The following is a 72,089-nucleotide window of genomic DNA, read 5'->3' as shown; positions in this document are numbered from 1 at the left end:
TTAAGTAAATCAGAAAAATAAAGCAATGTGCTTTAACATCTCTCAGTTGCTGAGACATTTCTCAACAATTGCACACCAAATTATACTGCAGTACCGTTATTTTTTAAAATATCTCTTTTCTAAGACTTAATACCAAGATTATAGTATTAGGTAGCATAATTAAAAATATTTATTTATAATCATTGCCAAAACCACAACAAAAAACCCACAAGGAAAGGATTTTAATACATCACAGAAGTGAAAGATTCAATACTGAAAACAACCCCTGATTAAGACAATTGTAGAAGGAATGATTTGCAGTTTCACACAGCCAAGTCTTGTAGCTGCTATATCATTGGAAGGAGGGCATCATTTAACTCACAAATAATCAAATTATTAGTATGTAGGAAAGTAATTGGTAGGACTAAGAATGGAACAATGTGGATGCCCACATAGTCACCAGTCTGAAAAGAGAGTTATTGTGCCAACCCTTTGCTAATTCCTTAAACTTTTACAAGTAGCATTTTCATTGATGATTTGTAAATTTTCAAACAAAGAAATTTTGTCTCCATCAGACAATGGTGAAAGACTGAATATGATTCTTTGAACAGTCATCCTAGAGCTCCACCTAGTGAAGATATAAACACACCATTATGAGCCCTCATTCGTTAGAATGGAGTGAAGCCTGTCAATAATAAGCTTTCCTTTTTCTTCTGAGAGATCGTCCACAGAATGTCCCATTATGTTATGTATTGATTATAAAACTTAATCCAGGTCAGAGTAATTAACTCTAATAATGAGTTAATAATGCTCTTATTGTATAAGAATTTGGTATTTTTATGTTGGGATATAATTAGAGATGGGCCAAACCAGGTTTCTCAAAACTTTGACATTTGCATTTTGAATCTGAATCCCCGGATCTAAGCCCTCCCTATGTAGTGTCAGGATCCTTAACCAGAAGGGGACTATTTCCAGTTCTGGTTTGGTTTAAACTGAAGTCTCAGAATAGTAATTGACCTGATGAGACTTCCTCAGTTTGGGGCAAAAATCCCATACGAACAACTTGTGAGATTTCAGCATCATGAAATCTGAACCAGAACCGTAGCCCTATTCTGGACTCAGGACCTTGTCTAAATCCAATTTGGATCTTGATATGAATGCATTCTTAGGCCCCTGTTTTAAATTATAAATGTATTATGTCCAAAGGTGATAGACACAAAACCTTTAACAGACATCTTGACTCTTACAAGACTGCAGGATGGATGTGTGTGTTCAATTAAGAGTAATGATAGTAATTGTCAAGTAAAAAACGAATTACAGAGCTATAGAGACAAATTAGAGAGAGAGTCCAGAAACATTAAATTTGGACACCGATTTGGGTCCATTTTGGACACTCCCAAGGCTCAGTGGCATATGAAGAAAGGGCCCCAGCTCAGCTTATCGAAATAGGTTCTAATCACAATATTTGAATGGGGACTCAGATTTCAAACCTACCGTTTGAAAGTTTGGTGGTGGTCAGATTTAGGCTGCAGGTTTAGACTTATCTTTCTATAAATGCCATAGATATACAGGCAGACATACCCACAGTACTATTTGTCTGTGGTTTTGTGTCCTACATTTTACAGGAGCCTGAACACAGAGTTAGCAGATTCACGCCTCCCCTATTACCTTTAGTATTAAATTGCCTTCAGAACCAAAAGTGTATGTTTGACTGACTGCACACTGAATATAAATATAGGACCAGACATGCTGGGCACTAGTTTGAGTAACTCTTAAAAAAAAACCTATCATATACAATCTTTTCTTGCATTCCCATATTTACTATACGTTCTTAAGAAATATGCTCCATTGATGGATTAACCCACTCTTGTTGCCATAGTCTGAGACTAAATTGCTGACTCCTGTTTAAGTGCAGGGAGTATTGGTGGGGAGCAGGTGCTCCCTGGCTCCTCCCCTCCCTGTCTGTGGCTTTGCCATGCACCTGAAGAACAGAGTCCCTATAATGCAGGTAGGATTTCATGGACTCCCTACAATGCAGAGTCTGAGGGCCAAGGAGAATTTGTATGGCTAAAATCCTTGCTGACGAACAGCTGCTCTTACCCCAATGTGGGTTTGGGATTTTTCTGGTGAATTTGGTACCTTCCGCACTACATAGCAGAGCGTAACATATCACTCAGGGAAGCACTGGATTGATACGAACAACTGTCATGAATAAGGCTCTGCTTAACTTGCGATATTGTAGAAATTGCGGATTCCGAAATATTAGGCTTCCACCGCAATTTTGACAATGGGAGCCCTGCCACGTGCAGGGTTGACAGTGGGAGCCCAAGCACTGAGAACAGGAGCCCCCGCTGTCAGCCCCAGGTGGCTACTGTCAGCTCCGAGCAGCCACTTTCAGCCTGGGTGGCCGACAGCAGGAGCCACCACTCTCAGCCCCGGGCGGCTGACAGCACAAAATCGTGGAAAAGTAATAATGGACTTTATTATCGCAAACAATAAGGTACATTATTACTTTTCTGAAATTTTCCATGGCTTGTCCGCAACTCGGATGCAATTTTTTTTACAGTCATCCTGCAATTCAAGTAGGGCCTTAGTCATGACTCTAAAGAATCATTATGGCCCATTCCTCCCGAACCCCACTATAACGACTAGACCTGAGACATTATAATCTGCTGGAGATCATTTTCAAAATCAGTTAGCATACCTAACTATGTAGTAAGAACACTAGATCACAATCAGAGTTCGTGTGATCTGTTGAATAAATATTAAGCCTTAAACGACCAAGCATACATATTTAGCTCATGTTAAAATATGATAGACCAGAACTGATCCTTTGGAAACATCGTAGTGTATATACTGTTGAGATTCCCACATTTTCATGGCACATTTTGTTTCTTTTTGAAAGCAGTTGTAGAAACTGAAAGCAAGGTAATTCCCAGGCCAAAACTGTGTTTAGATAACATTAAGGGGTACGTCGCTTCCAAAGCATTTGCGTGGGTTTTAACCGCATCTCCCACTGACTTTAATGGGATTTGCATGGCTAAAATCCTGTGCAGTGCTTTGAAAATGTACCCCTAAGGGTCTGACATGAATTCATAAAAGCCTAGAATTTCTTAGTTAAAACCAAACTACAGTATTGGCTGGTTTTAGAGGCTTGTTAGCACTCTTCTAATTAAAATAGAGCTTATTGGATATTAGATCTTTTTTGGTTTGTATGTATGTGTGTAATTTAAATGGCTGAGTTATTTACATTGGAAAAGGAGCTGCAGTGTGTGCACTAGCTAATTTTCATAACACTTTTATTACATTCTGTGTATTAAATGCAAGACAATGAATATAATTGCTACAGTTCTTCCAGAGAGATCGTAAATGTCTCTGCAGAAACTGGCATGATGTTAAGGGTGAGTTTTGTGTGCACTCTTACTATTTATTGACACAATTTGATCCAATATATTATTAGTACATTTTTTCTTTTAAAATGTTTTATACACTATTGTCATGAAAAGATCAAGAAGAATGACACAAATCAGTACCTTGAAAAATGCACAAAATTAAGACAAGTCAGTCTGAGGGATCTTCTCTTTGATTAACTCACCCTATAGTAAGGGTTCAGGTCAGTGCTACTGTTACATTAAGATTATTAGATCAGTGCACGACTGGTAGATATTACCATAGCATAGGCTAATTTTCAACTGGTCTCCATTAATATGTCCACAGAATCTTCAGGTATTTTTATTTGAATGTATAAAACCCCACATTTGGTGATGCACATTGAGTAATTGTTCACCTGTCTATCTGATATAGAGATGGATACATTAAAATGCTCACATACTACATCAGACCCATATACGTTTAGCGCAGGGGTCATATCTTTCTATCTGTACTGCTTTTACATGTGTTAAAAATACCATGCATTATAATGGAACATGCACACTCCCAGAGATTAACTAGTATCTCTTCTATCTAGAAGTGATGAGCCCATGGCCCAGGCAGGACAACATGCAGGGCTACAGGAAATAAGGGATAACATCCAAAACTCAACAGAGAAAAAAACGTGATAAGATTGTTGTTTCCATTTAGTTTCAATTTTACTCAGTCTTGTGTTTCATTATAGCCCACTTTAGATGGATCTCTGAACACGTTGATGCTGATATGAGGTTCAAGTTACTGCAGTGTCCTATCCCCTACTTACAGCTGGGAGGTGTCGGTGAAAGAGACACTCATGTGGGGGCAGGGGGGACCTGTGTCTCTGTGCGAGAGAAAAGGGAATGTACTGTGCAACCTGTCACAGGTACAAGCCCTTTGTGTCTCTCCAGCTATTGTACCTTCTTCAGACAAAAAGCAACTGGAAGCCCCCACAGAAGATGCTCCTGTGCATTATCCTAATGCATCCAATGGTTGAGGGGCTAAAATATGGTCCTGACTCCTTTTTCTTTCCTCAAAACAGCAATAATAATCACCCTTTCTGAGTTATCCACATTTCTAAAAATATCATAAACCAACCAACCCATGACTAGTGATTTTTTTAAAGTTACATAACTTTAAAATGGAGGAACTATATTTTTTAATCCATTAAAATTGCTTTTAAAAATGTCTTGGGACTGAAACCTAGTTTTTCAAGTAACCGTTCACAGATGAAAACACTGATAGACATATTCAGATATAGCAGTTTGTACATACTTTGTTGTTAAGAATGTTATTAACTTCTGGGTTTGTATTTAATGTTTTAGTAAAAGATGTATTATTAAAACATTTATTTCTGATGGTTGGTCCCCAGTAAAAACTCTGTTTCTGCACATACTCAAAGTTTTGGGAGTGGTAAAAAACTGAGCCCTGACTTTGCAATTTGGTCCCATCTCGCAATTCGAGTTCACAAAGATCTCTCTGTGTGGCTTTACCTCATATCATGAACCAAGGCTAGTCTTAAAATGATTTGAAAAATCAAACAGTAAAGAATAGATGCTCCAGTTTCCACATTACACAATAGTAAATATGAACTACAAATATTCTATATTGACATCCTCAGCTGAATTAGATGAAGAATCAACAAAAAATCCCCTCCACCAGAGGCAGATTAAGGTTTCATGGGGCCCTGGGCCAGAGCAAGTGGGGGGCCACCTTCCACCTGTGGTCCCACCCCCATTCCACCCCTTCCGCCTGTGGTCCTGCTCACAGCCCCACACTGTTCTGCCCCTTCTCCCCACAGCCCCACCTCATTCCACCCATGGTCCCGCCCCATTGCTTCCCCTCACTGTGGCCCCAACCTTTGCTCCTTTCTGCCCTCCCCCCCACTGCAGCCCCAAGACCGGAGAAGCTCTGTCCCCCCCAGCCAGAGTCCTGGGGCTGCAGGGGCAAATGAGAGGTCCTCCAGTCCCGGGGCCGCAGCTGGGGTCAGGGCACTGGGGCTTCCCCCGCCCCGCCTGCCCGGCGCTTCTGCCGGGGAGCGAGGTTGGGGTGCTGGGGATACTCCCACCCCACTCACCCGGCACTTCTGGCAGGGCTCTGGGCTTCCGCTGCCCCACAGTGATGTCAGTTGGGGGTGGGGTGCCCATGTTTCCAGGGGGCCCCAACTTGCCCTCCACATAATCTTGTCCTTTTAAAATTCTTCCTGTTATATAGGAATTCTTCTCCCCACCCCACAGGAATGTTATTAAATAGAAATCACTCTGAAAGGGAAGAAAATCCCCTGGAAGTGGTATTTTAGAAGGCTCAGATCCTTAGCTGGTGCAAATCAATAAAGCTCGGTTGAAGTCAGTGGCCTTAAAATTCTAATTACGGTACCATCACCATCCTATTTAAGGACTTTAATAATTAAAAATAGTACTAAGTGTGCCCTAAATAATATTTCTCAGCCTCCCTTTTCCTACATGCATATAGGCTCCCCCTCCCCCTTACTTCTTCCTCCTCTCTAATATTCCCCATTGTTGGTTGGTCTTTGATGAACAATAACAGACAAGATACAAGACTCACGTAGACAATCGAACACACAACAGTAAAACTTTACAAGAGACAGTGTCTCTACACTGCAGTGAATTGCCCTCTTCTTTGTTTTATTCTTATTTTGGATCCTTGTGGAATGTTTCTGTTTTACCAGAGACAGGTTAGACCTTTCTGATTGAACAGGTTTTTCTTCTTCCAGAGAAAAGGACCTCTTATCTTTGAAAGATCATTGTAATCCATATTGTCATCCCCAATTCAGCCTATGCCAGAAAAGCTGGAAGATTTATATATGCTCTGATCAAATATTTGGGTGTCTGGCTTCTCACTGTGGAGCTGGGGACCTGGGTTATATGACACATCTTGGATTGTGGCCAGGTTTGGATCCCTAATAATTTAAAACAATAACCATCTGCTTTTAAAAGAAAAAAAAAACAAGCAACAACATTCATTAGTTTAGGATCAGCAGAATCTTCCTGCTGCATCAGATTGAAATGTAATAGCTATAAGGTTGAGAACTGAAATCTTGCACTAAGCACTTCATTGCTGCCAGTTTGTAATTTTTCCCCCTGTTAAAAATATACCTACACAATGCAGTTTTAGATGTTAGTTGGATATTTTGCCTCATAAGACCTGTTTGCTTGAGAATAAGATGTAATATCTAACAATCAGTTTTCTGATGATGTACAAGCAGATTATATATACACATTATGGGATATCAAATATAAAAACCAAAAATGTGTATTTTGGTGGTTTTGACATCGGCACCTCTGTGAAGGCATGACATTCCCAGTGAAGGATCATCTCAAATCAAACTAGTTTTAAATTTGTTGTGTATCCACTGCAGCATCAAGCAGACTTTGAAGTAGTTAGCATCCCTTTCCTAGCCATTCATTTCTTGGGACAAGTACAAAAAAAAGGAGCAACCCTCAGTTCATTAGATAGAAGAAAAATGCCAATGCAGAGCATGCCAGCTAATGGAACCTTGGGGAGCACATGCTCTTGCAGAATCTTTACTATGTTTTAAAAAGGAACATCACACACCAGCCACTGATGACAGCATACATCTGGAAAGAGAAGGGGGCTAACCACACAGACTAATACATCCCACCACATTAGGGCACCAACAGGCACATTCCTGGCACCGGCTGCCTACAGCTCAGGAAAGGGTGTGCCTTTGTACCCCAGCCTTCCCACTGTATCTACATGGCACAGGAGAGGATTTGGCAATTACATGCACAGTATATGTGCATATTCTCCCCAGCATTAGGTCTATTTTACAAAGAAAACACTGTTTAAAATATGGGTGGGGGGAGTGGTTTCTAAAAATGAAAATATTGTATTCAGTAAGTAAAACACTTCACAAATGTATCACTCATCAGTTTTATTTCATGCAACCTATTTTAATAAACTTAAAACTCTGCATGAGAGGATTTCCACTGCCTTAACCTAAACTGCATTAATTATTGCTATCAGCAACAAAAAACATAAACCTTTCTACTACACTTGTGAAATTTTCCTGGCATTTCTTAATTCAGTTTAGTCTCACTTCCAAAGCCAAACCAAAATAATTTTGTTTAGGGATAGACCAGCATTCCAGGCAATGTGCTCGGATTCTCTGTATATTCCCCCATCCCTGAACTAGGGTGACTAGAGAGCAAGTGTGAAAAATTGAGACAGGGGAAGTGGGGTAATAGGTGCCTATATAAGACAAAGCCCTGAACATTGGGACTATAAAATCAGGACATCTGGTCACCCTATCCTGAACACCACCTCTGAGTCCAAAAGCCTTGATTTGTCTTTCTAAAATTGTGACCACCCCTTAACCCTCTCCACACACACACACTGTTTTATTTGCAATTCCAAGTCTCCTTAGGCAAAGTAATGGATTCTGGGAAGGAAACAGAAAGAATAGCAAAATGATGCTCAAGGCAAACTGGATCTGTTTATTAACATGCCCAAAGTCATTTTGTGGCCAAGGAGAGAAAATTCACAATTCTAGGCTTATTACTCTTAATAATAATTATAATTAAAAGATACTAAAAATATGAGTGTTTAGACCCCTTGATTATATTGGCTACTAAGTGTTAACTGGCAACAAGAATAGCTAGAGCATATGCACTATTATGTTAAAATGTAATTAACTAGAAACTAATTAACCCAGAAGCATTGGAAAATAAATTCTCTCCTACTGTAAATATGTTCAGGAGTAATATCATACATACACCCTATGTACACAGAGATGGTTATCTCACAACAGCTGTGAATTGAGTCAACAAGGCAACTTCTTTGCTCCATCAATGTTTCAGATGGATATACAAAAAATCTGAGCAAAAGTAAAATGTTAAGTTTTTCTTTATATTTGCCATTCTGTGTCTAGCTGAGGGGGAGGAGGAAGTGTAAAAAGCATCATGAGATAAGGAATTTGTGTTACAGCGGTAGCACATTACAGGCTTCACTTGTAATTGAAAAGGCAGAATCCAGAAAAAACGCATCAGAGTTGGCCAAAACAGAACTGTAATGGACGAGGGGGATGTTGTGTCTTCCTGTCTTTTACCCATTCTTAAGAAGTCAGAATGATTGACTGTTCTTAGGGATAGATTTATATAAAGTCTCTTTCCCTCAGCTGCTTCTTGCACAGCATAGTCCATATCGATAAGTGAGAGACATTAGAGAAGAACTTCACTCATATAAAAATGGCATTTAAAAATGTTATTCCTAAACTTCAAAGCAGATAAAAGGATTCAGGAAAGTTTGATCTTTATTTTGTAAGTACATACAAGAGATGGAGAGAAAGGAAGCAACAGTCAAAGAATAGTCTAGTTTATTTCTTTTAGGGGTGTACATAATGAAAAATGGAACCCTACAATTCACTGCTGTTCACAGCACAAGCATTTATTGCCATATTATTTCTTGCTTCTTCAAAAATATCTTCACCTCTCTACTGTTGTTTGAGTTGTGGCTTAATATTACACACACACACTTAGTTTTAGGGTTACCCTCACTATTTTTTTTTTTTAAGGCATTGAGTTGAGGAGTGTAAAATATTCCTAGTGCAAAATGCAATGAAATGCAAAACGTCGTTTGCAGTGTTGTTGTCTTTCTCATATCCTGTGACCAATATGGCTACAAGGTAGGTGAGGTACTATCTTTAATTTGACCAGCTTTTTTTGATGGAAGAGACACGCTTCAGGTCTGTCAGCCCTGAAGACAAGCTCTGTGAAGTTTGAAAGCTTGTCTCTTCCACCCACAGAAGTTAGTCCAATTAAAGGTTTCAGAGTAGCAGCCGTGTTAGTCTGTATCCGCAAAAAGAACAGGAGTACTTGTGGCATCTTAGAGATTAACAAATTTATTAGAGCATAAGCTTTCGTGGGCTACAACCCACTTCTTCGGATGCATAATTAATTAATTGCATCCCTGAAGCTCTCTATCCACAGAACACAGTCGGTGGAAGTACAAGCTTTTCCACCAAAGTGCCCAGTTCTAGAGGGACCATATCAAAAGGTGATTCATTCCCTGCAACACATTTGTGGGAGTTGCAGGTTTAAGAACTGTGGAAGCTGTTTGGGGCTACTACACCTTTAGGATCTGGAACATCCTGGGCTGACCAATCTAAAAAAGACTTGTCTGCCTGCCTGCCAGCAGTTGTGGCCCCTGCGCAAGGATGACACACAAATTCATGAAGCTTTCCATATTTATAAAAAATAAAAATAAAAAAAAAAGGCAGCTGTGGCTGGTGCTGGGCAGGAGACTGACGCTGAGACTGAAGTGATGCTGGATGTAGCTTTTCAACCTGAGACCTTTCTCACTGGGCTAATTTGCTTAATTTTTGTTGATACTTCCTTGTTATTATTCTGATCCAATTAAAGTCACTGAAGTTCATTATGAAGGCATATTTGATTTACAATAATTTTCAGAGACATAACATTCAATTCTTGGCCTCTCTACTGAGACTGACATCAGTGGTGCCAAAATTGCCAGTTTTGTTTGTTTGTCGTTTGACACGGACATCTGTTCTCTAGGAACTAGACTAAGTCTACCAGACTCATTGTATGTATGTCACTGTGCTTTCAAAAAAAATCACAACAAAATAATCAATACTATTCTTGAATCATTAACAAAGAAAATGAAGCAACTAAATTACCATCCAGCATCACAAAGTGAAATGGAAAATGTTTAAGAGGGTTAAAACTGGTTATAACTGATTAATTTTGCTGATTGAGGGCTGGTGCTACAAGTACTTGATTGATTTTGCTCACGTGAATAATCCCAACAAAGTCACCCAGGCACTTAAGTGTTTGCAGCACTGAGGTCTAGTTTTGTTAGCTGATGACATTTCAGCTGAATAATTTTGTTGGCTATAGTCCTTATCAAGCTGCCATATATAAATCATATTATTATGTTTTTAAAAGTTATTGAATTTCTTAAGGTCAATTTTCTTACTGAAAGACCAACCAAAAAGATGAATAAGGTCCATATTAAGACTCTATGCTCAGTTGTGTTTGTAGCATATTATGAACTCCTGTGTCTGATGTGGCTGGTTATGCAGCTATTTTGCTGATAGATATTACTCATCTAACTTGCATGAATAACCTACTCTTTTATTAGGCATATTGGAAGTGAGTGTTTTCCATTGTGATGATTTTTTCAAGCATGATGAAGGGTCCCATCCACCCTAATCAACTTTGCATAGCCATAGCTGAACTTCCAATGTTGTGTCTCATCAGTGCAAGTGTCAGTCACTGGCCAATGCATTGCCCACAGCCCTCTGTCCTCATTTCTTCATGGCGGGATGCATGTTGTTCTTTCAGGACAATTTCTTTTCGCCTGCTTTCCCAGCTTGCCTGGCCGTGACAGTTCTGCCCTGGTTATGGCATTCACCATATGGCTAAGCTTGGCTCCACCCTATCTTTTAATAATTCCATCTCACTGACCATCCATGTTGCATTACTTTCACTGAGGGCATTTTAGAATCCAGAACCAAACTATTGATTCTGACTAGTTTATCCATGTTGAATCTGAAAATATTAGCATCCATTTTCACTCACTGATAGCCCTTGATGTGACCTTGGTGTGCTATGTCTCATTTCATATATTTTTTGTAAGGTGAACGAATACAGTGCTGAGATCGCTAGAGCTATTAAAGTGATGGCTTTAATTAAGATAAACAAATTTTGAAGTGCCTCCTAAGTAACATATCATGTAGTCCATCCATGTCTGTCCGTCTGTCCATCCATCCCTCCCTCCCTCCCTCTCCCCACCTCCCCTCACGCGCACACAGAAAAAACTATTGACAGTGTTGGGAGATGGAAAGGTGTAGTGAAGGAAATAAGACTATATCCAGAACAGGCTACAAGTATCCTACTGTTCTGAGAGATCAGTTTGGATTCCTATTTCAAATTAAAAACTAGACTGGGCAAAATATTTGTAAGACAGTTTTTTTCATAAAAAGCGGGTGTCGTTTTTGAATTTGTGAACCAGGAAACAAATTGTAGAAAATTCTAAGTTGTTCAACAAATTCTTGCACAATTTTTTATGGTCATGATGGCAGCAAAAATTGTCTCTCAAATGTTTGCATTATTTTTTTAAATGTTGCACCAACCTGGTTAAATATGATCAGTAACACAAGTTACATGGTATGGACACTGGTTCCCTGAGTGTCTGAGCTTACTTCACATGGCCAGGAAGGTTAGAAGCTATTTTGACTCATTTTCTCAGAAGAACCGGCTGCGATCTTAATTTGCCCTCCTTGTGCATATGCAGCATGACACAGTTTTTAATTACCTGATCACCTGCCATTTTCCCCCACAGGACCCTGGTCCAATTTGACACACCTAGAACCTATTTTTTCAAGTCTCTCAAAATATATTCAAAGCAAAGCTCCGACTGCAGCTGTGAGTGCTCAGCACATTTTAAGATCTACAACTCTATACTTTCTCCTTCATACTGCTGGGGTACCGGTGTGGGGGTATTCAGAGCACAAGACACAGCTTCCCTGCTCTCAGTTCAGGGTGCTGATGCACAGCAGGCTTTAGCAGCCAGAAGGAGCAATTACAGGCAAAGTCCTGCTTTAAACACTGCAGATCTGGGCTGGACCATGATCAGTGCAACTCAATGATTGGAGATTACAGTGGTTAGTTTCATAACAAGTTCTACTGAAGATGTGCAAAAGGTGATTTTTCAGAGATGTACAACTGCGAAATCTGTGTGGATTTTCACAGTGGCTGTAAAAAGACTGGCCCCAAGGCAGAGCCGGCACTAGGCATAAGCAGACTAAGCAATTGCTTAGGGTCCCCCTCCCCAGCAGCTCAAGGGGGCCCCCTGTTTGGTTTTTTATTATTAGTTTTCATAAGAACTTGCCTGTTTTAGTATTGTGTGGAGAGTGCACCAAAAATATTCCTGCTTAGGGCCCCCAATGGACTAGCACTACCACTGCCCCAGGGCAATCTCCCTGCCAAATTTCAACTCCCTGGTCCAAAGTATGAAGGTGCTGACTGTCCCAATAAAACCGTTAAGAGTTTTTAAACACTGGTGGCAAAATATTTTATTTATCACTAACCATATTCCAGGGAATCACTGAGCCATTTTTGTGAAACAATAAACAAACATTCAGACTGACAAACGGATATTTTCCATGAAAATATCAGCCTAAAAACTTAAGTTGAAGCAACTGAAAACAAGGTAATATAAGGGAAAGCATTAGACACCTTTCAGTAGAGGTGTTACAGATAGATGAACATATAATACAGCCAGAACTATAGAGAGACAAGGTGGGTGAGGTAATATCTTATTGGGTCAACTTCTGTTGGAGAGAGAGACAAGCTTTCGAGCTACACAGAGCTCTTCCTCAGAACTATATGTAATGAGAGATCACTCCACATTATGCAATACAATTATATGCATTTGTCTTATTAAGTGCATAAGAATGTCAGTTATCTGGCACTATTTGATTGCATGTGTTGCTGTTCTGGTTTACTGCATAAGGCTAATTGCATAATTTGGTTGGTTGCATACAAAATTGAGGTCTAAATGCTGCTCTGTACAGTATAATCACGTTGGATAAGTGAATAATTGGTATACCCACTGGACTATATCCATTCACCAATATTTTGAGAACAGCTGTTTGTACATGCGGTACAATATAAGACAAAAACAGTTATTGGTATGTATAAAATGTGGTTCCAACACAAAAACCTCCACTGTAGTAGTAAGAATGTACAAAACATTAACTGAAAGAACATGCAAAAATGTTCAGTCCCTTTAAATGCCATCTTGAGGTAAGGAACCAAATACTTCACTCAAGGAGCCCCATAAGCAAAATGCACTATATAGATAAGTGTTTGTAGATTATGTAGGAAGTCAGTGAAGTACCACTATGAATATATTTGGCCCAATACCATGACTCTAATGAAGCCTTCCATAGATTCAACATACAAAATATAGTGCAGATATTTGTAAGACTCACAAGTCCTTTCATTAGATGTTTAAATCCAGAACCCAATCGCCACAAGAGAAACCAATCAAAGTGAGTAAAAAAAAAAAGAACTGAGTTTTCTTTTTCCTCCCCCTTTGCAGTCCTAATGAGCTGATCCACCCCACCTGAGTCACTCCCTAGAGGAACACACTCTATTCCTGCTTTCCAAAACAGTAGACAGGGATCTAGCTTCATTGAGCTATGTTTAGCTATAGGGAAAATATAACCAATTATTTTGTGATTAAATGTTTTGCTCCTAGCTTTTCAGATAAGTAGAAAAATCAAAGGAAGATGGGAGACAGCTACCCCTAGCAGAAGAGAAAGAGTGGGAGGGCCAGGATGGCCCCAAAGCTATCCTGAACAGAAAGGTTACAAGCTGAAAAGCAGTCACAGTTTCCATCTTAAGATTTTATACTGTCACCCATCATCATAGTATCAAAAGGGAGAGAGGCTTCCATGTGTACAGTTATTGTTTGAACTTATAATAGCATAAAGGCCACATTTGCTTAACTTGTTGGAGTCCGTTACGTGGTAATGGCCAAAATGCTGTGGGTTACAGAATTCTGTCTGCCCCCCTCCAAGGCTGCTCCCCTCACAGTTTGTTGCGGTGGAGTGTACCTCAGAGTAGATAATCATAATGGTCCCCTTCTGGCCTTAAAATGTATGAAATCTTTGTAATATTTTCTTTAGCTGATCAGACTAGCACAGAGAAGCCATAGTTCTTGAATACTCAGTCCATTTTCAAACTTTTTAAAATCACTATTTTAATTCTCCCTGATACTGTGACTAATTTTTTCTTTCAGGCTCCCCCAGCCCATCTTTCCCCTATTGCGGGTATTCAGTGCTTGATTCTGGATTACACAGCCCTGTAGACAGAAATCCTCCGGTAGAGTCAATGCAAGCTTCCCCACACCAACCCATCTCAACACGGACAGGGCTTTCTCCACAGTCAGACAATCCATAGCCTTTCTGCTGAAACTGCCAAAAAGAGTCAATTCTGATGATGATTTTCATGATTAATCCTCAGGGAGCCCTATTACCAATTCCTGAAGTCAAGCAGTGGTCCATTAAGACCTTTCCTGGATGGCCATGGTCCCTATCTAAGTCCCAAATGAGAGAAATGGTAAATAAGGAGGAAAAGGAAGTGATGCTGGCCAGTTTAAAACTGAATGAAGACAGAAAGTGAGAGATTCGATCATACAAGGAGAAAACGTAGGCAAAACCCTCACTGATGTCCCAGATCTGGTCACACCACCTCCCTGCGTGCGTTTCATGTTCCTGAGAGGAATGCCATATGCCAGAAAATGCTACAGCTGTTACTGCAAAGTGTTGCAATACATATTGATCAGGTAGATATCATTACTAGATTGTGTATCCCATGACTATTGGTCACAAATAGGATCTGAGATTTAGAAGCAAATGGCACATACATTGTTGAATAAAACTATAGTTTTTAACTGAAGATTGAGTATTGCTCTTCTAAAGTCCACTGTAGTCAAAGGGAGTCTTTCCATTGACTTGAATGGGCTTTGGAACAGGCTTGTAACAAACATGAGAGACACAAATGTTTAAGTAAAGATCTATACTTCAGCCAGGAGTTTATTATTTTACCTTATTCTTTTAATTTATAACATGTTAAACACTGACTGTCCTTGAGGGAAGAACACATGTAGAAACCACTGCCCGTGGCTAGATCTCCTAACAATGCTCTGAAGAGAAGAAAGGGGAGAATATAGTCTTGGATACTTATAAATGATTTTCTTATCACTAAGGCCAACAGCTTAGTAGGATTCAAAAATGAGGATTAAACATTTATTTGGAAAATGAAAATACCCACAGTTATAGGATAAAATATTTGAGAGAGAGACATAAACCCTCATGTTTCAGGGCCCAAGGCAATCACTAACTGCATGGGTATAGGAAGAAACTTTCCCTATGGTTAGTTTTATTATAAAATTACATTACAGGATTTCTTGTGTCTCTGAAATCTCTGGTACTAGCTACAGTCATTGTACTAGATGGATCTCTGGTCTGAGCCGTATGGTAATAATTCCTCATGTTTCTATAGTTAGGACTGGTTGAATGTGTTAAAATTATCTGTGAATATTCGTTAAAATAACCTTCCATTTGTTTCAGCTTTGATCACACCTCTTGGGCTCTATTTCCAACAGTATTATAGCAAATAAGTTTATTAGCAGGAATGTTCATCAAAATGGTGATTTTTAAGTTACAGTTGGTGAATATTTGCTGAAAGCTCATTTTGAATTCCTAATCACATTGGCGATCCTTAGTCAAAAAGTTCCACTCATCCAAGAAAGGTAGAAAAACTGACTTCCTACCTATTTGTTCAATCAAAACAAAGCAATGGATTCAATTTTCAGATATTGAATACTCTTGGTGAACTACTGATGAACATTCTACAGAACAAGAATTACTTGGAAAAATTTGGCATATCTTGAATAAGAATATATTTAAGGGAATTGTGAACTGCTCAGACAACTCTGAAATCAGAAAAAATAGGTTACATTTTTCAAGTTATTTGCTAGGAATTATTTGCTCTGCTCATAATATTCAAAAATGCACTAAGATATTTATATTATATTAGTGCACTGAAGAATTAACATTATATTAGCTGTTAAGTTAATTTTACTGAGCTGGGAAGTCTGTATTTAATTGTGCCCAAACCACAATTACATTTTGATCACTGACTTACACATAGCAAAAAATTATAGAGGAAAAAATGGATTTACTCTCTTTAAATCTGCAACTTTTTTCACACTATTCTCTTTTTACAGATCACTGTGTCCATAACCTGTTTTCTTTGGGCTCATCTACAAGACCCTGCAGTTTGGACGATGTGTGTACAAACCATAGCACACACTAGTGTGCTGTGCTGTAACTCCCCTATGTTGACACTACAGGCGCAAACTCAAAAAGGTACCTAATCCTCTTTAAACAGAGCGACATTAACACAAACTGGACACCTTTTAATTCACACCTACAGCATCCACACAGAGGAGTTACGGTGCAGCCTGCTAGTGCGAGCTGCAATTCAAGCCACCATGGTCTGAACTTCGGAGCCATGTAGACATAGCATTGGATGCAAGTTCTTTGAGACAGGGACTGTCTTTAATTAGAGATCTGTACAGTGCCTAGCACAACAGCACCTTGACCTTTAGATGCTACTGCAATTTAATAATAAATACAAGTAACACTTTTTCTGTCAAGTTTGATGTGTGTAATTTATGTTGGACACCTTCTTCCATGTAAAGTGTTATGGCTTCTTTATATCACTTGACCATATCACAACATAGGACTGCTCCCTCCCATTAGAGTCAATGTGAATTTTGCCATTGACTTCAGTGGGAACAGGAGTAGGTCATAGGATTGCACTTATCCCTATTCACCTTTCAGTTTGCTTAGCAGCTTAAAGCATTCCAATACGTATCCAGGCTCACAAAGAGCTACTCTTTGCATGTCCCTTTGGGAGTATGCACTTCCATTATGCTGTCAGCCTACTAAGTACAGTGGTGACTGCTCCACATACTCCACTGAACTGCAAAGGGCCTTTATTGTCAGAGCCTTTATTCTCCTCTGACCTTTCCAGTCTTTCACCTCTGTCACTCCAGTCTATCCAAAATAATCCCTACTGAAATCCTCTACCCAATACTCCAACCATGTCAACTTCTTCCATGAATTACTGACTCCTTGTCTCTTACCACACTAAGTCCAAATTCTTTGTCTTCATCCTCAAGTTATTTCCTACACAACTTTACCCCCTTACCGACTTTGCTCCTTTCACTTCATCTTGCTACTGTTCTTGCTCTCTATGGTGCTCCCAATCCTCTTTATTTACTGTTGTCTTTGCAACCCCTGCCTGCTTGGAGTGGTACTCTGGCCTACCCACCACTAGAGGGGGACAGGTAGCGATTGAGGAGCCTGATACAGCCTTGGCTAAAAGAGAGATCTGTTAGCTCAGGCAGTAGAGGCTCATACATTAAACCTGGGACTTCTGGAGCTTAATCTGCTGCAGATGCCCTTGTCTCAGTTGGCATTACATCTTCATATCTTTCTTGTACCTTCTTTCCTACTGCCCACTACACAGGGAACAGCCTCATACTTAGCCATCTACTGCTTTCTCTCTGCCCTTCAAATCTCTTTGAAACGCATTTCCTCCAGGAAGCCTTCTTAAGTTGTTTCTATCACAAATGCTCTTTACAGACACTCCCCTTACCTGAATTGCCAGCTTTTTTTGGGGGGGGGGAGGGGTCTTGCCTTATCTAGGATAGGTTGTAAACACCAAGTAAAGATAGATAAGGCAGAGGGGAACTTGTCTTACTGTTTGCAAAACACCCTAGGACTTCTTTGCATTATGAAAATAATCAATAATATTAATGAATGAGTTAAACATGTCAGATTTTCTCAATAAAATATTTATTACCTTCTATCTGAAGGGAGATAATGCTGATCCTACTAACAGAGGGTGTGATCTAAAGTTTCATTCCTGGCTTTTAACAGCATATAATGATTCCAACAAAACTCTCAATTTATCCCCTTTAACATAACATTTGGGTTAAGCAGGAGGCATAAGGTGAACATGTTATCATGAGCCTGGGTTTTTCTTCTTTTCTATCGCTGACACTACTCATTTTCACATATTGGGGTATTAGTAAATGAACCTTGAGTCTTTATTATATTTACATATTTTGCTTACTGGTATTATCAGAAAGGTGGAGCAACTGCGAGCTCTACAGATTGAAGATAAATCTGGGCTTTTAAATGTTCAGATATACGCTCAAAGCACCACAATATTATATTCACTGGTGTGAAAGCTAAAGAAAGGATGTCATGGCAAGCCTGAGCATCAAGCAGTGCCAGGGTATGTACTGTGAGACCCTCACTCTATTGGTTTCTAATAGGCTAGGTATTGATATGCAAATAGGAAAAGCGCTTATGTGTGGCCATTTATTACAATTTCTAAACACCTCTTCTGTTCATCAGAGAAGAGGCCCTACCAATGTATTAATATTTCTAAATAAAGCACATACAAGCTGAAACTGGTGCATTTTCACTGGACTGTTTAGCAAAACAATAAAATATGCCAGCTTTTGGAAATCACTCAGAGGAACTAGGCATGGGCTCAAACTGAAAAATTCAGATCAGGATTTCAAATACCCCAAAGCTTGACAGTGCTTAGAACAGTGGATTTGCTTCAGCTCACATATAAATGAAAATTCTCTCTTACCTTTCTGATGTGCTTCAGGTGCCTTTTCTGTTCCTGGAAGCAGTGCAGGCCTTTGTAGGACCACTGCCACAAGTAAGGCAGAGGGAACTGAGGCAACTGGCCCAGGTAGAGGGTATCTCCCAGGAGAATTTGATCCCTTTGGACTTTGGTGCATACATATCTGCCATTTCTGTTTCCTAGCATGAAGCAGAGAGAGAGAGAGAGAGAGAATGAGTCTTAGTTCATCTTGTGAACAGGGCCCCAGAATGCAGTCCTCCACTCTGACAGAACCACAGCTAAAGGAATAAAACATTTAAAAAGTTAAAATGAACTTCTTGTCTCTGGGAGCGCTGCCACCCACAGATGGGACTCCTCAAAAGGACAGACTCGGTCTCCAGGCTTTGAGGTGATCAGGAGAAGATGGGGGAAGCCTCCTACCCTCCCTCCACCATCATGGTCATTGGGTGATTTGAGGGGGCATATTTTGATGGGACACATGCATGAATCAAACAGGAATCAATCACTGGGATAAACTATTGGGACTAACGTAGCACGATACCAGATGCACTGCCCATCATGCTCTGAAAGCAACTGCTCCAACTGGCTGTAACAGGATTTATGCTGTGAATGCAAGGTGTCCTGAAACAGGATGAAGGCTGCTCACTAGCAAGATGCAAATGGAAGAGTGAAGAGACGGTAATTACAGGTTTGCCCACATATTGTCTCAACATGGCTCAAATGTGGCATTTAATGGCATGATCAGTGGCCAAATGGTGCCTGATAATTGTTGATACTGCTGTTTCCTTTGTGATCTGGCTCTGTATGACCTAATGCTAGAGTTATTTACAGATGTTAATAGCTATTATCATATGTTAACTACTGCCTCCCACATACATGCATGTAAATATAGCGGATGGCAGTGGTGACCCTGATGACCCTGCCTTCCTCCTCTCCCTTATCTGCTTCTGGGCTTCTCTACATGCGAAGATGTTATCCCAGTCTATGGTACAGTATGATTTAGACTGCTATAGGGAGTTATACCAATATAACGATGTGGACACTTATCCAGTATAAGAGGGCCTTTTTCCAGTTTATCTTAGGTCTACACTACGGGGGCCAGGGGGGTTGTCAACCTAAGATACGCAACTTCAGCTACGTGAATAGAGTAGCTGAAGTTGCGTATTTTAGGTCGACTTACCTAGCTGTGAGGACGGCGGCGAGTCGACCGCTGCCGCACCGCCGTCGACTCCGCTTCCGCCTCTTGCCGCGGTGGATTTCCGGAGTCGACGACAGAGCCATCGGGGATCGATTTTATCGCGTCTTCACTAGACGCGATAAGTCGATCCCCAATAGATCGATTGCTACCCGCCGATCTGGCGGGTAGTGAAGACATGCCCTTACATCACTTTGGAAGTGGTTTAAGCTGAACCAGAAAAAGCCATTCTTATTCTGGAATAAGTGTCCACATGCAGAGGTATTCTGGTATAACTATAGCTGTTTAACTTCCTGTACATACAAGCCCTCAGAATGAGCTGGTATAGCATTGTGTGAGGGAGCAGAAAAACTGCCATCCAGCACAACAGGGGGTTAAAGAAATCTTTTGGGTTCAGCTGGCCCTGCTCCACTACACCTGCGACCAATGCCAGGCTTGAAGGGGGAGAGAAAGAAAGGGAGCCTGGCTCAGATAGGGGCTGACTGGTGTGACAAAGTGGGACTGTTCTTAATGTTTCCTCTGAATACTGTGTAGGTGCCTCAGTTTCCCCTATGCATTTCTTAAGTCTCCAGTGTGCATAAATGGCTGACAATGTCACCTAGCAACAGATGGGCAGGGCCCTTCCCCCGTTGCAAGGGGACAGCTAAAGGTGAACAAAGATCAGGTGACCTCCTGGCCTGGGAAAGAGACAAAGGCCAGAAAGGAGGTGCTGGAGGGGGTTTCAGTTTGGAGGTGGCTGCGGACGGGAAGTGAGGGTTGTCTGGCTCATTGGGCCCCAGAAGCTCTGTTTTAGACCGTGTTCCTGTCATCTAATAAACTGCTGTTTTACTGGCTGGCTGAGAGTCATGTCTGACTGCAAAGTGGGGGTGCGTGCAGGACCTCTGGCTTCCCCACGACCCCACCTGGGCGGACTCGCTATGGGAAGCGCACGGAGGGGCAGATGCTGAATGCACCAAGGTCCGACCCAGGAGGTGAAGCTGTGTGAGCTTCTTGCCCTGAAGACAGTCTGCTCCGAGGGAGAAGAGGCTCCCCAAAGTCCTGACTGGCTTTGTGGGGAGCAGTTCCAGAGCATCACCCAGGGACTCCGTGACAGCTGGTGAGGAAGCAGGAGCTCTCTGTCTGCCTGCCTGAAGGGACAGATCAGCGACCTGCTGGCCAGTGCAACTACTTGAGGAAAGTAAGGGATCTCCTACCACGGGGAGGCTGCAAATAAGCCCCAGAATTTGCAGCAACTGGACTAGTGGGACCACACCCACCGAGGAGACTTGTAGGAAGTAGCCCAGGGAAGCAGGTCTTGACTCCCCGCCGGAAGGGAAACCCATCTTCTATTTAGGGGTTGAGCTACACAGGGCTGGAACCCAGTAGAAAACAAGAGTGCAGGACCCCTATGCCCCCCACCCTACAGACTGAAAGGCCAGTGATCTAGCCACTAGGCCACACAGCCTCAGTAGACAAAGACTACCATACATTGTCATCTGTCACCCAGCCCACCCTCAAAACTTTGCCTGAGAGTGATACAGCTATAGCCCTATCTATAGATTATGTATTGATTACTTAAGAATTCCCAGTTATCACTTTGAGGCTTAGCAGGTTCTTGTCCCAAGATCAGGCCCAGTATTATTAAAATGACAATATAGTTGCAAACCTTGATGTGCACAGTTGCAACACTCACACTATAGGAACGCCTTATAAATATTTTATTAATACATTTAACACAGTCACAAACACTAGAACTCAGTAAGGTCAATAGAGATACTACAAAATGTACAGCTGCTCATCCACATACTCTCACCATTCCTTGCAGAACCACCTGAAATGTTAGCCTTCAACTTCTTCATCACCATCACCTTCCTCCTCATCACCAGTGACCATCATTCTGGCACCTCCCCAGGGCTACATCTCTCTCTCTCCTACAGCCCGTAGGGATGCAGCTTTTATAACATGGTTATGCTGACATCACTATGTCTGATGCATATTCAGTAAGGTTTCCCCCCCCCTTTTCCTTATTTATATTTCCTCACCTTACCAATGTTGGAGTGTCCTTCTCCTATAGGTTAGTATATCAATTAGTTCAACTTATTACCATATATGTCAATTTGTTGCTATGGCCCTCTTGTGGGTAGATCTCTGCAGATGTAACCCATGTACCTGTTATGTACACCAATTCATTGCCATGACACTCTTGTGGTTGGACTCATGTTCCTATGGTCAGAAATTCCCTTTAAACACTTTTTCAGCTTCCCAATATTTGGGGTTTCTATGTTGCCATTTATCTGTTCAAGTTCACAGGCCTCAAGCCTTATGCTAACATGCTGAAGCAAATGTCTTACAGGATACAGGCCTGTAGGTTCCTTGCATTACTGCTTTATTCTATTCAGATAAGCTAGCCCCATGGCTACAGAGCCACCAAACCCCATAATCTTCCTCTTGAATGCAAGGCCAGTGTTATAGACTCAGACTTTAAGGCCAGAAGGGAAAAAATCCCAGTCTAGTCTGACCTCCTGCACATTGTAGGCCACAGAATTTCACCCATCCTCTCCTGTAATAGGCCTGTAACCTCCGGCTGGGTTACTGAAGTCCTCAAATCTTGATTTAAAGACATCAAGTTACAGCTAATTGTTGACTGTTGATCCCTGACCAGATCTTGGAGGGTTTATAGTTTTGGATAGCATATAATTCCTTTGCTGCACATGTTTAATGGAAATTATGAAAGTTGTAAGAGCAAGTCCTTGAACAAATAACTGGGTTATTAGGCTTGTTATGATTAAAGGCCTGTTGATTAGTATGAGGCATTGTGGGAGGAGTTATGCTAAAGGCTGTGATTTAGCTGAATAGCATAGGTCTAAGGAGATAACCCAAGGTCAGATATTTTGCACTCTCACTCGGAGACACAAATAAGTAACCACAAACAGGTACAGTATACCATAGGATCCTGTAAGAAGGGCATTTGGGGAGGGGGGGCTTTAGCAATCCAATTGCTATGTAATATCTAAGGTGTTAACCCGATACATAAATGCAGTCTAAGTGATATGGTGAATGCTTTGCTGCTTAATTATTGACACCCCAAAGGCCATATATGGCTAGGGGAAGCTATTGACCTGATCATAATCAGGGTAAAGGATCAAATATAGTAGATATCTGTAGTATTATCATAAGGAAGGGTATAATACCACACCCATTTCTTTGAGTATGTCAGGTTCCCAAGATGGTGTTTACTGAATCAGGACCTCCCTGCTGAGGGACTCCCTTCGATCTTTGTTTCTAATGATCTCCATAAATTAGAAGTATGCACAATGTAAGGCAAGTATGAATAATGCAGGAAACCACTTTACTGTATCTTATTCTTATGTCTGTGCATATTAATCCTTTCCTATGACATTATAGTTGTCTGTATTCAAGTTTCTTTGTGTATGTCACACCATTCCATCTTCTCAATTAACTTGAAGTAGCTGCCTAGGAAAAGAACCTGGAATTCTGTTCAGGCTACAGAATCCACCATTTACTCTTGTTCAAGACCCCCTGCCCCACCCTGTAGAGGAGGAAAACCCCAAGGTCCCTGCCCATCTGACCTGGGGGGAAATGCCTTCCCAACTCCAAATATGGCAACCAGTTAGACCCTGAGCATGTGGGCAAGGCCCACAAGCCAGACACCTGGGGAAAGAATTCTCTGTAGTAACTCAGGGCGCTCTCCATACAGTGTCCCATCTCCAGCCACTGGAGATGTTTGCTAATACCAGTCACAGATGGGCCAAATGCCATCATAGGCAATCTCATTACAGAATCTCCTCCATAAACTTATCAAGCTCACTCTTAAAACAAGTTAAGCTTTTTGCGCCTCCCCCCACTCCCCTTGGAAGGCAGTTCCAGAACTTCACTCCTCTGATGGTTAGAAACCTTCATCTATTTTCAAACTTAAACTTATTGATTGCCAGTTTATATCCATTTCTTCTTGCACTAAAATTGGCCCTTAACTTAAACAGCTCTGTCTCCCTGGTGTTTATCCCTCTGCTTTTTATGAATACACCACTCGTATCTCCCCTCAGCCTTCATTTTGTTAGGCTAAACAAACCAAGCTCTGTAAGTCTCCTCTCATCAGGTAGGCGTTCCATTCCTCTGATCATCTTATCAGGACCATCCCAATATTAGGGGCTTTGTTTTATATATGCAACTGTACCCGCTCCCATCCAAAAAAAAAAAAAAAAAAGTGTCCTGGTTTTTCACACTTGCTATCTGGTCACCCTATTCTTAGTATCCCTTCCCTGCATCTGTTCGTTTGTATTCACCTTTCTTAAAGATGGAACACCAGAATTGCACACAGCATTCCAGATGAGGTCTCACTAGTGCCTTGTACAATGGTAACAACACTTCCCTATCTCTACTGGAAATATATCGCTTGATGCATCTTAGGACTATATTAGCCTTTTGCACAGCCACATCACATTTGTGGCTCAGTCATCCTGTTATTGACCAATACAGATAGGTTTTTCTCCTTCTCTTTCACTTCCAACTGATTGGTCTCAAGCTTGCAGGAAAAGTTCTTGTTAGTCCTTCAGTGCATAACCTTGCACTTTGCACTATTAAATTTCATCCCATTTCTATTACTCCAGTTTTCAAGGTTGTCCAAATTTTCTGTCTGATATTCCAGTCATCCTCTGTATTGGCAATACTTCCCAACTTTGTGTCATCTGCAGATTTTATTACCACACTCACACTTTGTGCCAAGGTCATTAATGAACATGTTAAATAAGATTGGTCCCAAGACTGATCCTTGAGGAATTCCACTACTAACCTCCCTCCAGCCTGACAGTTCATCCCCTGTTGTAGTCTCCCCTTTAACCAGTTCCTTACACACCTTTCGATTCTCTCATTAATCCCCATCTTCTCCAATTTAACTAATTATTTCTCATGTGTTACTGTAGCAAATGCTTGACTGAAATCCAGGTAGATTAGATCTACTGCATTTCCTTTGTCTAAAAAGAAAAAGAAAAAAAAAGTTATCTTCTCAAAGAAAGAAATCAGGCTGGTCTGGCATGATCTACATTTTGTAAAACCATGTTGTATTTATTTTATCCCAATTACTATTTACTTCTATGTCCTTAACTACACTTTCTTTCAAAATTTGCCCTAAAACCTTGAATACAATTGAAGTCAAACTAACTAACGCGACCTGTTTTTTCCTGGGGTTGGTGTGATTCTCCAGCCTTCCCCATCTGTTTTTCTAGCTGCAAGTTTTCTTGTCTTCTGTTCTGACTGACAATCCTCCCAGGGCTCTGAACTCTCTCTCTTCTTGTAGGACTAGCCATCCTTCTCTTCCTCCTTGCGCTTCCATTTTCTGTTTCTGCCTGCTGCACCCCTTCATTTTCCAACCGAGCAAGCCAGTTCCTCAGTTCTATTTCTCCTTTGCTAGCCAGTCTTTTCCTCTGCCTTGTTCTCATAGTCACATGCTTCCACTGGCCACTTTATTCATCCAGCAGTTCTCTGATCCAGTATACCTCAGCAAGTCATAAGGCTTCCCTTCAGCCTCTTCTATCCTTCCCTCCATCATCCGCTCAAATCCCCTTCAAAACTCAACCATGGTTTCTAGCTGTATCTCCAAACTTTAGATCTTCTCTTCCATTAGGTGACACATTGTACAAACAAATCACCCATCAAGTACTCTTTCAAGAATAATATTCACCCCACAGCTTCCACATCCAGTCATCTTCATTGTCTCCTCTATTCCTCAGGTCATTACCACTGCTACCTTGGTAGCAGTCATAGCCTTCCCTCCCAAACTCCTGTGAAGGAACAAAAGCACACACCCACACCAAAAACAAAACACACCATACACCTCCTCCCCCAAACTTCCCTTCCAAACTCCCACTCTCCTGTTTTGAGCTCTGTTTGCTGCCTCCTGTGCTAGCCATGGGCCAGTTGGTCGCCTTTATAGGCCTGCTAATTAGGGGAGCCCTGCCCTCTAACCAAGGTTCAGCTGTGATAAAGGGCTCTGCTCCTCTCACAATACACTGCCCTCTACTAGACTTTACAAACTGGAAACAAGCAAGCAAGCAAGCACACACACACTCTGAAGAACTTACTCATCGCCCTTAAGACACAGGGGCTTGTCTCTCTTCTCTATCAGCTCACCATTGTTTGCTAACTCCTGTACCTCTAGCTGGCCAGTTGGCTGCCTTTATAAGTGTGTACACTCCCTGCCTCAGCTGATGTCTCTTTTGAACTGGAACACCTGATTCAGTAGCCAATGCAGGGTTGATTGGAGAATCTCTACACCTGCACTGGAGATTGGGCTTGCACCTGCCAAAAGCACAAATTGCTCCTGTGCAACTGGGTAAATAGGTGGTGTACGCTTATCCCTGTAGCTACCTCACCTTCACTTCCCTGCCCACACAGCTGCACCCAACCAACAGCATGCACACACTCTTCGGAAGTCCAGCTCTCCTCTCTCCTGTGAGTGCCAATCCATTGTTTACACTCCAGGATACATACAACCCTCAAGTTTCACTACCAAATATAGCTTCAGAGAAGATATCCTATTTAGATGCTGTTTCCAAACACTTATACAGTAATCAGAAGCAAAATCACTTATTTAGCTATCTATCCGATATAAAACACAATCTCTCCACCTCCACCAGTGAGGAAGCCCCTTAGTAAGTGAGACTTGAAGGTTTCCTCATTTCTCTATGTTTTAAATGTCCTCCTCAGCCTTGTGTTGCGGGCAGCATAGTTCTAGAAGTGGAAGGCTTAGCAGGATTCCCTGAGAACCCATTAACATCACTCCTTAATTGACCTGAAGTACCAATGCTGATTTATACTTGGCACAACTTACACTTCCCCCACATCACTTCAGGCCCCTGTCAGCCCAAATAATAAGAAATCATTAATAAACCCCAAGAATGAAAGTTAAAATTAAAATAATGTCTAGCCTGGGAAGTCTCAGGTAAAGGATGTGAATTTTATAGCCTCCCTGGAAAATATTGCTTTCATAAGATAAACAAAAGAAATGGGATTTCAGCCTTTAATTCTGACTTTGTGTCAGCCTTACCGGTAACTCTAAGTTTCCAGCCTTTTGCTTATCAGTGTCATCACCTCACTGTTATTTAAATGTGTATTTTTTCCTGTTTAACCGAATAATATTTGAGGGGTAAGTGAATGCAGATGTTCAGAGACACATTTTATACTCCCTGGCTGTTTGGGGATAAAATCCATCCCAGTAACTACAGCTGAGCTCAACTCACCTGAGCTCTGCAGTACTAGAACAGGTAATTGCAATAAATCATTCACTGCCCCACTCTTTGCAGTTTAGAGAAGATTAATGGCAGTAGACACTAGAACTGCCAACTTGGAAGATTTCTGTGGTGGTGCAGGAACGGCTATGCGTAAGGACTGTGTGATAAAATGCTATACTGGGACTATAATAAAGCATTGGAAAGAAGCCAAGGTCCTCTTTCATAATGCAGAGACATTAAGACCTGTCTGATTGTTATGACAGACAGGTATTTGACTGAACACACTGGCAGCTATAAAAAACCAGTAGCTAAAAGCTAATGTCAAAATGTGATGTAGGCCTGTCACATGCCATCAGTAATAATTTTTGCTACGACCACTTGCTGGTAAGGAGGGCAAAGGAAACAATATTGTAGCTGACTGCAAGGAATCAGCCACATTTGATTTGTAGACTTCAGAAGATGATTGGCTCTGTTGTCATCCTCTTTGACTGAGCGGCAGCGTTAGGGGCTGGTAACAACTCTCGCCAAAGGAGATTTATTGTCTCCGTTGTTTTCATTTGCTTTGGTGAGAAGAAAAATGTGGTTATGGGAAAACTGCTATGAATATATTGCATAGATGTAAGAGGCACTGCTCGCAGCATGGCATTACATGGGGCTTCTTACCTAATGTCATAAGGGGAACACTTTAAATTATTATTTATTTTTGGCACTTAGCCTACATGCCTTACAAAACATAGACAAACGCATCCCCTGCCAGAAAGCAGGCCGTCTCATGGCAAACATAATGCAATAAGTGAGAGCTACCAACAGTGGGGGAGGGGGGACAATAGAGGGAAGGGCAAAAAAGGGTTTCAGGAAAATAAAGTCACACAATTAGGCCCCATTCTTGCAATGGCATAACATACAGAGCCAGGGCCGGCTCCAGGGCTTTGGCCGCCCCAAACAGCCAAACAAAAAAAGTCGCGATCGCGATCTGTGGCGGCAATTTGGCGGGAGGTCCTTCGCTCCGAGCAGGAGTGAGGGACCGTCTGCCGAATTGCCGCCGAACAGCTGGACGTGCCGCCCCTCTCCGAAGTGGCCGCCCCAAGCACCTGCTTGGTAAGCTGGTGCCTGGAGCCAGCCCTGTACAGAGCCCTACTGAAGCCAATCCATGCCCAGAATGCCTATTACAGATCTTAGATCTCTCTAATGCCTATTACAGATCTAAGCTCCTCTTGTTACCAAACATGTTCCTCACTACCTACAGAACTTTTTTTCTAGTCCCTTTTCCTAGGACTAGACAATGTTTCCTTATCCAAGCTGCTCTCAGTATCCCATCCCCCATCCCCATTTTATCCTCCTCCCCTGTCCTCCTTCATCACCCAGCCATTCTCTGTCTCTCGTGTATCTGATTTTCCCCAGTGCTGTTGTCCTTTTGCAGGGGTTCATATGTTGGACTTCTTAAATGACATTATAAGTGTAGACTGAGCTGCATCCACAACCACCCACTCCTCTTCAGCCCACAGTTTGTAGGTTAGAGGATCACTCTCGAACATACCTATACCGTGAAACAGAGAAGCAACCTAATTTTTAATGTTAGGTGTAATGACATAGTAGCAAAGTATTCTCAAATAATGGATTTCAGAACTACCCCTCCCTGTATTCAGTGCAGTGATAGCCCATATACACCTACAAAATGCAGGCCCTGCCATCACAACTCACATTCTAAAAAAAGAACAGACAGAAGTTTGGAGGAAAGGGAACAAGCAACAAGTAAGGGACCATATTATGTTTAGCCATATCTTCATATTGCAAAGTTTTAGTGACACAATGGGTTCTATATACACAAGCTGGATTTTTGTACAGATAATCTTAAATTACCCTATAACTCCCAGTTACTATCACATGTAACAGTAATTAGAGCTACCAAACACCTAGTCTCTGGGCTGAATATAGTCATATAGATAAATATCTTGCCTAAATGATGTTTGGATTGTGCATTATCTAAGCATCCATTTTAGAAGAAGTGAGTTTCTAGCCCTCATAGTTGTGAACCTAATGTAAATTAATACAGTGTTGCCTTATCAAGTCTACAGCTAGCCAGGAACAATAACTCAGAGGTGGGAACTCCCCTGCCTACTATTAATCTCATTGGGGTGTTTATTTTTGAGCCCACTGATGACACTTAGCCATCTATTAAATTGTTGATCATTTTAGTGGATGGGAAAGGGTAGGGGATTAGAGTGACAGACACAGAGAGGTGAGAATTGGGCATTACTGTATGGAAACAAATGTAGAGGGCAAAATACAGGAGATACACAAACACCTGGGGAAGGAAGAAAATGGACAAACAGAAGCCTATTTTCCTACTGAGTGATGCTGAATGTGATAAGGTACTGAACAAATAATTATACGAACTAAATGTTTAATTACTATATAGAAGCCCTATTCTATCTTTAATCTTTGTGAAAAACCTTCTGTATGCAAATCAGTGGGAATTCTGCTGCAACTTGAGGGCAAAAGAAGTCCTCCTTCACATCCCCAGCCACTGACTATCATTATAAATGGAATTTAGACCTTTCCACTGTAGGAGGTAGATGACCCTAAACCTCAGGCTAATCTGAGTTCATGTTTATAAACACCCGGACTTCAATGGGCGAGATTAGGACCCTAGTCAGCAATTCAGATAATTTCCAGAATTCTTACAAAACCTGGCTTCTGCTTGATTGTCCTTGTGCAGCATGTCTGTTGTGAATTAGCCAGCTCTTTTTTAAAGGACATTTAACATTGTGTTAACATTTTAGTTCTTGTAGCTACATAATTGATAGCCCACTATTTGTCAGCAGCAATATATATGACAGCACATGCCCTAAACTTGATTCCTGTTATTGAAGTTTCCTAACAGAATCTTTAGATTTGGCTTCTCTTACTTCTGGCACGTTCAGGGATAAAAAGAAGTTAAGACAAAAGTACCTTATGAAAGTGAGGATTATTAAGTGGTCCAAATGGACAAAATAAAATGGTGAGAACTTTTAGATAACAAGGCCAGACTCCAATCCCTGCATTTTCTTTCCCCTTCTGTGAATATCTAAGCTGTTTTAGGTATTATGCTGCTGCCCATCACCATAGTATCTGAGCATCTTCCATATAAAATCAACAGCAACAGCATATAGTCTAGAATGGTTTCTCATGTTTGCAGACTGGTTCCTGATTTCATTAGAAGAACAGTTTCCTAATGATGTTTCATTACTAAAATAACATGCTTTGATCTTGTGATTATGGCATTGGAGGGGCACCTGAACTCTGACTTCAGTTCTCAGCTCTGCCAAAGTGTCTGTGTGACCTTGGACAAGTCACCAAATCCTTTGGTGCTTTGGTTCACCACTGGTAAAACAGGAATAACTCCTCTCTGCATCCAAGACATGCAAACTTATCAGAACAGGGACAGTCTCTTACTGTGTGTGCATACAGTGCCTAGCACAATGGGATCCCAAACTGGATTGGTACACTTCAATACAAATTACTATTAACCAATAAAAATTATTATTAATAATGTTCAACTTTATGTAGGGTGAGCAGACATCTAGTTTTTAAAGGGACAGTCCCGTATTTAAGCCCTCCTGCAGGTATCCCAACTTTTTCTTAAAAATGGGTAAATTGTCCTGTATTTTCGGTCTCCCCCTCATCAGTACTGGTGGGTCCTGCTGCTGGCTGGATCCATGCTCGCCAGTGGCCCGCCCACCAGTGGTGAGTGGGCAAGTCCACTGGCTGACGATGCGGGTGGGTGTGCAAGGCTTGGGGGATGGGCAAAGATGCAGCGTGCGGGGCCAGCTGCTCCCCCTGCTGGTCGGTCAGCACAACCCCTGCTGCGTGCTGGCTCTTGGCCAGCATGGCCCCATCCCCCATCCCATTTCCAGCCAGTGCTGGGTGCGAGCTGCAGTGGTTGATGAGTTTGGGCAGGCATGAGGCGGCGGCCAGTTACATGTCGCCTCTGCTGCCCAGCCATTGGCCCTTTATGTGCTCCCCCTCTTGCTGTCCTCTCCCTGCTTTGCCCCTTTGCCCCCCACCCCCACCCTCCTCCATATCCCCTCTGGTGGGGCGCATCCCACTCCCAGCACTGTATGGAGAACCAGCCCCTGGTCAGAGCGCTCAGCTCACCAACAGCCTGGCTGGCAGGCTCCTTCCTTCCCTCACTGCTTCTGGCTCGGCTGGCGCCCCGGGAAAACCCAAGACCCTCCGGCCCCGGGCACTGGCCAGGAGAAGCCGAGCCCTGCATGTGTCAAAGCCTTGCACAGCGCTGGCACAGGAAGCGTCTCCATCCCTCAGCTAAGCTCTGGAGTGGCGGGCCAGGGGAAGCAATTTCCAGCCTGTTCATGTCCCAACCTGCAGGCTCCACAGCAGCCCCCAGAGCAGAGGCTTAGCACCCTCTTCACCCGCATCCCCCTCCCCCTGCCCTGGGTCCTGCCCCCAGGGAGCGCCGGGCTGCTCCATCCCCTGGCACCCTCATCTGCTGAGTCACCTCTCTGGCCTGGGGTAATTGAAGCACCTGCAGTCAGGTTCCCTGGGCCCTGGTGCACAATGCAACCTTAGGGCTTAACCTCTTCCTGCCTGCGCTGTAGCTGGGGGACACAGGAGGGAGTTGGGTTATGTCTGTGGCCACCAGCAGCCTGGAAGTGGTAGCTGCCTTTTGACACCATGTGGGCAGGATGGGACAAGCTGCTTCCAGCCAAAGGGGAGGCGGGGGGGAAAGAAGAGATGAGCTCTGCAAAGACATGGCCCGGTCATCCCTCCCCTTCCCCTTGCAGCTGGAAGCAGCTCCTGTCCCTTCCCACCTGCACAGTGCTGAAAGGCTGCTGCTGGCCACATTCTGGTGTGAATCCTGGCAGAAATATGGGGAGAGGAGACACATGACCCTGCATGTCCCCTTCCCCCAATGTGTGCTTCGGGAAGACGCGGTGCCAGGTACCAGGAGAGGCAGGTCTGTCCCAGGGGCCCAGCCAGGCATGGAGGGTGAAAAGCGCAGGACAGGGAAGGTTGGGTCAATGGGTTACTGCCCCTGTGTGAGAGAGGTGTACAAGAGTGTGTGTGTGTCCCCTCTCCCCATGTGTGTGTGGTGGGGGGTAGCAGGGCTGTCCCTAGGCATACGCAGCTACGTAGGGCACCATGAAATTTGGGGCACCAAATTGCCCCGAATTTCATGGTGCCCTAGGCAGCTGCGTGCTGCATATGCAGCAGCAGCAGCCCCGGTGACCAGCCCTATCCCTCGGCCTCCCCGCTCCCCCCCACCTGTGGGCTGCACCCACTGCAAGGGACAGGGCCGTCCCTGGTGGGGGGGGGTTGTCTCGGAGAACTCCCTCCGCTCTGCCTCTTACCCTTCCCCCTGCTCCGCCCCAGCCCCGCCCCCATTCCACCTGTTCCCCCAGCGACCCCGCACTCACCGGCAGCAGCGGGAAGCAGAGCAACCCAACCCCAGCCCACTCAACTCCGCCAGCTCCCAGCCGCAGCGTTCTACTTCCCGCTGCCGGTGAGTGTGGGGAAAGGATTGCCCCCCGCACTCACCGGCGGCAGGAAGCGGAGCAACGTGGCCCCAGCCCCCTCCGCTTCCCTTGCCCCAGCCATGTCGCTGGGGTGGGGGGTTGGGGAAAGGACGCCCCCCGCACTCACCAGTGGCGGGAAGCGGAGTGCCGCAGCTAGGAGCTAGCGGAGTAGCGTGGGCTGGGGCCGGGCTGCTCCGCTTCCCGCCGCTGCCGGTGGGGGGGGGGGGGGGGAATCCCTTCCCCCAAGCCCCCTCCCCCGAGCGACATGGCTGGGGCCAGGGCGAGGGAAGCGGAGGGGGCTGCTCCCGGCCCCTTGCTAATCCCCAGGCCACTCTGGGCCTGTGAGGCCCCGAAAAGTAGTCCCCCACAGCTCCTGCCTCCCAGACCCGGGTGGGAGGCCTAGGGCCCCACAGAACCCCCCCCCACACACACAGGGGGACTGCGTAGGGCACCCAAATGGCTAGGGATGGCCTGGGAGGTAGGGTGCGTGTGTGTGTGTGTGTCACCGCTCCTTGTGTGAACTCTAAAGCCTTAAAGATAAGAAGGTAAATAAAAAGAATCCAACTCTACAGTCTCTCTTTTTAACAGGGGCTCAGTCAACTTGATGTTAATTTGAATGTTTATATGATTGATTGCTGTTGAACTTGCTTGAATACAAGTAATTTTACCAGGTGTCCCTTATTCAGCATAGGGAAATATGGTCACCCTAACTTTATGATACTCTTCATATCTCTCCACATGCTCCTCTGCTCAGGCCCATGCAATTTCCCATGTAGTTGCTCCAGCAAATAAAAGGGCAATTTACATGGCAGAGACAGAGAGAGACAAACACACACACACCTCGGACTGCAAACTTTATTTTGGTCTTTTAGTGAATTTGACTTGATCACAGACTGGTTACATGCATTTTTGTGTTCTAAGTGTTTCTGTCTTCGCTTTGTGGAAGAAGTAGTTCTTCAGCTGTTAATAACTGACTAGTACTATGTATTTTTATTATTCATGTATAAAGTGGAACTTTCCCAGGCTAGATACTGTTGCTAAAAAAAATATTTTCCCTATTTTACAGTTAAGAAACAAAGCCAGCAAAACAGAAATGAGACTAATCATCTGCTGCTCTCCAGGCTGGTGAAGCTTTCAGCCCTGCCAGTCGCAGATCTCTTATGAGATTTTATTAGAGGAATTCAGCATAGACACAAGGTGTCTCAGTGCAACAGATCCAAATGTAACCTGTCTGTCCAAAGGGGACAAATGGCTCATAACAGCTGTTGGGCTGCTTTGTAGACAAGTGGGGGACATAGTTCTTTAACCTAGAATCATGCATTTGAAAATAAGTTTGCCTCTCCAAGGGCTTGTTGGAAATGCTTCAAAGGATTCTGCTTTTCCCAGAAAGCTATATCACAATATGATGTGGTGTTTACTGGCTCGGAGTCAGTATTTTTAGCCTTCTTTCTTTGGTGATGAGAACAGTACTTTGAAGTTTGACAGGAAAAAAAAAATCACACTTTGCATGGTAAGCACAACTTCCTAATGTGGCTATGTTCTGTCATCAGAGTCCCTATTGGTAAAAGAAATACAATAAATTACACTTCTGAAGTAAATTTTACGGAAATATGCAGATTACATGTGTCAGACACTTTGAGGAAGCCACAACAGTGCAACTCCAAATTCGTGGGGAATTTTCAAGTCCTGTTTTTGGATTGAGTGTGATTTCAAAGATCAGTGCCAATACCAGTGTGTAAACAAGATAAGTTAATGAAGGCCCAAGAACTATAAGGATAAATATCCCCTACTCACAGCACCACATCCTTACAAATCTGGGACATAGCCTTCTTTCAATTCTCAGGCTGCTCCTGGAAGCCTCCTACTGTCTGCACACTGCAAATCATTAGGGCACCCACATCTGTTTAAGCAGCCATCTCTGATATAAAATTGAGTCATAGTCCAACTGTGTTTGAAGGGGTTCTGGCTCCCGGCTCACACACACCTAATCCCTGTAGTACAGTCTCAGATTCCCTAACCCCAAAAGAAGTAGAGGCTAGCAGTGCCAACTGCTGAATGGCTCGCCTTGGGGCTTGTTGAACCCATCTTACCCCGCTGATATACTTGTCTGTTGTCTAATTGTGGGCAGGGGATCAGTGACTGGCCTTCCTGAGGGTAGTTCCCCTGAAGGCTTCAGGAGTCTCTCATAGAAGCTGTAGAACCACTGTCTGCTCTCTCCCAGAGCTGCTCAGCAGCTCAAACTTCCTGCTTTTAAACCCTTATTGCACCCCTGATGTGACTGATAGGACCACAGTGGTGGGGTCAGACTTGACAACAGCAGCTCTTAAACCCTGCACCAGTGATCATGGGGTTAATACACCCCATCGCAAGCCTCCACAATCAGAATATACTACACAATTTCTCAATCTCCTATAGTGACTGCCTTCCCATTTCCTTTGGTATTTTTTCCTTCCTCCCTGGCATCTTTCCCCCATCCTCTAAGGACAGTGAGGCAAATTAATCCTGCAGTATTTTAGCAGTGACCTCTGTTATCAATAAGTTGCCACCTACTAGCTCTCTTGATAGATGACCACATCTCAATTTGGTCCTTAAAAAAAGGGGGGGGGGGGAAACCAGTTATTTTAATGTAGTCTGCTCTTTTTTCAGTCTCTACCTTCACTGTGCTTATGTTTTATAACTTCATCCCATAATCTTTCCAGTCTTCAGAATGTTGACTCCAAACAAAATCTTTCATTTCAGATTTTCTGGCCAGAAAAAAAAATCATTTTTTTGTCAAAAATCAGTGTTTTCCAGTAGAACATTTTGATGACACCAAATTTTCCAGTGTGAAATTTTTGTCAGGCAAAAAAAATTTCCACCAGTTCTTAGACACCAGCACCAAACACTGATCTTCTGCATGTAGATCCAAATAGATTAATTAAAGAAGAGCTTCACTGCTGAATTGATAGCCATGGTGGGATAGAAGAGATCCAGGTCATTCACCAGAGAGACTGGGCATAAGGCAGGATATTTAGTGGCTAAATTATCTCCCTTATGGATTTAAACAGATTCTGGTGAGATGGTAGTTTTGTGAGACCTACTTAATGGTCAGATCCCATCGATGATGTAACACAATCCAAATCAATGGTGTTTACATCTCCAAGGTGAATATGATTCTGTATCTTTTACTCTGTCACTATCAATGGATCACTACATACTTTTGTTTTTGTGATTCAATTTTTTAATTGTCATAAAAAAAATAAAAAGGTAAATAAATTACAGCTTTGTCAAATACCCCACATTTAACAGGATATCCAATAAAATTACGCAGCTTTACAAACTTGTCAAAGATGCAAGACCAGACAATACAAAAATCAGACAATATTACACGAACATAACATGTTAGGGGGAGAATAACCATAATAATAAAAAAGACACAAAAAAGGCAAACACAGGTGGAGGGGTTGGGAAGTGGGAGGGAAAGGTCAAGTGGAATGAAAGTCTGGCATTATTTGAGCAATCACAAAATGGGGTCCACATTTCTTCAAATTCATATAATTGCTCTTTATATTAATAAGCTATTTCCTTTCTCTCTCTAACTCTGACAGGTCTGAATACCACTGCTCTATTCCAGGCATAAGCCTAGTCCTTCATTTTAATAAAATCATGAGCTTGGTAAACACTGCGGCCCATGAGAACCAAAATCTTTGTGATGGAGTTAATCCCAGCGTAGTGAGTAATAACCTAGCATATAATTTTCAGATGAGGTTTGGTTGCTGAAGCCAAGCATTATTTTTGCTCATGTCCACCTGTTTCCACAGCTGCCTGGCTATTGAACAGTCCCGCAGCATATGCATCAGGGTTCCTTTTTCTTTATTATAGCACCAACAAATATCAGAGGACGAGGCCCCCATCTTGCACAACCTGAGATCTACAGGAGCATTTATAACATTCCATAATATACTCTGCCACTGGGGTTCATTTAAGAGCTGTGATAACTCACTTCCCATGCTTTGACAAAGAACTCTAGACCAATGAAGTTCCTCTTCATTAGTAAAGCATACATTGTTGACAGACGCCTAGGGAGTTTATGAAGCATTTCCAAAGTTCCCAGTAACTCTGATGCCACTGGTAGTCCTAGGGCATCTGGACCAAGGATCACTATATTCTTATGATTTAGCCACCATCTAAAAATGTCCCCTCTTAAATAAAAATCATAGAACTTTGTATTCATGAAGGAAAAGCAAAATATAGAGTAAAAACTGTAATTGTTAATTAAATGTTGCATGTATGTAAGACTTGCTTTGCAGTAGGGAGCATATATAATCTGGGCTTTATGGCTTTTATATTCAATTTTTATAAATAATTTTTTCTTTGTACGTCCCAATATGTTTCATTGGCCTTCAGAGAACAAGAGTAGAGCTCTCCTGTGGTTAATTTAACCCCACTAAATTCACCTGCTGGTAATCAAAGACTATATAGTGGCTAACATGTCCTGTTCTTATTTCAAAATTAATGAAGTTAAATCCTGCTAGCTAAGCCTGTAGTTTAAAAAGTCTATTAGATTTTAATACAATAGTATAATAGACTTCAGTACAATTATTGATGCATTTTTACTACTTTTCTAAAGAAAAGGTAAATTCAATATATTTCAAGTGTAAAAATAGCCACTTTAGAAAAGGAACAATAAAGCCACATAAACATCAAAGGTCTATGGGCTCAGGTCAGCCCATTATTACTCTGAAGTAAGCTGAAACTCCACAGACTGCACCATCGGAATGTGAGACATGGCAGTCAGCCTCTTGCACATGACATTGGAGAATAACATTACTCTCCCAATCCTTCCTGGCTACCAATAAGGCTCTGGGCTGCCTTACTTTAAAATAGTGCTCAACTAGCTCCTGGACCCCAGAAAGGTGTGTACATTTAAGGCTGGATAGGACTGTATAAAAACTCTGAGAACTCTGGCATATTGGTGAGGGACCAGCGAGGGCAGGATGAATACTACAAATGAGTGTTTGTGAACATTCAGTTGATTCACTTTGACAATATTTGTGACCCGTTCAGTTGCTTTTTGTCAATATCTGTGTTACTAAAGTTTCATTCCCAAGAATGTTCATGGAAAGGGAGAGGAGATGGGAAACTTCATGCAAATCTGGATTCACATGCAAATGCTCATTCAAATACATAGTTGTAAGTACATTTGAACCTGAAGTGCATGTGGACCATCTTGAATGTTGCGTGTGTGTCTGGGAGTCACCCAAACAAGAAGCAGAAACACAAAGCCATGTTAGTTAGATGACCAATGACTACAGCTGGTTGGGAATTTTTCAACAAAATGGCTTTTCTCACTGGAAAATGGCAATTTGTCAAAACCAAAATTTATCATGGGACAGGAGTGATTTCAGTGAGAAAGAGGTCTCAGATCCAGGATGAAATGTCTGGTCAAAACAAATGAGAGCGTGAGAACCTAGAATAGCCAATAGCCTGGTGGTTTGAGCACTCACCCAGAATAGTTCAGACCAGGGCCTTGAACCTCTCCCAAGTGCATACCCTAGCCACCTGGCTATTCTGGGGTGGGTCTCTCTCATTTTCTCCTGTTGGAGCTGTTACACTTTGTTTAATTAAATATTAGTTGGGCCAGAAAACCAGAGATAGTGACTCTATAGCCCAGTGGTTAGAGCATTCAGCTGGGATGTACGTAACGTAGGCTCAAATCTCTACTCCAGTGAATATACAAAGTGGAACAGCTCCAACAGGACAAACTAAAAGAGAGCTACTCCAGAATAGCCAGTAGGGCACTCACCTGCTGTGAGAGAGAATGGAAGAGTAAGGACTTAAACATCACTCTCCCACATCCCAGGTCAGTGCTCTAACCACTTGGCCTGGGGTCTCTCTCTCTCTGGTTTCTCATGAAAAACTTCAAAAAAGGTCTTGGATTTGTTCTGAAGCAAAGCGAGACATTTTTTGGAATCTCAAAAAAGTTTCACAGTATGGGAAAACCATTTCCCACCAAGTTCTACCAACTGCACAAGGCAAATAGTAAATTCTGAACAACAAATCCTCAAATCAAAGTAGCAAATACTTCATATGCAATTAAAAAGCCATTAATTGAATAAGTTAGCAATTCAAACAGATGTGTCAAAAGATAATCTGGGGGAAAAAAGATTAACTAAAAGTGTTTTGTGTGACCATTTATACTTCTAAAATGACTATGTGTACAGCCAAAGTATCTGCTGGTGTAAGATGATGCAGTTCTTTTGAGTTAATATAGTCATGCCAATTTACACCAGCAGGAAACTTGGCCCAATATGACCATGTCTTTAAATTGGCTGAATTTTTTCCCCAAGCTTTGGGTTTTTTAAAAAACCAAAACATTTAAAATTAGATGCAAATTTATTGGACAGTAGTTGCCTTCAATTATTAACATGGACTATGACTGACTCTTTACTGGGCTTTTATATTTTAAATAATCTCAGATAATATTACTACCTAGCACTCACATGGTGCTTTTAATCTGTCAAATGTAAAGGGCTTTACAAAGGAAGTCAGTATCATCATCCCATCCTGAATAAGCCACCCTGAATCGTGCTGAACACCCAAACTGCAGGTCTCAGAAGCCAGCCACAAATGAAGACACAAGGTTGATTAAGATATTATATTATCCATTTAGGAAGAGATCATTTGACATGTTTGCCATCAGCTTCTTCAGTATAAAATGAGGCTTTTCTGTCTCCTGGTACATTCCTTCTGTCCTATCCACTTCTGCTGCTTTTACTTTCTGCTGTGTCATCAGTTATTGGATTAAACTCTGACAGCTCTCTCTACTTCATTAAAGGTGGTGGAAGCAACACACACTGGGGCAGATTCATCCCAGGTGTAACTCCAGCAACAGAGCTACATGAGAGATGAATTTAGCTCACTGTGTCTTAATCTAGCTAGTGACCCTTCCACCCCACTTAACAGAAGGGTCGTTACACTTTTTCTACCCAGGATCTTTATAATTTGAGAGACAATATCTTAATTATGTCTCTACCCACTGCTATGGCAGCTGAAGCATAAGAAAGCCAAGTGAACTACCAAGGTCAGAGCAAGTGAATCAGTATGAGATCTGAAATAAACTGAGCTGCTAACCCTCAGTCTGTTCTTCTGTTGCATTCTTCTGTGCTATTACCTTATTCAAAAGACTGTTTGCTCTCACTGGATTTAATATAAAGACTAGAATCGTATTTCATACACTTTAGGAGTCAATTACATGTAAGCAGGTTTTTATAAATAAAATATTTATGTAGACAGATTAACCAAAACTCCAACCCACATTTCTGATGTTGATACATTTTCTGCAAATGCTAAGGACTGGAGAACTTGATGGTGTTAAAGGTTTAGCAAAGCTCTTGAACTAATTTTTTATATTAACAAAATAAGTGATTCCTAAAATAATTTCCTCCTGTAATAAAAATCTCTGCACAATTGTTTTCCCATTTAGACAAAAAAGCTCTGATCATCACAACCACAGAAGGAGAAGTAGCACTTGGCAAACACACATGTGCAAGTGTATTTAAAGGTAATGTTTGTACTTGGTTTCTGAAAGTCAGAGTATAGCACAGGGTTCACAGTTTGCGTCACTAGAAATGGAGTGGAAACCTTGTAGAGAATTTGGAATGTCCTCCCCTGGCAGATGCTTTAAGACCCTTGATGCGTGATACAATGTGGTTGGTTCCAACAGCAAAACATTAGTTTTTTTCAGAAGAGATTTAAGCCCCAGAGACAAGTAATCTGTGAAGGCAGCATCCGTTTTAGGGATGAACTGCACTCGGGGCAAGGAAATCATCCGAATACTCCTTTCAGTGCGGTAGCAGAATGGTAACAAGAGGCTCCCGAGAGACCCCCCTTTAGCATAGCACTGCTTGGAGTGGGTACTTCTATTTAGATTCTATGAAAAACCAAGAGCCATGTGGGTTCCATAGTGGCGCCAACAATAATGAGGAGTTGTTTGGTCAGCACAAGTGAGGAGGGACCACCACCAGTGGGGGAAAATAAGGGCAAAAGTAGCAAAATGTCCAGCAAGATGACCAGTACATCAAAGACAGATTTCTTAATCTGTTCAGCCAGTAAATACCAAAGATCTTTTAAAATCTTGTTAGTTCTCTCTTCCTCCACCTTAATGCTTCCACAAGTAGCATACCCAGACATACAGTACACTATAACAAATGCAGAGTGTTAACAAAGATACTGCCTTGTCCTCCAAGCACTTCCTTAAAACACTCCTCTGCCCTGATGCCTACAAAAAAAAAAAAACCCTCAACAATAGTCAGTCAGCTTCTGTGCTGTGACTACTGCTTATCGTGGTGCTGGGCTTCTCATTGTATTGTAGCAATCAATTTGTGCTACAGGAAGCTGCAGAACAATCTGAGTACAACACAATTTAATGGAGGCCAGACAGTGATACCATCATGCTGTCAGATTTAAAGAGAATAACAAATTCAGTGCAACTTCATGGAGCATCGTTGTGCTGCTAACACTTTAATAATGGCTCCTACCAAGCCTGTGAGGATCCAGGGGTAAATCTGCTGACAGAGGAGAGAGATGAAGAAGTGGGAAATACAGTTTTTCTTTTAAAACAAACATGTTTTCTCATAATCATAACCAAGGAAGGAGGCAAGATTATTCAAGCCAACAGGTGTATATGGAGTGCACTTTACTTCAAGTGTTTATACTGTATTTGTGACTGAAAAATATGCTGAGCATAGCAAGGCCATAATACGCTGCTTGATTCATGTCATTTGAAGGGGAAGTGAAGACCTATGGGATGCAGGATTATCAACCCGAGGCTATTTTTTGCAAACAGCTGACACTTTGTGCAATGTACTCCAATGCAAAGGCACAAAGTTTGCTCTTCCGAAATATTTTATGGGCCACAAAGGACAAACCATCTTTACCAAGATGGATAAACAGTGGTCAAGGAGGGGTTGAACTCTATCAAGAGGCAGGGAAGTCATCCAAAGCATAATATCAGTTTAGTAGCAAAATTTTAACAAGGGGCTCCTGGGAGCCCCTGAAAATCCCCACCAGACCATCACTGTCATGGAGTCCTGAAGTAATGTCATGTAGCTACAATCAAGAAGCCAAAGCCAAGACTCAGAGGTGTCACTAAAACTTCAATGCCCATCAGCACATCAGGGCACTGTGTCACAGAGCCACATAGCACTTATTTCCCAAGGGCCCTGCCCTGCAGCCCTTCCCCTCAATCCCTTCTCAGACAAGTCACGTAATGACATCAATGGGAGTTTTCCTGTGTGAGGACTGACAGTAAAATTCAAACCAGTACCAAGTACCCACAAGGGGCAATATCTCCTATATCAACCCCGCATATGCTCTACATCAAAGCTGATATGAGGATGTTGGGCCTTGTGCAGACACCGTGCACAGGAATGAATCTCACTCTGTGTCAGTTCCTACAGGTGATTCTCCCCACATGTTGTAAGGAGATTTTTTGTAAGAAAATACCAATCTGGGCTGTATAGATCTTGAAACTGCAGTTGCTTGCTAGAGGAGAGCACAGATCATATCACAGCGTGGTCGAAGGCTGCCAGACCTAGCAGTCAGAGCCAGAGTCTGCAATCAAGACAGAAGTCAGCCAGGTCAGGATACTGGGAGGTCAGAAACAGGAGACAAACTGGAGGTCAGGAACCACAAGTCAGATGCCAGGAGTCAAGCTGAGTTGGGATTCCAGGAAATCGAGCTGGGGGAGCAGGAAGCACAAGGCCCACACTTCAAAGCAGGGTGAAGCCCAATTGCTCAGAGATCATCTTGTTCCTGCTTCAGTAGGGCCAGCTGGCCAATCAGCCGCTCTGGGACTCTAGCAATTTGACCTTTTTGGTGGAGCCTCTCACTGGGGCCGTGCTTTGTGGGTCCCAGGTAAGTTATTGTCAGTAGGCTGCCAGGTGGAAGGTTGGTGCAGCTGTTCCCATGGCCCTTATGGGCCTGGGTTTGAGACCTATGGATCATGACAGACTATAGAAATAAATGGAGATCTTTGTTTGCTTTAGGCAGAGTTGTGTTGTATTTGATTTATATCAATTTAGTAACTTTCACCCAGAAAGCTATTGAGGGACCCCAGTGCAAGAAAGGAGAGAAGAACGGTGACATTTATATCACTTTTACAAATAACATCACGTAATTGCCACAGTTTTAGAGCCACTGCAGTGCACCAGCAGCTTTACATCATTCTGACTTAATGCACAGACAACAGACAAGTTTCAGCACAAGCAGCACCTGTCTCTGCAATTCCTCTTATGCTTCCTCAGACTCGGTGATCATACACCTTACATTGCATCTGGGCGATAGTTAGTTCAAATCAATCTGTTTCCATCCATACCAATGTATTTCCCAGGGACTAACTACTTACAGCCCCTTTGGTCCTGCAATCACTTTAAACTCCACAGAGCAGAGTTTTCAAGCTGTATTTTACCCATTTAATGCTGTAGGGCTTTAATTGCATGAAAACAGGTGTTCTGCTCAGATTCATCCCCCAAATAACTAAACTACAATTGTTAAAACCTACATTAAAAAGACACGATTAGCATATTGCACAATACAGTTTTTAAAACAGTAAGACGGAGCCTTGAAGCTGAACAGAGTGGGAGCTGAACATTTTCAAATCTACAAACCAATAAATTAACAGAACGTGAACTAAAAGAGAAATCTGATTACACCAAATTGCCAGCCAGATGCCAAGAATGCTATCATCATAGTTAACAAACATTTACTAACTTCACACCTTTGCTCTAAAGGCCATTCCATTTTTTAAAAAAATCTATTTTTTCCTCCAACTGCAGTGTCTAGCTGGCACAACCAGGATGCAAGTTGTGTTACAAGCAAGCTAGACTTCCTGACACTGGTTAACATGCCAAATTCTCCTAGCATAGACAAGGCATTAAAATATCCATGAAACAATTTTGGCACATTGAACGGAGTTCCCAGAAGGTCATGAGCCATGTTAATCAGAAGCTACCACAACCCAGCCAGGCCTGGGCACACAATTGTGTCGCACATTTTTATCTTCTTTTAAAAAATATGGATTGTGGATCCAAACCAAGTTATGTTCTTTCACTTGGTCTAGAACTGGATAGTGAAGAGGATAGGGTTAAGGGCAAAAGACAAAAATCCCCATCTCAACCCTGACACTGCATAAGTGTCTCGCACTCTGCATAAGTCTCAATGTTTTCTGATAAGAGCAGCATCTTCAGAAAGGCAAGTCATGATGCCTGTGCACCACAAAAATATATCAAACATCTACAGGTTGAGAATTAAATTTCTATATTGTGGCCTTAGGTAGCCACAATACTTCCTAATGTGCAACTGGAGTGCAGCCACTGCAATACCTTTGACAGGGAGTACCCTGTCCTCTATTCTGTATAGGTTCTTAGATCATGCCCATCACTTTAGTATCTGCTCCCCTACCAAAGAGCCAGTTTGGAACATGAAGGTGGGCTATGGCTGTGGCTCCTCCCACCCACTTGGGGAATTCAAGTGCTACAGGAAAAAGTCTGCATGGAATTCAAGGACTGCAATTGGTCTATGCCCCAGCAGTTTGTTTCACAAAAACGGTAACAAAACAGTGATTTTACTAGAAGAGTAAATTATGTTTAAACACTACATTTGGCATGTCATTGGAGCAGTTTCTGTAGATTTTGGATTCTGATAAACTAGCTATTTGATTGTAATAGGTCCTTTGGAGCAAGTCACGCTCCAAATAGTAATGATGCTTTTACTTATAAATGACAAAGAGCCTCTGGCTTATTTTTTAACCACACATTAAGTTTTGGCAGAAGGTAGATTTTATGCTGTTTTTTACCAATACCTGTAAGGTATTATTAAAACATAATACAAGATGGCTTCTCTTCCTGGTTCTAATGCATTTTCTTTGAATGATATGTAAACCTCAAAATTATCTGCAGCTCTATGTCTGTTTTTATTATGGTTGAAATGACCCTTATTATTTGTATAGTTCTGTCTCTCTCAACCTTCAGGAAATTCTAAAAGAGCCTCCATAGACAGGCAAATACTACATGTGTGTGATAGTGGGCATGATTCCTCAATACTGGCTTTTTCTCGGACCTCCTGTAAGAATTCTGTCATTTGAAGAGACTCAGTTACAAATCAATGCCACAGATTCACTTTCTACTTAAATATCAAATTCACCTGATATGTGAAGGACCCATACCATAATCACTAGTGCATAGTGTGATGTGTATGGATTTAGCATTTAGTGGATTTGGAAACAATAGAGTAGTTAATATTCATCTGAGTGGTCATTTATTTTGGTAATATACCGAGCTTACCCTAACTAAATATTACGTTTCTTATGATGACATTTACTCTTCTTTTAATACTTTATATTATATTCCTTCAAAGCAGGACCTGTTCAGTAGACCTTTAAGCACACTAACTTTTGTCTGGATTAATTTATGAAGTCTATATTATGTGCATAAAATCTTGAATCCAAAATTCAGTGAATAAAAAGATCACAGCAAATATTGACACTGAAGATGATCACCCTAAATCCACAGCAGTTTTCCCTGTTGTGGACATAAAACAATGTTCTATTCAGGTTTTAAAAGAAATTCTGGCACATCTCAAGCTGAGGAGGTTATATTCCATGGTCTATAGATGAATAAGTGGGGCGGGGCTGCAATTTGTCCCTGTGTTCTCACCCCGAGAGATGGTGCCTCTTTGTCAGGACTGAAACATATAAGTAGACTGACATGGGGACACTTAAATTGCTGCTGTCCATGTTAGACATCTGTGTCACTAAACAGAGAATTTCAGCTTCCATTCTGACACCTTTCGAAAGGACTAAATTCATTTTTAAGAGAGTCATGCACAGGTTTAATTAGATTGTTCCAATTCTAAATACAGTCAAAAAAACCAAAATCACATTCATAATTTGAACTGCAATTATTACATGACAAAGATCAGTGCAGACCAGTTTCCTGTTTCCCAGGGATATAGCTACATACTAATATGCACTGAGCAGAGTCAGTAGCATTGAAATCAGAGTATCTCTGCCATTGTATCTAGTCAGAAATTATATATTTGACTGTCTGGGGAAATGTTACATATAGTTATGGGGCAACAGCCACCACCTGGAAAACAAAGGAAAACACTATGGCCACCCCACTCATTTGGAATAACTGTTGTGATGGGTCCCCCCCCTTTGGAACCACCTGGAACTGGGGTACCACTGAGCCAGCCTGACCCAACAGCCTGGGCTCCCTTTCACCCTGTAATGCTGTGACAAGCTGCAGACACACTCCTGGTCTCACACTTTCACCTGCACACAAGTAGGGACACACTCAGATGCAGAAACACAAAGACAATGAAATCAGCTCTGCATGGGAAGGCTCAGCTAAGGAATTGTCCAGTACTCAAGTGCACACCCCCTCTAGAGAGTAAACCCAAAATTGTACCATCTTGCGCTGCACAGAAAACTGTACAGCGTATGCGCATGAAATTCACCCCCCTCCCTCAAAGTGGAGCGGAATATACACAGCTTTCTGCCCCAAATTATGATTTCCACACACACCGGTTTTAGACAAAACAAAAACAAGTCTATTAACTACAAGTCTATTAACTATTAAGTGATTATAAGGGATAGTAAACAGATCAAAGCAGATTACCTAGCAAATAAAACAAAAACACAATCTAAGCTTATTATATAATGGTTATAAGCACATTTTTCTCACCCTAAATGTTGTTTTAGGCAGATTGCAGAGCTTCTTGAAGGCAAACTGCACTTGCTTGAAGCTTAAAACTCCAGTTATTCCTTTCACAAGCTCGACAACTCGCTAGCCTGGGTTCAGCCCTTCCCCCCTGGTTTTTGTATCTCAGATGCTTCCAGTGTCTTCTTTCTTGGGCGGAGAGTCAGTGAAGAACGGACTACGATGAGGTCATTCCCCTGCCTTAAATAGCGTTTCTATATGGCGGGAACCCTTTGTCTCCCAGTTTGATTCCCATCCCCGGTCAGTGGAAAAACACTAGCATTATGATGGAGTCCAGGACCAGGTGACTTGGCCATCTGTCCCTATAAGGTCAGAACAGACATAACTTGGAGGCTGTTTGCAACGTCCCCAGGAAAGCTTTCCCAGAAGGCTCCCTGGTGGGAGGTTGGCATCTTCAAAGACCTATATAGTTTTCCCTAATGGCCCTTCCTAGCTAGCCATTCAGACTGATTGCATTCTGTCTAGTGGGCATTCCCCAGGTGTAAACACATTTGTAATAGATGCATAGACAATATTCCTAACTTCAGATACAAAAATTATACATGCATACAAATAGGATAATCATATTCAGTAAACTATAACCTTTTCAGTGATACCTGACATGACCTATCTAGTACAAAATACATCATAGTTATGCCATAATCATATCATAACAATATCTCTATGAAGAATATGGGGTGAAGTGTCACAACTGTAACAGCACAGGAGCATATTCAGCCAGCCAGAGCATCTAAACCAGGGGTTCTCAGACTTTTGTACTGGTGACCCCTTTCACACAGCAAGCCTCTGAGTGTGACCCCCCTTATACATTAAAAACACTTTTTAATATATTTAACACCATTATAAATGCTGGAGGCAAAGCAGGGTTTGGGGTGGAGGCTGACAGCTCACGACCCCCCATGTAATAATCTCATGACCCCCTGAGGGGTCCCGACCCCCAGTTTGAGAACCCCTGATCTAAACTGTCTCATCCTCCTGGTTTTGAAAAGAAAGGATTGCTAAGCAATAGAAGAATATCTATAGCACAGTGAGTTGATTGGAGCCTAAGCAAAGCCTGCAAGCTCTTAAAAGCAAATGTAAATATCTGGCTTTTTTGGGAAGAAGAGTGTGGGAAAAGTTCTAAACCTATTTTCAAGAGTGCTTGATAGCAGCGGTGTAATGTTACTTGGGCTTAATGTTGCCATATTATTGCCTCCCAAGAACTTGCAAGTATTAAACTATTCAGGTTGGTTTCAACATCCTAAGCCTTCCTAGGACCTGATCAGGTAATATAAGTAGGAGCCAACCAAGGAGATATGATTGGATCCATATCCAGCTTAGATTAGATGTAAGATTTTGATGCTGTTGCATCTACACCTAAAAGCTGTTTCCATAAGCTCTTGAGTCAGACAGTCAGAATTTTTGCAAGATCTACTGAACTCAGGAGATAGTGGCCACATTCAAAACAGAATTGAAAAACAAGCCCCTTCTGTTTTTTGCTTCCAACCTTAACCAAGTCCACACAGACAAGTTTATATCCAGGGATTCGAATCTGAAAGTTGAAGGTTTTCAGATTCAAAGTTTTGCTTTTGAATCATCTCCAGTTAAGGATTCCCCATTCCTACTTCAATTGAAATAAATGACGAAACACCAATTGACTTTCAATGGGAGCAGGATTAGGCCCATAAGTAAGAGCTACTAACCTTGTGAATATAGAAAGTACACTCTTCTCCCTCACTTGTTAGGCAATGGGAGCATATACTAACAAAAGGCAAAGAAGGAATAGGAACTTCAGAAACGTCTAAAGGTCTAGCTATAATTGTGTATCATGGTCTTGCCAGTTAAAAAGCATGAGGAAATACCTGGTTTCTGTGCTAAGCAAGAGCTTTTGGCTGAATCTAGCATTGGGTCATGAAAAGAGATTTTGAACTTCCAGTTTCCTTGCTGAAGAGGGTTTGTATTTTAATTTCCTATTACTCACTTTCAAGTTAAACACAGGCACACTCACCTTTGAATCTTGAAGATGTATTTTAATTGATTCTCTGAATATTTTAAGGTCAATTAATTCCATGGATGTTGCAAACACTGCATTTTCTTTATTCCAACTGCTGTTCTAATCATGTTCATTAACAGGATTACTTTTACCTGCCAGCTAATGTTTTACGTTACATTAATAAATCTTCTGTTTGCTATCTGAGCTGAGTGGACAAATAAAATGAATTACCCAATCCTATGATTTTCCACGAGTCTAGCACTATTCTATCATTAGAATGTCATTCTATCAAGGGAATGAACTAGATAAAGGTGACAAAATGAAAAATATATGCATATATTTTTATTTTAAAGTGTACTGTTAACACAACCCTTTCCTTGTTATAAGTCAACAAGGTTTTTCCTTGTGTTCTTTGTTGTGGTGGAAGCCTTATGGAATGTTTAGCTTTCATTGTTTATTATAGCTGTCAATCATTCATATATTGCGCGTGTTTATGGACTTTATGTCCTATTCATATTTGTAGGAAACACCAACAAAGTGATACAATAAGAAATACATCATGCCATCCTACTGATTGACGGGATAGACATATATTCTAGAAAGGCCCACTGCAAAAATAATTTGCACTTGTACTATTTCCATGTAGTTCTAAGTTAATTTTTAAAAAGCTCTGAACTACTGCCAGCAGCACATGTGCACTGAAGATAAAATGTAACAGCAATTAATCCAATCCTTTTTGATTTAGTGTTAATTTAACCCAGTGGATTATACTTTGTTTTACATGCAATTGTGTTGATCCTACTACATATCAGAGAGCCCCCAAATCAACCAAGCTGCAACCCAAAATTGGAATTAAAATGGTGAATCCCTTTCTCCTTCTCTGAAGCATCTATTCCTCCAAAGAAAGAAAGGCAAGTCATGAAGAGTGGCATCTTTAATACAAGGTTGATAAAATTGCATCTGAAAAATGTCAAGATTAGCAGGTGGGTGCAACAGAGCCTGCCAATAGACTCAACTGTGCATTGGTCAGTTACAGATTAAATACGTCAAAGTAAAAGGAGAAAATGGCATCATCAATATGCTCAGACACAAACTGTTAGTACAGTAAGCTCCCGATCCAGCAAACATTTATGCATGTGCTTTACTGTGAGTAGTTCCTTGGAGCTCAATCGGAATTACTCAGGATATTAAAGTTAAATACACCTCTACCCCGATATAACGCGACCCAATATAACACGAATTTCGGATATAACACGGTAAAGCAGTGCTCCGGGGGGGCAGGGCTATGCACTCCGGCGGATCAACGTGGTTTCACCTATAACGCGGTAAGATTTTTTGGCTATGAAGGACAGCGTTCTATTGGGGTAGAGGTGTACATGCACTGGTGTTCGGGGCCTGACTACTCAGAATCCCCCTCGGTTTTCAAAATAATACTAAAAGGGTTCAAAATGATGAATTTTATTGTAATGGCAACCAATGAGTTAAGAACTACTAGGACTAATTGTATAATACTTCCGTTCTAACACAATTCCTAAACTGCAGGACTAATTCAGATACTTGTTGTGGCCTATCTGATTAGTGTCTGGCTGCTTTATTTTCTGTTACACACAGCTTTCACTGCCATTTCAAGCATATAAGGTTTTCTGGGCATAGTTCCCTTCATTATACTCCCATTATCAACATGTTTTGGCGTTTACGGGAAGGCCTAGATTCAGAAATGATGTCATTTGTTCACATGGACACCAAGTAAAGTTCAACTGTAGTTCAGGCTTAGTTAAGGATTCATTAATAGACACTTCACATAACGTGCTACCATGTTCTCTTTCATATTTCTCCCCACCACCTTTTTTTTTTTTTTTTTTTTTTTTTGCAGCTGAGAATAATTAACTGTTCCTTTGTGAATGTCATTTGTTCTCAAGGAATTAAATGCCACCTTATTTCCCAGAACAAGGATTCAACTGTCATAATTATAGCTTCATTTCAGGAGAAAAAAAATCATAATTTATTACAGATTGTTGAGCATGTGCGATAGGTTTAAATGTCTTTGAAAGTAAATTGTGGCATGTCATGAAGGGCTTTTGCCATCACTGTAATTGATTTATAATTTTGCATTTAAAATTAACAACATTCACCCATTGTTCTTTTATTATGTAAGACTCTGGCAGGGAATTTAGAATTGTGTGTTCAGTTCAGGTCACCACAGTACTGTTATGATAATAATAAATGTATACTAGTTTAAAAAATAAAAATGATACAGGAAGGGACACTGAGGCCAACCCCAGCACTAAAAAGATGAGCTTGAGGTTGAAAACTGTTAAAAAAATAAATCTCTGTGGCCTTGATAAAGGAGATTTAAGAGGGATTTATTTGAATTATATTAACTTTAAAACACAAAAATAACCAAGATTACTTTAATGTCACAGCCATGATTTAAACCCCCCCCAATAAAAGACAATTCAGAGTTAATGTGGAACTACTGGGACAAATTCTACACTCTTACACACCAGTTTAAAGCCAGAGTAATTCTGTGGCAAAATATAGCTGTGCAATTGTATCCTTCCTATAATTCCTAAACTTACCCTGGAATTTCAGTTTCAGAAGGTATCTTCACTTTGCCCTGAACAATCCTATAAAGTTACACACTGTTAAATGTCTAATGAATCCATCCTAGAAGTGGCTGTGTTTTTGTGGCAGCTACAATAATGTGGGCATAATTCTGATCTTCATTGCACTCGTGTATATCCAGAGTAACTCTATTTAGGTCAATCTGAATGTGCATGGAATGAAATGGATAGCTGAATCTGGGCCACTTATTACACACGGTATTTATTTAATCATTTACAAGTACTGGCCTTGATTCTGACCTCAGCAGTTTTATACCAGCATGACTTCAATGGGTTTCACGCCTCAGTTACATCAGTATAAGCGAAAACAGAATTAGTCCCCTTAACTATGGCCTGGTCTACACTACGAGTTTAGGTCGAATTTAGCAGCGTTAAATCGAATTAAGCCTGGACACGTCCACACGACGAAGCCCTTTTTTTCGACTTAAAGGGCCCTTTAAACCAGTATCTTTACTCCACCTCCGACGAGAGGATTAGCGCTGAAATCGGCCTTTCCGGGTCGGATTTGGGGTAGTGTGGATGGAATTCGACGGTATTGGCCTCCGGGAGCTATCCCACAGTGCTTCATTGTGACCGCTCTGGACAGCACTCTCAACTCAGATGCACTGACCAGGTAGACAGGAAAAGCCCCGCAAACTTTTGAATTTCATTTCCTGTTTGCCCAGCATGGAGAGCACAGGTGACCACGCAGAGCTCATCAGCACAGGAAACCATGATGGAGTCCCAGGATCGCAAAAGAGCTCCAGCATGGACCGAACGGGAGGTACGGGATCTGCTCGCCATATGGGGAGACGAATCAGTGCTAGCTGAACTCCGTAGCAGTAAACGAAATGGCAAAATATAAGAAAAAGTCTCAAAGGCCATGAAGGACAGAGGCCATAACAGGGACCCACAGCAGTGCCACGTGAAAATTAAGGAGCTAAGGCAAGCCTACCACAAAGCCAGAGAGGCAAACGGAAGGTCCGGGGCAGAGCCGCAGACATGCCGCTTCTACGCGGAGCTGCATGCCATGCTAGGGGGTGCAGCCACCACTACCCCAACCCTGTGCTTTGACTCCATCAATGGAGAATCACGCAACAGGGAAGTGGGTTCGGGGTACGAGGAAGATGATGATGAAGACAATGAAGATAGCTCACAGCAAGGAAGCGGAGAAACCGGTTTCCCCAACAGCCAGGATATGTTTATCACCCTGGACCTGGAACCAGTAACCCCCGAACTCACCCAAGGCGTGCTCCCAGACCCTGAGGGCGCACAAGGGACCTCTGGTGAGTATACCTTTGTAAATATTACACATGGTTTAAAAGCAAGCGTGTTTAATGATTAATGATTAATTTGCCCTGGCAATCGCGGCCAGTACAGCTACTGGAAAAGTCTGTTAACGTGTATGGGGATGGAGCGGAAATCCTCCAGGGACATCTCCAGAAAGCTCTCCTTCATGTACTCCCAAAGCCTTTGCAAAAGGTTTCTGGGGAGGGCTGCCTTATCCCGTCCGCCATGGTAGGACACTTTACCACGCCAGGCCATTAGCACGTAGTCTGGAATCATTGCATGACAAAGCATGGCAGCATATGGTCCCGGTGTTTGCTGGCATGCAGACAACATCCATTCCTTATCTCTCTTTGTTATCCTCAGGAGAGTGATATCATTCACGGTCACCTGGTTGAAATGGGGTGATTTTATTAAGAGGTGCCCGTTCCTGCTCGGCTGAACAGAAATATTCCCCGCTGTTAGCCACACGGTGCGGGGGAGGGGTGAAGTGATCATCCCAGAGAATTGGGTGTGTGGGGGGTAGGGGGGTTAGTTGGGTTTGTGCTGCATGTTAACCCGGAAACCACAGCCCCTCCTTTTACATTGCAAACCCATTTTAAATGGCCAACCCAATGGGTGCTTGGTATGGGAAATGAGGGCGCTGCTGTTTGAAACCATTCCCACATGTAATGAAGGTTAAAAAAGCCAAAAGACTGTGGCTTACCATGGCTGCCTGCAAGCCGAATTCTGTTGCCTGGCACTGCGTGAGTGATCTCTCACACCAAACCGGCAGGCCCTCAATATAAGAGGAAAAATGCGACCTTGTAACAAAAGCACATGTGCTGTGTAATGTGAACAGCAAAATTTAATGTGAAAGAGTGTACCCATTGTTCTCTAAAATGTGTCTTTTTAACCACCTCTCCCTTCTCCTCCACCAGCTGCAAATGTTTCTCCTTCGCAGAGGCTAGTGAAGATTAGAAGGAGAAAACGGCGGACTCGGGATGATATGTTCTCGGAGCTCCAGATATCCTCCCACACTGACAGAGCACAGCAGAATGCGTGGAGGCAGTCAATGTCAGAGTGCAGAAAAGCACAATATGAACGAGAGGAGAGGTGGCAGGCTGAATCGTGGGCTGAAGAGAGCAAGTGGCGGGCTGAAGAGGATAGGTGGTGTCAGATTGCTGACAGAAGGCAAGAGTCAATGCTCTGGCTGCTGGAGCATCAAACTGATATGCTCCAGCGTATGGTTGAGCTGCAGGAAAGGCAGCAGGAGCAGAGACCGCCGCTACAGCCCCTGTGTAACCAACAGCCCTCCTCCCCAAGTTCCATAGCCTCCTCACCCAGACACCCAAGAACACGGTGGGAGGGCCTCCGGCCACCCAGCCACTCCACCCCAGATGATTGCCCAAGCATCAGAAGGCTGGCCTTCAATAAGAGTTAAAGTTTTAAAGTTTTAAACTGCAGTGTGTCCTTGTCCTTCACTCCTCCCCCACCCCTCCCGGGCTACCTTGGCAGTTATCCCCCTAGTTGTGTGATGAATTAATAAATAATGCATGAATGTGAAGTAACAATGACTTTATTGCCTCTGCAAGCGGTGCTCGAAGAGGGGAGGGGAGGGTGGTTAGCTTACAGGGGAGTAGAGTGAACCGGGGGGAGGGGTTCATCAAGGAGAAACAAACAGAAGTTTCACACCGTAGCCTGGCCAGTCACAAAGCTGGTTTTCAAAGCTTTTCTGATGCGCACCGCACCCTGCTGTACTCTTCTAACTGCCCTGGTCTCTGGCTGCGCATAATCAGCGGCCAGGCGATTTGCCTCAACCTCCCACCCCGCCATAAATGTCTCCCCCTTACTCTCACAGATATTGTGGAGCGCACAGCAAGCAGCAATAACAATGGGGATATTGGTTTCGCTGAGGTCTATCCGAGTCAGTAAACTGCGCCAGCGCGCTTTTAAACATCCAAATGCACATTCTACCACCATTCTGCACTTGCTCAGCCTATAGTTGAACAGGTCCTGACTACTGTTCAGGCTGCCTGTGTACGGCTTCATGAGCCATGGCATTAAGGGGTAGGCTGGGTCCCCAAGGATAACGATAGGCATTTCAACATCCCCAACGGTTATTTTCTGGTCCGGGAAGAAAGTCCCTTCCTCCAGCTTTTGAAACAGACCAGAGTTCCTGAAGACGCGAGCATCATGTACCTTTCCCAGCCATCCCACGTTTATGTTAGTGAAACGTCCCTTGTGATCCACCAGGGCTTGCAGCAGCATTGAAAAGTACCCTTTTTGGTTTATGTACTTGGTGGCTTGGTGCTCTGGTGACAAGATAGGGATATGGTTTCCGTCTATCGCCCCACCACAGTTAGAGAATCCCATTGCAGCAAAGCCATCCACTATGACCTGCACGTTTCCCAGAGTCACTATCCTTGATATCAGCAGGTCTTTGATTGCGTTGGCTACTTGGATCACAGCAGCCCCCACAGTAGATTTGCCCACTCCAAATTGATTCCCGATGACCGGTAGCTGTCTGGCGTTGCAAGCTTCCACAGGGCTATCGCCACTCGCTTCTCAACTGTGAGGGCTGCTCTCATCCTGGTATTCTGGCGCTTCAGGGCAGGGGAAAGCAAGTCACAAAGTTCCATGAAAGTGCCCTTACGCATGCGAAAGTTTCGCAGCCACTGGGAATCGTCCCACACCTGCAACACGATGCGGTCCCACCAGTCTGTGCTTGTTTCACGGGCCCAGAATCGGTGTTCCACGGCATGAACCTGCCCCAGTAACACCATGATTTGCACATTGCTGGGGCTCGTACTTTGGGAGAGGTCTATGTCCATGTCAATTTTTTCATCACTCTCATCGCTGCGCTGCAATCGCCTCCTCGCCTGTTTTTGCTTTGGCATGTTTTGGCTCTGCATATACTCCAGGACAATGCGCGTGGTGTTCATAGTGCTCATAATTGCCGCGGTGATCTGAGCGGGCTCCATGATCCCAGTGCTATGGCTTCTGGGCTGAAAAAAGGCGCGAAACTATTGTCTGACGGAGGGAGGGAGGGGCGAGTGACGACATGGCTTACAGGGAATTAAAATCAACAAAGATGGCTGTGCATCAGGGAGAAACACAAACAACTGTCACACAGAATGGCCCCCCCAAAGATTGAACTCAAAACCCTGGGTTTAGCAGGCCGTTGATTTCATGGAGGGAGGGGGAAGCAAATGAATACAGAACAAATCTGGTCCATCTATCTTTTACATCTTAGGCTGGCAGCAGACGGTGCAGCATGACTGATAGCCATCGGCATCTTCTGGGTGCTTGGCAGAAAATGGTGTATTACGACAGCTAGCCATCATCGTCAAGACGGTGCAATAGGACTGCCGGCAGGACTGAGTCTCCGGGAGACAAAACATGTCTGCCCAGGCGCCTCTGACCGAACTCACTGAGGAGTACGATGATTATGGATACCAGTCGTAATACAGCATCTGCTGCCAAAAGGCAAGGAGCTGCTGCTGTATAGCAATGCAGTCCCACGTCTGCCAGCACCCAGATAGCCGATGACGGCTACCAGTCATACTGCACCGTCTACTGCCAAAAGGCAATTAGCTGCTGCTGTGTAGCAATGCAGTACCACGTCTGCCGGCACCCAGATGACATATGGTGACGGTGAGCTGAGCTGAGCTGAGCGGGCTCCATGCTTGCCGTGGTATGTCGTCTGCACAGGTAACCCAGGAAAAAAGGCGCGAAACGATTGTCTGCCGTTGCTCTCACGGGGGTGGGGAGGGAGGGAGGGGGCTGACGACATGTACCCAGAGTCCCCCGCGACACTGTTTTTGCCTCATCAGGCATTGGGATCTCAACCCAGAATTCCAATGGGTGGCGGAGACTGCGGGAACTGTTGGATAGCTATTCACAGTGCAACGCTCCGGAAGTCGACGCTAGCCTCGGTACTGTGGACGCGGTCCGCCGACTTAATGCACTTAGAGCATTTTATGTGGACACACACACAATCGACTGTATAAAAACGATTTCTATAAAACCGGCTTCTATAAATTCGACCTAATTTCGTAGTGTAGACATACCCTAAGTATTTCTCACACACCTATATGAGTAGGGTGACATTAGTTCTGTTTTACAGATGGAGAAACTGAGCAAGAAAGGTAAAGTGATTAGTTTGCCAAAGGCTACAGAAGAAATATGGGATTAGAACTCAAGACCTATAGAAACCCACCTTTGGGCTCAGTCCTTTAGACCACTATGCCTTCCTAGGCCCAGGTCTACACTAGCGGGGGGGTTGACCTAAGATACGCAACTTCAGCTACGCGTATCTTAGGTCGACTTACCTGGCCGTGAGGACGGCGACAAGTCGACCGCTGCCGCTCCCCCGTCGACTCCGCTTCCGCCTCTCGCGAGCTGGAGCTCTCGAGTCGATGGGGAACGCGATCGGGGATCGATTTTATCACGTCTACACTAGACGCGATAAATTGACCCCCGATAGATCGATCATTACCAGCTGATCCGGCGGGTAGTGAAGACCTGCCATAAGGCAAGTACTCTCTCTATGCTATATAGAGTTTGCATACTAATGGAGGTACAAAAAGATTAGTTTGCTTATACATTGCCTTTAAAGGGGGTAGGTGCCTGACTCTCTTCCATAACATCTACAATTCTGAGAACCAGAATCTTTTGGAATTCATCAGTTAATGGAAGCAGTCTACCAAAGCAGAGAGCCATCACTCCAGCCTGAAGCAAACAATGATCATTATTCAACCACTGGTCCCCCACCGAAGAAGAGCTTCTATTCTCCACTTCCTCTCTCTTCCCAGTGCCTGTGGTTGTCTAGTGCCTTGACAAAGCTTTCCACTTTCTGAGTATGCTTAGAACATTGGGGTTGCAGCATCATTAACAGTTTCATTATTTAAGGGAAAAAATAAGAAAATAAACCTGGTTTTGTATTTTACAGTTTTTCTTGCACACTGAAACAACAAAACAGACGATTTACCATCAGTATGGGTGTCTAGAAGGAAAGCCTAAAACTATAAAGTGAACCCCAGTTTTAGCAAACAAAGTTAAATGTTTAAACATAAAGAAAGCTCCATGGGCGATAGTGTCTCAAAAGGCACCTTTCCTGAGGCTGCTTGCTACACATGGTGTGCATTCTGTACCATCGGTTAGGGGGCACACATTACCCACCTAAAATGCACCAGAGGGGAGCGAGGCCATGCTACCAACTCCTCCACAACTCTCTTTTGGACAATTTGCCTGCCAGGTGTTTTGCTCAGAGGGCTGTGATTATGATTGGGCCTTGCACAAGTTGGGAGAGATTTCTTGTGTCCCATGCCACCCGCACATCCATGTAAGAGCAAATCTAATTCTACCCCTTGGTATGAAGGAGTAGAGTAAATAGAGCAACATACATTTAGAACACGATCTTGTCTTTGGGAACCCAGGGAGGGCGGGGGGGGGGGAACAAGAGAAGGATGTGGTCCTGCACTGACCACAATAAACTTTTCCACAACCTACAGTAGATGGAAGAAGAAATTGTGCATTCCTGATGCTGAAGGAATGTATGTCAGAACCTGAAACTGTTGAGAAATTGTTTAAAGACAGTTCATGCTAGTGAAAATATCATCATGTAATGTTGGCAAGGTCAGTGTCAACTTGGATTACCTGCCATGCAAGTGCCAACCGTGCATGATTTATTTGCCTTGGGCTAGTCTAACTTACGTTTCCAACTTTCCAAAGACTTTCTTTTGTATCATTGTTGAATTATACAGGACAAGCATAATGTAGTTTATATTGTACAGGCATTGATTTTAGAGACTGGAATCTGACATTGCTCTGAACCTCTTCATCACATTAGAAGAGTTCAGGAAGTATTTCCTTTGATTTCCTTCACATATGTAAACCATGCACAGCTTTTCTTCATTCATCTAATCCACCTATACAGCAGAGTGTCCTTTCACACACTGGAAAATCTACAGCTGCCTTATCAAAGTTACATCAGGCTGAGAAAGCCAATTCCAGTCAGTACCCTTGCTTTCATTCGCCATTCCCTCCACTGTGTGCTTCTGGGAGTGTTGGGTGTCTCTTGCACAGGGGGTGTAAGTTAAAGTGTGTGTAGAGAGAGAGGGAACTTGGGGGGGAGGGGGAGATAATCTTTCCTGTTTACAAGCAAGCAGTTTGATCACACCCCCACACAGCTGCCAGAGATGCCAATCATGGAAACAGGCACCCACAGCTGCAAGCAATAGAGAAAATATAGCCTGCTACAAAGGCAAGAGTACAGAGAAGGAAGGGGAGGCAGAAAGGCCTGGGACAACTGAGGGGTAACAGCCCTGCACCAGGCTACCTTCAAGAAAGCAGCCAAGAGATTGTGGGCCCCTTACTGAATGGGGGAGGCAACCTAGTGACAGAGGATGTGGAAAAATCTAATGTACTCAATGCTTTTTTCGCCTCTGTCTTCACGAACAAGGTCAGCTCCCATTCTACTGCACTGGGCAGCACAGTATGGGGAGGAGGTGACCAGCCCCCTGTGGAGAAAGAAGTGGTTCAGGACTTTTTAGAAAAGCTGGACGAGCACAAGTCGATGGGGCCAGATGCACTGCATCCGAGGGTGCTAAAGGAGTTGGCGGATGTGATTGCAGAGTCATTGGCCATTATCTTTGAAAACTCATGGCGATCGGGCAAGGTCCCAGATGACTGGAAAAAGGCTAATGTAGTGCCCATCTTTAAAAAAGGGAAGAAGGAAGATCCAGGGAACTACAGGCCAGTCAGCCTCACCTCTGTCCCTGGAAAAATCATGGAGCAGGTCCTCAAGGAATCAATTTTGAAGCACTTCAAGGAGAGGAAAGTGATCAGGAACAGTCAGCATGGATTCACCAAGGGCAAGTCATGCCTGACTAACCTAATTGCCTTCTATGATGAGATAACTGGCTCTGTGGATGAGGGGAAAGCAGTGGATGTGTTATTCCTTGACTTTAGCAAAGCTTTTGATATGGTCTCGCACAGTATCCTTGCCAGCAAGTTAAAGAAGTGGGGGCTGGATGAATGGACTATAAGGTGGATAGAAAGCTGTCTAGATCGTCGGGCTCAACGGGTAGTGATCAATGGCTCCATGTCTAGTTGGCAGCCGGTATCAAGCGGAGTGCCGCAAGGGTCGGTCCTGGGGCCGGTTTTGTTCAATATCTTCATTAATGATCTGGAGGATGGCATGGATTGCACTCTCAGCAAGTTTGCAGATGACACTAAACTGGGAGGAGTGGTAGATACGCTGGAGGGTAGGGATAGGATACAGAGGGACTTAGACAAATTAGAGGATTGGGCCAAAAGAAATCTGATGAGGTTCAACAACGACAAGTGCAGAGTCCTGCACTTAGGAAGAAAGAATCCCATGCACTGCTACAGACTAGGGACCGAGTGGCTAGGCAGCAGTTCTGCAGAAAAGGACCTAGGGGTTACGGTGGATGAGAAGCTGGATATGAGTCAGCAGTGTGCCCTTGTTGCCAACAAGGCTAATGGCATTTTGGGCTGTATAAGTAGGAGTATTGCCAGAAGATCGAGGGACGTGATCATTCCCCTCTATTTGGCATTGGTGAGGCCTCATCTGGAGTACTGTGTCCAGTTTGGGGCCCCACACTACAAGAAGGATGTGGAAAAATTGGAAAGAATCCAGCAGAGGGCAACAAAAATGATTAGGAGGCTGGAGCACATGATTTATGAGGAGAGACTGAGGGAACTAGGATTATTTAGTCTGCAGAAGAGAAGAATGAGGGGGGATTTGAAGCTGCTTTCAACTACCTGAAAGAGGGTTCCAAAGAGGATGGATCTAGACTGTTCTCAATGGTACAAGATGATAGAACAAGGAGTAATGGTCTCAAGTTGCAGTGGGGGAGGTTTAGGTTGGATATTAGGGAAAACTTTTTCACTAGGAGGGTGGTGAAGCACTGGAATGGGTTACCTAGGGAGGTGGTGGAATCTCCTTCCTTAGAGGTTTTTAAGGTCAGGCTTAACAAAGCCCTGGCTGGGATGATTTAGTTGGCAAATAGGTCCTGCTTTGAGCAGGGGGTTGGACTAGATGACCTCCTGAGGTCCCTTCCAACCCTGATATTCTATGATTCTATGATTGAAGGAGATGGAAAGCCCTAAAACTGAAGGGCTGATAGACTTAATTGGAGGAGAGAGTCAGGAAATGTCCTGACTGAGAAACAAACTAAGGAGGGTCAGTCAGGAGAAGCAAAGACCCTTCCAAAGACCACACTGAGAGATGATGACAGTCACTTTTGGGGCTCCTTCACCATTGCAGAATTGCCTCAGTGAAGGGCTGCCCTGACTCACCTGTAGCATGCCTTCTATGGCAAGGCACTTCCTTCACCTCACTGAGCTCAGTGTTTTGCCCTCTGGCCATGTGGGGGCTGGTGTAAATCAGTCCCACTCCGGAGTTTTATTCCTCACTTGAGGGTTATTTTTTCCCAGTATTTTACAAGGCGGGCTACAAGGTAGCCCAAGCAGCCCTCTTCAGACAAACCAAAGCAACAAATTCATACCACAGAAAGGGTATTCCTCTCTCTGCCCCCTGTCTGGGTTGGTGCCTTGTTATGCTTGTGATGCCAGTCATTCCCAAATTCAGTCAGGAGCGCTAGAACAATTTGTATAGTGGGGGTATGGAAAGCCATTGAACCGAAACTGTAAACCCTGTATAACCCACTTCAAGTCAGAGGGTGTGGCAGTACCTCCCACACCCCTAGTTCCAGCACCTATAAAGTGAGTTAGCTTGGTTGCTTTTCCCTAGAGGGAGGAAATCTACCTTCCATCTAGGAGAAGGTGCAGGAGGTGCTCTCCTCTGTTGGTAGCCTGCTGCAACTTGTCTCCCCATCTCTCTCTCGCTCTCTCTCTCTCTCTCTCTCTCTCACCAGAAGAGGGGTTTTTAAAGGTCACAGGTAGCTCTTAATTGGGCTTAGGAGTCCCTAGTTGGCCTGAGGTAACCTTTCAACTCCTGGGGAAAAGGTCTTTTACCATTCTAGGGCTGACACACCTCTCCTCCACCCTCTCTTACAGCTCTCACCATCACACCTGTCCTTGTTATTATTTCTGTTGTCCCCCTTACGTACTTGTGTCACGGGCTCAGTGGATCTTCCCCATAGGCTTGGGGAGGGTCCTTTAGCTGTGGGAGGGCACAAGCCCACCCACTTCCCAGAACCCAACAGGACCGTCTCTTACAGCTCTCCAGTTTGACTTTGTCATATTTCTTTTTGACTAGCTGCCCCCTACACACACACACACACACGAACCTGCTTAAAGCCCGAGAGCTTTAAGCTAACGGCAGTTAGCTAAGCCAACTATTTCAAACTCTGCACTGATTTAAGTTTACTTTATCTTTTATGCCCATTTTCTAAATTAATTTTCATCCAGTGGATGTCACTACAGACTTTGTCCCGCTCCTATGCACGAACAAGGCAACCAGCAGAAGCTGGAAATCTGGAACAAAGCTATACACAGGGTTTGTACCCATTTCTTACAGTTCTCTGATCAACTACCATTCTTAGAGGACACATTTAGGAGTTGTTATTGAGGCTGATATTTTTGTCACTCATATTCTGGTGGTTTAGACACCTGGCTAGTTTTGCCTTCCACATAGTAATGGCACTAGCTCAGTAAATGTGGTTAGTAGCAGTTTCTAACATTTCGTTGACTATGGCATTCAGATACCATGGAGATCAATGTGTCAGAAGCATCTGAATAGAGAAGAAAATGATGCTGTGATTATAGCGAATTTTTAATGGTAGCAAACCAAAACAACATTTAAGTTCATTCTATGTCCATTGAGTATTATGAAGGGTGATGATACTCATTATAAACAGGACCAAAATCACCAACATATGTTAAGTAATATACAAAACTTATCAGGTAAAAACAGCTTTTAGCCACAACAAAGCTGGATGAGATTCAAACCAGAGACCTAAGAGTGAAAGGTTCTCTTTGTCCCATTACCAGTTGCCTGAGTCATCCAAGCCCCAATGCTCACATTTTTTGAGCTCTACTAATTTGATAAGAGTTTTATAATGGATTAGATTTATGAGGTTTTCACACTCTAAAATCAATTGCTATACAGTATAACAGAAGGGCCTACATTTTATATCAGTTTTATGAACCATATTCTTTATTCTTTTATTTCACACAATTTTTTTTGGCAACTTGTCATTCAACAAGGGATTTATTACTGATATTCCCTTTGTCTAGAGACACAATGTAGTATGATGGGACATTGGTTTTGCAGTGATCAGAAATTATCTTCCAGATAGCCATAAAAATTCATTTCAATTTGATCAACCTCAGGCAAAGGTTATCACCTACTCCAGCTTACGCTTATTTTAATAGTAACAAGTGACTTTTTTAAATCTTCAGTAATATGAAATTACTGTCATTTGAAAGAACTGTTTAGGTTCCTTGACCAGAAGAGGCATTTAACTGTGTCATGTGTGATGTATGACACATTTAATTGCTCTATGCAGCTATTCAAAAAGCATTCAGAAGTAATCATTTAGCATTAATATCCTGGGGCACTCTGAGGTCACAGTACATTAAAAACTAATTCAGACTGGTTCGAGAATGCATTTTTCATATACAGAGTAACAATTCTTTTAGGATAAAAGTGATAGTGGCTCTGCAGCATTCTGAGAGACAGGGTGATCTACATATCTGTCAGTGGTATTGTTGTAAAAGCAGCAAGTCAGACCTTTTTCTCATCATGACTCAAACTTGCAATGAATAAATATCATCATGTCTAAAATAGCTACTGTAGCAATTTGTTTTATAATGTATTTTTAACTCAAGACATTTGGTTCTTCTTTTGTTATTTTCCCACAGATCAACCTGCCTGCCATCTTTTCCTGGACAGACCATCATCTAGTAATTCTAACTTGTCTGCAGGTAGTTGTGTGTGTTGAGTTTCCATACAGAAGAGCAAAAAAAAAAAAAAAAAAAAAGACTTTTAGCCTAAAATGACATTTTAGATTATGGAATACAGCAAGAAAGCACAGAGATAATGCCGCTGAGGGAGCATTGTGTGTGTGTGTGTGTGGGTCTCCTCTGTACATAATGCAGCAATCTCTTGAGAACAGAATGCCAGCCCTTCTGCAGCAGGGAGGGGAACTCCCCTCCTTTTAAGAGTGCAGTACACAGAAAAATCATAAGACACCAGCAACATGCACCAGAAAGTGCTGTTCAGTGTAGAACATATTCATAACCAATCCTGATGCAGCCACTTTATTATCCTCACACTCCACAAGAGATGTGCTGCCAGATCACAAATCAGGGCTCTAATTGGAAAAAGCAGTGGTGACACTCATCCAAGTACATCCCACAAGCCACACCCCACCCACCTGAGATGCCAAAATGAGATGCCACTTGTAGCAAATTGTGGAAATCTTCAAAAAAAGATCAGGCATACTCGGCTGGTGCGACAGTCCCCACACTGACTAACATCAAGGATTGAACCAGGGATCTCCAATGCCAGAAGGGTAAGTTTCTACAGCTTGAGCTAAAGAGCTAGCCACTTTGCCTGAGTGGGGTACCCCAAAACCAAATCATACCAGCCACAAGCTGCATGCACCAGAGAGTTCTATTCAGTGTAGGCTAATAATGCTATTCAGGGCTGGTCTACGCTGGGTGGCGGGGGATCGATCTAAGATACGCAACTTGAGCTACGCGAATAGCGTAGCTGAAGTCGAAGTATCTAAGATCGAATTACCTGGGGTCCACATGGTGCGGGATCAATGGCCACGGCTCCCCCATCGACTGCGCTACCGCCGCTCGCTCTGGTGGAGTTCCAGAGTCGACAGTGAGCGCGTTCGGGGATTGATATAATCGCATCTTAACGAGACATGATATATCGATCCCGGATAAATCGATTGCTACCCGCCGATACACCCTCAGTGTAACAGACTTACATCCTCTGTGTAACAGGCCCACGTAGGAACATGGTGCGACATAATGCATGCTGACCAGTGGCTTACACAGGCTCCTAGTGGCGTGTTCCCTCTCAGTGAGATTTGGATAATGCTCTTCTGCTGGGCTGGGTTAAGGCATAGGGCACAGCAGGCATGTGCCTAAGGCAATAGCTCCCAGGGACTGACATCAGAATCTCTACTTTCATTTTTAGACATTGTTTCTAGCCCTTATGGTCGCAAAGAAAAGCTTGAAAATAAGAACCAAGTGTAACCAATGTAGTGATGTCTGCTTCAGTCAAGTCTGCAAACAGCCTCCAGCAGAGGAAGGAGCCGCAGACCTCAGAGGCAGGGAAGAAGCTTCCCGTCCTCTCACACAGCACCTGCCTGGCTGTTGCTGCTCTAGCAGTAGGACTGGCTGGTCAGGAGCTTTGAATCACTCATTGTGAGAGCTTAATGCACCCTAGAGCAGTGGTTCTCAACCAGGGCCCCTGGTGGGCCACGAGTAGATTTCAGGGGGTCCACCAAGCAGTGCCAGCATTAGACTCACTGGGGTCCAGGGCAGAAACCCGAAGCCCCACTGCATGGGGCTGAAGCCTGGGGCCCTGAGCCCTGACATCCAGGGCTGAAGCCAAAGCCTGAGCAATGTAGCTTTGTGGGGCATGGGGCCCCAGGCAATTGCCCTGCTTGCTACCCCCTAGTGCTGGCTCTGGTTTTTATATGCAGAAAAACAGTTGTTATGGCACAGGTGGGCCGTGGTGTTTTTATATCATGTTTGGGGGAGCTCATAAAGAAAAAGGTTGAGAACCCCTGCCCTAGAGCTCCCCACCTCTCCACTGGCCTTTTGGGTCCACAGCTCAGATTGAGAAACAAAATGGTGGTCCCCTCCCAAGCACCCATCCCAGTCATGGCACCAAAATGAGGCACTACTTACAGTAGATTATGCAGATCTGCGACAGTCCGTCTTTACTTACTTTCATGAGCAGTGAAATAGTAAACAATGTAGGCATGTACATTACCATTATTGGCATCTGAGATACCCATTGAGCTGAATGGGGCAGTTTGTGCCTCTCAGAGCTAGCAGTTCAGACATCACTGCATCAGGTTACTCATTTCACATTTTTAAGGTTCTCTCTGCAACCATAATGGCTAAAGACTGAAAGTAAATAAACAAACAAAAGTCAATGAAAGCTCGGGGTCTGGAGCACAAGATGGCAGCTTCAAAAAAAGCATCAGATCCCAGACCTGTTGTGACAAGACCCAATTTGGTGGCATAGCAGATAATCCCCAATGACAGCACTTCCCCAGCATGTCTAGCTGTTCTATAAGTGATCTTACATAGCCAATCCTTTTTCTAATATTGCTACTCTCTTGCATTAGGGAAAAGTGAACATTTTTATGTGGATGTCATTAAAAACATTGACTTTTAAAATGGCAGGAGTTTCTACGATCATTTTTTAGAGCAGAATTGCACTTTTTTAAAAAAACAAAAACAAAAAGTGTTTCTTTTATAAACAATGTTGTAAGCTCTGCTACCCATCAAAACTTGTTAGGATAACAAACTGTTCAAGTCCTGCTGATGTTTACAGTACAATGCAAAATAGGTAAATATAGCCCATATGAATAAAACACTTTACATATCCATTGGGGTACTATTAGATAGATGCTGTAGCCATGATACAGGAGTAATGTATCTAAAAGTTTGTTAAACAGTAAAGTAATTCTCTGTCCACAATCTCTTCTCTTGGTTAAATATGTATATATACTTTTTATTTCATAGATAGGTATTACACTTTTGGAGCCATTTCACTTTGTCATGCAATTATACAATGGGGACAGATTATCAGTAGGCAGGTCCTTAGGAAAGTGTGTAGAAAAATATACAGCATCTCTGCAATGACCAATTTGCAGACATCAGGTAATTCAGATGTTTGTTTTTTTTAATCAAAATTACCAACCGCCAGATCACACAACAAATTAATTAAATACCAAATTTTAATGTGAAATGACTGTTTTTAAGCAATCGCACCACAAAAAGGATTCTCATTTAATGTTTTTATACTAAAAAGGACTAAATTCTGGTCTCTGCATCACAATTCAAAATACATATATGATTTGATGAAATATTTCAAAATTTTGAAATGTTTCCATTTCTCAAAGCTTCTGTTTTGTGTGACTTTTCATGACATTTTTCCTGAGAGCACATTTGAATTTTTTTTTTTTTTTTACTAAAATCTGGGTTTCTGTAAGAAACCACTTGTTTCACTAAACGAAAAGTCAATGATTCCAAAAATGATTTCAGCAAAAATTTCAGTTAAAAAAAAATCATAGAAAATTTTGGGAAAAATTGAAGATTTCAATTATGGTCAACAATTTTCCTGAAAAGTTAGATTTTTGAAAAAGGTCATGCACACACACAATGCAAAAATGTTGACCAGCTCTAATTACAATACATACATAAAAATTCTTTATGACTTTTAATATAGTATTCTCAATTCCTTTCATTTAATGGTTTAATGTATTGTTTTATGTAACATGGGTTTTTCAGGAGTGGAAGGGAGGGAATATTAATGATAATATTTTACAGTCACATAGCTCCTGAACAGGTTACTACCTGAATATAAGGCAAACCATAACAAGTGAGAACAACAAACAAGGGAAAGGAATGGAGGGGAATGGTTACAGACAGACTATGCAGTTAGGCCCTGATCCTGCAAATTCTTATGCATGTGCTTAACATTACTGCCATCAATCAGTATTTTCAAGATTAGGCCCCTAGACCCTAATAGCTTTGAAACCCATACTTAAAGCTAAATAGATGCTTAGATGGCCTTCCTTAGGTATGCTGAGGGCCTACACATCCCAAAGTACAGTAGGCTGACATTACTGAATTTGAAGGAACATGACTCAAAATACATATTCTTCATAAAATCTGTTTACTGTTAAACAGATTTACAGACTGGCCTTTTATAAAAATGCAAGTTGCTGCACTTTAATACAAATTTTTCCCAGAATGTCGCAATCTCATCACTATAGCATCATGGAAAACAATAAAATGTGCCAAAGTAATCAGCATTTCCAGTCACAGAACCTGGCCTCAGGGTACCATGGAATTCTATGGGCTCTGCAATAGTTCTCTAGTCCATCTGACAATGGAGCAAGCTTTTAGGCTGATTCTGCTCCAATTGAACTCCCTGGCAAAGCTCCCAGTGAGTTTAATAAGAGCAGGATAATGAACCTTATATGCAGAATGGTGGGTCAGGTGGTGTGGTGGTGAATGAATTCTAATGGCTTATCTTCAAGTCTGACGCCTCCTTTCTCCTCCCTACTTCTGGGCTCAGCTGGGTATTGGTTCAGCTCCCAGCAGGGCAACTGGAGATTCCCCATCAACAGGGAACCCCAGCTGCCATGCTAGGACAGCTCTCTATCCCTTTTGCACTGCCAAAGTAGCACAAAGGGGATGAAGGCAGGGGTCACAATCTGTCCTTATTTGCTTAAAATGCAGTTCTACCCCGAAATGTAATTCAATAAAAGGGGAAACCTTGGCTCTCCATGTATATAGTGCTTTATTTATGTGATTCCATGTAAAATGTGTTTAGTTTACACATACGATGTCTTTCTAACTGGCAGCTCTGCAAATTCAACCTGTACTCAGTCAAGCTGTGTTATTTCTATCCTGTGCACCATCAGCAGTAACAAACATCCTCTAAGTCCAGCACTGCCTTTGGCTATCCCTGTGCAACCCCTTTGGAAGCTACAGAACAAATAGGATATGGAATGAGTAGGACAAAATGTGAAACACTGTTTTGTCATTTGTACACTGTCTTCTTTCAAAGAAGACTCACACTTTAAGCAAATCCTATCCAAATGTAAAGAAACTAATTAAAAATCTCCTGGGGTGGCATACTAGCCTCCCCACTTCTGAGTCCCAGTGATGGAACAAAGTCCTGCTCGACTGCATTTTAATTCAGTGACAGGAGAGATCCACCTTGAAAGCTCAGTGAAATAAAAAATCCTTAAGTTAAAGAAAGATAGAAGGAATAAAAATAGAAAAGTAGTGTAGACATTGTCCTATCTAGGCAATTACGGAAAGCATTCTCAGGCACAATTTTTAGTATGCTTAATAAGTTTCTTGCCCAACTTTTGATATTCAGTTCAGGCAGTCCATAGTCAGAAAATACTATGCAGATAGCGTGATAACCTTTTACAGTGTAAAGGCAATGAATTCAACGCCTGTTTGCTGCAGCTGGTGTTGCTCACCAGAGAGGACAAAATAGATAGGATTAGTTTGGATACACAGCAGTTGTCTTTGCATTTACATAGCTCACTATTTCCAAATGAGAATCTGGGTCCTACTTGCCATGTTTTGTAATTCGTTACTAGGCCTTTTCCAATGTGTGACTTTGAACTCACATAATGGAATGGAGCTGGAAGGGAGAGAATGATGGGAGCCTATCAGGCCAAAGACATACACAGGCAGCTGGAAAGCAAAGGAGACAACACAGCCCCCTGCAGCTCTTCTCATGCGCACACGCCTGTTTATGAGGGTCTCTGAATGATCCTGCTCACCCCGTGTCCTCTGGCTTCCCTCTCCCACCACAGATGCTTCTGCATGTGTTGCAGTAGCCACTGAGATCTCTGCATCGGGGAGAGGCTAGGGACAGGATGCATAACAGAGTGTGAATAGAGTAGAGTCTCTGCAGGTCTTCACTACAGAGAGGCTGAACAGCTACTCTGTGGCCCATGATGTACCAGCCTGACTGCCCTCAGAACGGTCAAGGCCAAGCACAGCTCCCTTATAAATGATTAAGAAGCATCTATAGCGCTCACAAATCTGGTCCTCAGACCATGCTAAGCATCATATAAGCAGAAACTGCACAAAGTTCCTTGCACTTTTTGGGAAATACTCTCCAATGCTGGCCAGGGGCACCTCCACTATGCATCACATGGTAGCTTTCCTATAGACCCACACTCAACAGAGTACAGGAATTACCATTATTTATACCATACCCAAAGATGTGTTTGATACCTCAGCAGCAAACAAAGTCCCTCCCCAATGAGCTTACAATTTAGAATTTAAAATATGACTCAAAGAATAAGGGAGTGAAACAACAAGGAGTAGGCTGGGGAAGGAGTCACATAAATAAGATCCTGCAGTGACTTCTGTACATGTCTGGGTAACTTTTTTATCAGCTTAATTTAATTAGTTCACTTCTTGCCTATAACTCATTTCACTCGGGGCCTTAGCCTAACCAAAAACTGAATCCAGGTGTCAGAGGGCAACAGTCTATGCATTAATTCACTGCACCTTCTAGCCCCCATATAGATCCAATTTTAAGTGCAGGAGAACAAAATAAAATTTTCCGTGTTAAAAAACACACACAGGAATTGTATCACAAAGAGATCAGAACAGCAAATTTAATGACTTAATATTGTACAATATAAAATCATTCCAGTTGAATAACTTTTAATTTATTATAATACATAGATGCCAATTATGCCTGATTTATTAAGAGAAGTTCAGCAGTACCAAGGCCCTATGTTTGACTGGTTGCCATGGCATCAAGCTTTTACAAGGACATTTTAAGGATCATTAAAGTGTCAAGGTGACAAGTCTGACACTCAGTGGATTTAATGATGGATGCTAATAATGTTACCTCTTCACATCACGAAACACCTAGGACTCAAGTTAGGTGGCATAAATTTTATATATTTCTCTTTTTTATTTTAGATGTTATAAAAAGGAGGCCAGCTGAAGCTGGTGTAACTGAATACAGTATTATTCATCCTACATTCTGCTCGCTCGTGTGTACTCCTGTCAGATTTCCTAATGATTGTAAAATCCAACTTGCAACCATCCCAAACTGGCTTGTGATTTTTCAGAACTCATAGGCTAACACACTATTGAGCTTGGCCAACACTTGGAAAAGCGGTCTCCAAGGTGGGGCAGGAAGCGGTTTGGTGGTACTCTTTCTCCCTGTGAATCAGTAGCTAACCAATGCCCCAGCAAGTTGTTGTGGGATGCTGTGATGCAGGAAACACTGTACACAGGAACTTTAAAATGAAGTTCCTGGCTTGTGTTCATTAAAACCATCTTGAGGATATGCTCAATATCTAAAAAGGAATTGCATCCCAGCTGACAATAAGCACCACCAACTCATTTCTCATAGGTCAGAGAACAACTTTTGGCTGGTAATGACTTCCAGCCACTTGTATAGACCTGTGCCTAATTCAGGTCACTAACCCAAAATTGCCCAGTGTCTAAATGAACACTATCTGGCTGAATCTCATTACAGGTCTGTTGGTGGCTGTGCAGTTCAGCGCATGCCTGGGCTTTAAGGAGGCATGCACAAGAACAACTGTGACACCCCCTGAAAAGGTGCATCCATCAATTGTTCCAACTGCTTCCCCTAGCCCTACCAACATTATCTTAGTCTTGTGTGAAATGAGTGTCAGTCCATGCAGGCCCCAAGATCATCAAGGCACAGATTAGTCATGCCACTGCTCCAGTTAAGACACACATGATGGAGACATAGAATTGGGTGTCATCAGCATACTGAAAGTACTGCAGCCCTTGTTTTCCCTAACCCTCCTCGCAGTTTCATATGAACATTGAATATGTGCAGGGGCACTATTTAGGGAGAGCAGTTGCATCTCTCCCATCCCTGTGCTTCATACCATGTGTTAATTTTAGGACTGATATGTATATCTCAATACCACTTGAGCTAGAGCTCAGCACTACCTCTGGCATTGGGAGGATGGGACCGAATGGCCTGGGGGGAAGGAAGAGGAATGGGGAGACAGGAGCACATGGACACTGGGGAGAGCAGCCAGGTCCCACAGCCTCCTGAGAGGGAGGTTGATAGGAAAGGGGCCAGGACCCCAAAAGACCCAGAGGCAGCTACGCTCTGTGCAAACAGGTCTCTCTCACCATTACCTGAGCCTGCAGCAGCACACACTCACCCAACTACCACCACCAGTCTGCCCCTACCCACCATAATGAGTCAGTTGTCAGGAGCCTCACCCCTGGAAGCAATCCCACCCAATACTGTAAGAGAAAGTCAGCAGGATCCAAGGGAAATTACACTCCTCACGTGGATGCCTGTGGAGGAGCAGGAAACTACACCCCTTACAGCCTAAGTGGCCCCTGAACCTCACTGAAAGTTGCCCTCCCCCAAATACAATCTGAAATAGTGCCACTGGACAAGAGAGGTGACAATATCAACCCATGTGGCATCCCACACCAGAAACACTTGGAACAGAGGAACAATGGCCTACAGCTAACAGTTCTCTCACAAAGATAAAAAGAGCCACTCAAAAGCGGCTCTGCGCTACCCCTGCCAGAGTTCGCAAGTAAGCCAACAAAATCCCATGGTCAGCTGTATCAATAGCAGGTGAGAGAGACAAAAGAATCAGCACAGACGCTTTATCTCTATCCTAGGAGGAGATCATCAACTAATGCTACCAGGGCAGTTTCTATCCTGTACCCATGCCTATAATCATATCAAGGAAATCTGGGGAAGTAAAAAATTGCCAGGGTTGCCATGCCACAACCTACAAATTACTAACATCAAGAGTTAGTATTTTTTAGCATGAGCCTCACAAAAGCTTCCTTAAAATCTGCTGGAGCTCTGCTCCACCAAAGGGAAACATTGACACTCTTGACCAAAAATGGACCCTATACCTCCCACTGGCCTTCAACAGCCAGGAAGGACAAGCGTCCAACTTGCAGGTTGTAGCATTAAGCTGCCCCAGCACCTGTATAACTTCCATGAGTGATACCAGCTGAAACTCAAAAAGAGAACATGACCCCACTACTTCTCCTTAGAGCAGTGGTTCCCAAACTTGTTCCGCTGCTTGTGCAGGGAAAGCCCCTGGCGGGCCGGGCCGGTTTGTTTACCTGCCGCGTCCACAGGTTCGGCCGATCACGGCTCCCAGTGGCTGTGGTTCACTGCTCCAGGCCAATGGGAGCTGCTGGAA

Source organism: Emys orbicularis, chromosome 2, assembly GCF_028017835.1.
Source record: "Emys orbicularis isolate rEmyOrb1 chromosome 2, rEmyOrb1.hap1, whole genome shotgun sequence".
Lineage (NCBI taxonomy): Eukaryota > Metazoa > Chordata > Testudines > Emydidae > Emys > Emys orbicularis.
The sequence above is the reverse complement of the archived record's forward strand: the minus strand, read 5'-3'. Positions refer to the sequence as shown.